The sequence below is a fragment of the Lactuca sativa genome, chromosome 7, assembly GCF_002870075.4.
Source record: "Lactuca sativa cultivar Salinas chromosome 7, Lsat_Salinas_v11, whole genome shotgun sequence".
In the NCBI taxonomy this organism is placed as follows: domain Eukaryota; kingdom Viridiplantae; phylum Streptophyta; class Magnoliopsida; order Asterales; family Asteraceae; genus Lactuca; species Lactuca sativa.
Window position 1 is genome coordinate 158,638,634 of NC_056629.2, and position 72,089 is coordinate 158,710,722.

Here is a 72,089-nt window from a genome sequence, read left to right on the forward strand (position 1 = left end):
TAACAAACAACATGCATAATGAGCCATCAACCTGACTGGACCGCATCGCAGGGCCATCAGTCTATCTGGACCGCTCTTCGAGCCATCGGCACATCTTGATCGCCTCTAAGGGCCTTCAGTCTTTCCAGACCGCTCGCCGGGCCTTCGGCCTGACTAGTACACCCTAACCAGGTCTGCAGTCTATCCGGTCCGTCGTGGGTATATTGGCACAAGCACAAAGCATGACCGCCTCAACCCAACCCCAATCAAACAATCATGTGTACATAAATAGCATACACTAGCTAGCATGTACAGATAGTCATACGGATCTAACAAATCACTAACATAGCATCATCCTAAAACCAGGATACCGATCTAACAGATCACTAACCATAGCTTCATCCTATATACTAGGAGACCGATCTCACCGGTGACTAACATAACATCATCCTGTATACTAGGATACCGACCTAACAGGTTACTAAGCATATCATCATGCAATAACCATGATAAAAATCCAAAAGAAGGGCTGGCATTGGTGCCTTCGACCCTGTTAGTATAGGAAGACAACTCACCTCACAAGTAGCTTAGGATGATTAGTCATAAATCGTCTAGTAACAACCATGTTGAAAATATACCAGGAAGATATCAGATATTCCATATCATAATCCGAGAACCAACTCCCAACAAAGCCCTAGGAGTTGTTACTTCCTTGCTATGCATATAGGTCCTGTGCTTTCTGTAGTACGAGCCCATACTACCTTCCACGCCTACCCATATTTGTCTCAAGTATCATCACAATGCCCTAACAATATACATAAGCATGGCGCGCGCTCAATCCTCACTCCTAGAGGAAGGCTAAATATCTCATAACTGGCCGACTAACCCCGCATAACCCACCCATGAAACTTCCACCAACCCTGCAACACTCGTGTATGCTAGCCACACACAACGCTGGATGCTACATACTTTCGAATACCTGATCCTACCTTAAGCCCTTCATCAAACAAGAACAGGAAATAAGGCCAAACTAAACATTCTCAGGTCATAAGATGTTAATTATGTACAGTCGTGATGCATACACTAAGAAACTATAGTAACGATGTCAATTTCATATAAGGAAAAACCCTAGGCTACCAGGCATCATATAATCTGGTAATTCTATCATGCCATTCCTGAAGATCTCTAGCCTAGTACTAGCATGCTGTCCTAACATATCACAAAATCAAATAATCCGTAAGGTATTTTGGGGTCTACTTATTGGCTCCGGCTGATCGTACATTCTCAGGTCATAAGATGTTAATTATGTACAGTCGTGATGCATACACTAAGAAACTATAGTAACGATGTCAATTTCATATAAGGAAAAACCCTAGGCTACCAGGCATCATATAATCTGGTAATTCTATCATGCCATTCCTGAAGATCTCTAGCCTAGTACTAGCATGCTGTCCTAACATATCACAAAATCAAATAATCCGTAAGGTATTTTGGGGTCTACTTATTGGCTCCGGCTGATCGTACACTTGCATCCTCCTTTAGTATTTTGAAAAGCATTTGAAAATCTAGTTTGAGACTGGATACACACGAGTGTTTCCTCCAATTCACTAAAAGAACTGGATGGCCAAATACAAGCACTGACTTCAAAAAAGAGATAGCCTGTCTCTCTCTCCTTTCTTGCAGCTTACGAACCCCCCGAAAACAAGATTGACCTTAGGATGCAATATGAGACCTATCTCTCACTCTATCGACGTAGGTGGTTGCTTTTCCACTTTTGAGTCGGACTGCTACAACCGTTGAGGTATACTACTTAGGGAGTCCAATAAAGCAAAGATTTAGAGTAGGACAAGGATTTGATACCAACTTGTATCACCCATAAAATCATGCCAATTTAAAACTTTTTAAATCATTCAAAAACCAATAATTATTACAAATTTGTTTTCAAAATGGTTTCATGTCAGAGTTTCCCACAATCAAATCATAAAAATATAAGGAGGTGCACGATCACGCCTTTGCCTTCCCGTGATCATCAGAAATACCTGAAACATAATCAACGACTGTAAGCCCGAAGCTTAGTGAGTTCCCCCAATATACCAACGCCATACAAATATAACCATATGATAACAAACAACATGCATAATGAGCCATCAACCTGACTGGACCGCATCGCAGGGCCATCAGTCTATCTGGACCGCTCTTCGAGCCATCGGCACATCTTGATCGCCTCTAAGGGCCTTCAGTCTTTCCAGACCGCTCGCCGGGCCTTCGGCCTGACTAGTACACCCTAACCAGGTCTGCAGTCTATCCGGTCCGTCGTGGGTATATTGGCACAAGCACAAAGCATGACCGCCTCAACCCAACCCCAATCAAACAATCATGTGTACATAAATAGCATACACTAGCTAGCATGTACAGATAGTCATACGGATCTAACAAATCACTAACATAGCATCATCCTAAAACCAGGATACCGATCTAACAGATCACTAACCATAGCTTCATCCTATATACTAGGAGACCGATCTCACCGGTGACTAACATAACATCATCCTGTATACTAGGATACCGACCTAACAGGTTACTAAGCATATCATCATGCAATAACCATGATAAAAATCCAAAAGAAGGGCTGGCATTGGTGCCTTCGACCCTGTTAGTATAGGAAGACAACTCACCTCACAAGTAGCTTAGGATGATTATATCAAACTCCCCAAACACAGCTCCAAACTCAAACACCTACATCCACCAATGATCCACTTCCATAAATTTCCAAATTACTAAAATATCGCTAGAAGCCAAACTGGTCAACCCCTTGGTCAAAGTCAAAGTCAACGATCAAGGTCAATAGTCCATGTTGACCCAACTCGTCGAGTGTAGCTTACTGACTCATCGAGTTCCTTCAGAACTCAAGAAATCACGAAAATCCTAGTCGACTCACCGAGTTTCCAGACAACTCATCGAGTCCATGTAGAGTCCAGAATGTTAGGAAAACCCTAACCAACTCGTCGAGTTGCCTCTCCAACTCGCCGAGTTCATGCAAAATCCAGAAGGCGGGAAACCCTCATTCAACTTGTCGAGTTGACTATGCAACTCGTCAAGTTCCTTTAGTCCATTTCTCATTCAGATGCTTTTAAGTGAAACCAAAGCTCCAAACTGTAGAACTAGGCTCCTAAGGTGTTGTTACCACGTAAAGTTGCTAACTTTACGTGCATGCAAAGCTCCAAGAGGCTAAAACACTCATAACTAGCCTTAGAAGAAGGCTTTGGACATGGAGGAGGGACAAAGCTTCATAAAGCTTGAGGCTTTATGTCCATAAGGGCCAAGAGGAGTCCAGATCTGAAACCATTCCCTTGTGACAAGCTGAAATCCGAAAGTGACTCCATTTTTCACCAAAATGCCCATATCCAAACATAAGAAGACATCTAAGAAATGGAAGGCCAAGGTAATGACTTTTCACCTTCTACTAGTTGCCAAAATGATGTAGATACTGGATCTATAAGCTTCTTCCCGTTCCAAGCTTCTTAATCTTCAAGCTTCTTCAACAAATGCACCAAAAACATACTTTTAGCCTCTCACACAGCCAAGAATAGGGTTTAGATCGATTAGGGTTGCTGCTGGACGCCAACAGGTGGTAAGGAGGCTGGAGGAAAGGACTTAAGGTCCTTTAAATAGGGTAACCCTAAAAAAATTAGGTTTTTCATGCACAGCCTCTACTCGTCGAGTTGGGGTCCTCCAACTCGTCGAGTAAGAGCCGTAAACCACGCGGGCTGACTAGGTTCGACATGGCGAGTTGGGGTCTCCAACTCGTCAAGTTCCCTAAATAAAATGAATACAAAGCTTTTAAAATTATACCTGGGAGTCGGGATGTTACAAAAGGGGTGATGGCTGACTTAAAATGACCAAAGGGGTGGTATAATGTTGCTTATATAGGGTAGGATCCCCGAAATTAGGGTTTTGCTCTAAAGGGAGTACTCCCCGCGTGCCCCATAGTACGCCCGACGTACTCAAAACCACCAGTGACCACTTATCTTTATGCACTGGGCGTACCCAACCAACACGCGCATGCATCCTTGCATGCATGGGACTAATCTGCCAAATATTTCCATTAGGGGCCAAATCTATCAGTATCTTCAAAATACCATAATTCCCTCATCCTAAGTCCGTTACCAACGAACCTTATTTCCATGAAAAGGTAGCGAGAAGACCTAGGGTCTTAAGAACACATCCAAACCTTAAAACCTCCCAAACAAAACCCAAAATCCATAAAAGATCGAGATATCCAATTACGATTATACACTTGGCCTCTGAAGACACAATCAAAAAACTTGGATCACTTATACTATAACACCCACATCCAGATTGGGCCAAATCCTTCTTTTCCTAAGGTCCTAAACCTTATGACAATTGATGATTGGGTCATAGCCCTGAGCAACGAAGCAAATCCAAAACCAAGTGTTATATATATATATATATATATATATATATATATATATATATATATATATATATATATATATATATATATATATATATATATAGACACACACACACACACGCCATTACTCGCGCCAAGTGACGGGTGCAAATACTTTTCTAGAGGCGGTTAGTTCTTTTGAGCAAATAATTTAGTATATCTAAACAATTATCAATAAAAGTTATGCTGGTAAATACAAAATCAGTAAAAATAAAAAATGAAGAGTTGGATTATTTACAAATGTGTACCAACACATGATTAATTGTATATTATTAATCGTGCAAAATGACGGACGACGAATAGTTTGTTTCGACAATTAGTTTTTTCGAGGAACAACAATTAGTTTCAATTAAGCGATTAGTTTGTTTTGGAAACATATTATATTGAAAATAAGACACAATATTTTGGTAAGTATCAGTAGCGATTAATTTTAATTCGGCAATTCGGTTTTTTTTTCGACAAACAATGTATTTTGTAATGAATTAGTCGTTTTTTGTGTATGTTGGATAGGGTTTGAGAACTACTTGTAGTGGAAGTAGTTTACCACAAGTTGAGCGGATGTGGTTGTGAGATGCTATAGCCAATAATAAATCTAAAAAATATAATTACATGTTTTATTATATATTTACAATTTGTTTTTAGTTATATGCTTATTTATAGTTTTATGGCCCAACTTTACTGTTGTATAAAAAACTATTTTGGATTTGATTTGCAATAAAACTAATTTAGATCGATCTCGTTTTCAAGTTCGTAATAAATAAATCTTCATTGCTTATTCTTATATGGCCATTGGCCCTATTTTAAATAAAACATATGAAAACAATTTTTGAATGATACAATACGGTAACCAACCAATTTTATTGATCAAATTTTCTATTTCATTACGAAACAAATCTTGATATAAGAAAACATAATTTTAACTGACCCTACCCATTTATATTTTTTGTTTTGTGTATTATGAGTAGAATAATAAATGAATAAATAACGTCTGTGTCAAAAAAACATTTTAAAAATGTTAGTTTCTTTTTTATGTTTAACGAACCATCTAAATAAAAACAAATAACTATATAAACACCACCATTATCACCGTATAAACACTGTGCAAATATCTATTACACTTTTCAAGATGAAGCCAAGTATGAAATGATGGAAGAATTTGAGTTTCCAAAACCAAGAATCCCATAAGTGCATGCTCGGACAAACCTTTTTTATTCTAATTTGCATACATCCACATCAAATGCAAAATATAAATAAGCAGCGAAAGAAACCTCGATTAAGAAAACAGAAAGAAAATCGGTTTTGTTCAAGCTCTTTCTTCCCGGTGGAATAAGGGATTGAGCCAACAACGCAATTGATTGCCATTGATTTCTATTCAAGTAAATTGAAAAAACGGCACATAGAAAACTATTCCTATGCTTTTGATATTCTTGATATTCAAGAATTTTGATGGGCACCCAATTTGAATATAGGGTTTCTATAGAGATAATGATTTGGGTTACACTTGGGAAATTATTTCAGTGATATTAATTAAGTTTTTATAGCAAATATTAAAAATTCAAATACATAAAAATATGATTTCATTTAGTCAAAGAGATGATCATATTTTAGGATAATTGTACCTTCATAGGTGGCTTTGTTTTAATTTCATCACATCCTTTTATCTTCACCAAGTCATATTCACCATCTTATTCACATCATCTTGATAACTAATTAAAAAATCCATATGAAACATCCCAAATTTCCAATAAATTTGCTTTTTTTTTTTTTTTTAATAACATAAATCATCCATTTAATATATTTTATACAAAACAAATGAAATACCAAAACCCCAAGATCAATTCTGTTTCCAAACATTATAAGTTATAATTCTAAAATTTATGAAAACACAATAAATTCAATATTAATTCCAAAAATCCGCCTCAAGCCGGTGTGTACAATCATGTCCGACCATCATGTGTACCTGAAATATATTTTTAAGGGAAAAAGGGTAAGCACAAAGCTTAGTGAATTCCACACATACACTGTATCATATCATATAATCCTTACCCCTATATACGGATACAAACGGTATCAAACACATAACCACGTATGCATGTCAAAGAACGAATCAGTAACAGACATACACTTATTCGGACACATTGGTTATACCCGATCCCCTTTGCTCAGTACATCGAGCCCTTGGGACACATTGGCTAAGCCCGATCCCCCGTACCCGAACCCATTAGGACACATTGGTCATGCCCGATCCCCCTTGCTCAGTTCGTCGAGCCTTTGGGACACATTGGCTACGCCCGATCCCCTGTACCCGAACCCATTGGGACACATTGGCCATGCCTGATCCCCCTTGCTCAGTTCGTTGAGCCTTTGGGACACATTGGCTACGCCCGATCCCCACTCGGATGCTCCGAGTCCTACCATGCATAATCCTCAATACGTGAGGGAAAACCACTAGACTCTACCCCGCCTAGTACTACCACATAAGCAACACATAGCACACACAAGCTAACATAAAGAAAATATAACACAACACGGTGTAGTGAAGAACTCACCTAAAAAACAAAGCAGCCTCCAAAGGAACCCAAAACCCACTCACATCTTCTTGCCCTTCACACTTCTTAATAATAATAAATTGAGTTGGTTTTAGTTATTAAATTGCCTTAATTATGAATATAACTAATTGGTAAATTTTCCAGACTTCTACATTAAAATTAGGGTCTGTTCGGGACCTGTTTTCACAACCTTAAAATTCATATTTTTCAAAAATTATCACATGATGATAGATTAGATTCTTAGCTTTATAAGTAGTATTCACACACCTCCATACGATGTTCCTACGATTTATGGCGAATTTTACAAAACTGCCTCGCATAACAGATCATTTCGGACCAGTCTGGGTAAATGGTCGTTTATACCCTAGCTAGGGGCAATTCTGGATTTTGTTCAAAACTAATGAAGTGTAGAGGACTCAATTATGAAACTTCACGCAATGATTTCGACCAAAAAGGGTTTTCCATGATCGAGATATGATCTTTCAAAGACAGGGACAAATTAGTCATTTTTCCAACAATTCCAGCTTTGATTAATTTGGGTTATTTAGTTCATTAACCCATTAAGACTTAACCCAAAATGGCTTATATTCTTGAAACAAGTCATTAGCAGTAGTGAAAACCCATTGAGTCAAAAAGCCAATAAAAATTTCAACCCACACTCCAAAGTACATTGCTTAAAAAAGATAATTCTAGGGTTTTGGACATTTTGACCCATGTTAAGTGTTTTGCCCATAACTCCTCAACCATAACTCCAAATCATTCGAATCAGGTATCCCTGGAAAGTAGAAACAATTTCCCACAACTTTTATCTCAAGTGAGTTTCTCTAATTCGGCCTCTATTTTACGTAAACAGGTCTGCAAGTTCGGGACAAATGGCTGTTCCGAAAATTGCACATAACACCAAAGAAAGAAAAAAAGAAATTGATTGAAATATGAGACTTACTCGAACCAATCGGCATCACCAAGCAATCCCTCTTCCTCCTATTACCATAGCCGACACCACCCCTCCTTCCTTCTTCTTTCCCGCTTCTTTCTTCTTCTCGGCCTAGGGTAAATACGGCACAACACACCCAACATACCTCACGTTACTTTCTTTCTTGGGCTACAAACACGTCCATCTCATGGTTAAATCCGAATCTTACGTATCCAACCCTCAACTTTGCATTAATGACAGTTTTTACCCTAAAAACAGTTTCTATTGCACTAATAAGTTTTAAAGCTGCCAATTTCAGTCCTTCTTTTTAGACAATAACTACTAAACATTTAAACTCATCTCCTTATTGTTGTTGTTATTATTATTATTATTTAGAAGAAAAACTAATATCGGAAAACGAGGTGTTACACCATATCCAAAAACAACACACACACACACACACACACACACACACATATATATATATATATATATATATATATATATATATATATAGAGGGTTAAGTTATTGTGTTTTAGGTAGGTAACTATTGTGTGCATGTAAGGAGAATTCTTGTCCAATAGATGAAAATAATGAATGCCTATGATTTTGAGAGTCTATGATATTACAATGGAATATCATGTACCATAATATCACTCAAATTTAATTAAAAGAGAATTTTAGACAATTAACTATATTTAAAAAAAAGGAAATTTTCGAATTTGAAGGGATAATTCTTATTTAAAAAAGATTAATTCAATTTCAGTTCTAATTTAATTTGTAATCATAACCGATTATAACTTATTTTATTCTGTCAGAATACGATTCTGTTAGAATAACAGTTTATGACTTCCTTTAAGAATATATAAATAAGAAGAAAACATGAATAAGTACATTATGGAACAGTATACAAAGTAGGTTTTTCAACTAATAATATATCAAATAATTATATTCTATGAGTGTGATATAAAAAGAATATTCTTGAATACTAACAACATTTTGAAAGAATAACAAGTGTAATTCTTAAAAAACAACAACATTCTTAAACTGTAAGTTTGATCAATCTTTGATTCATTCTTCACATCATTCCTATAAGGTCTTCAAGCCATTCCTATCACAAATGCAACAAAAACATCAAAATCCAACAAAAAAAACAATAACTCATTCTGAAAGAATAATATTGCTAAGATTCATTTTATATATTCTGGCGGAATACATTCTACTATAAGACACTCTTGTTCTCCATATTTTCTTTCTTTTCCACATGAATGACAAACTCTTCAAAACCTAAAAAGAAAAAAAAACCAATAAAATCTAACAAAAACACTAATCCATTCTAAAATAATAGTATTGATAAGATTTGTTTTATAAATTTTGGCAAAATACATAAAATACATTCTGTTAGAATACAAACATTCTGAAAGAATGGATTTATATAAATAAATTCTGACAGAATACATACAAATCCGTTCACACCTCATATTCAACTTTCACATCATAATAGACTAATTTCTTCTAAAAAACAACACCAATTGTATCCTACTGAGAATTACACCAATTTAGGGGGTTTTTTTTATACATTTCAAGAGAGAATAGGTAAAAAACAAACACTAATTGTATCCTACTGAGAATTACATGTATAATAATGCATAGATTCTTCAAAATCTTGATATATATATTCTGGTAGAATACATGGGTGAGTTAGCAATATTTGCATGGAAATTTCATCCTTACCAAGGACACAACTGGTCAAATATTTCACAGGCATGCTGATTGTAAAAATTACTAGAAAGTATGTTTTAAATATGGAATTAGTCAATTATCGAGAATTTGGCTTGAAACATCTCTTATACATTCTATCGAACACCTTCCGTGCATTATCCAATTTTCATAGCTTCACCTTAAAATATTATGTCAAACACCTTCAACAAGTTGTATTAAACACCAAACACATTCACAACACTAGAAATTGCACCGAAAGCATGAGAAAGATTCATGAAATCATGGGAAAGAGAGAAAAACAAAACACAATTTCTGTAAAAAAAGTAGGAAAAAACCTACCTGATACTACTACTATCGTGATTGATGGCGACGAAAGGGAAGGAGTAGGTGGCTGCAATCGGTGATTGAACAAGGAGTAAGATGTCGACGGAGTAAAGGAGGCGTTGAAGATAGGACAAGAGGAAGGCAGTAATCGGTGGGTGTGATGTGGTGTTTTGATGGCTGCTGTGGGGAAAGAACTGTTGGGTTTTGAGCATTCTAACACTCCTATGGTGTACATGCAACCCTGAATACCTTGGATCTATGTTTTATCTAATATACATGCAAATACTAATATTCCAGGGTATTACCCGATCTAGCATACAATCATAGATACTTGGGTAATAATATAGATAGAATACATACCTCTTCTAGTGTAGCTTGACTTCATGGGGCTTGAGTGCCTAGTGCCTCAAATGTGACACCTCAAATGGCTCACACAACATCAAATGCTCTTGGAATAACTTAGGGAGAAATCCACACTTCATGAAATCGGCTAGCCCTTCTTTTACACACACTAGTGGCCGATTTTGGTGAATAATATGATGCTTATATAGTGTGTTACAATTAGGGTTACACCATGTAAGCCCTAATTGTCATGACATTTCATTTCCATGACCCATGGGTTATGTAACCTCCATGGAGCATCCATGGAGCATCCTATGGGTTTAACCCAACTTGATTATCCATGGAGCTTTGGCCCACTATATAAGTTATGGATGATTTACACAATCAACCCATATATTTAATTAGTCTTCTTTTGATCACATAATTAATTCTAAATTAATTCTTGATCAATACTAATTAAATATTATTATTCTTATTATTAATATATTAGAGCTTATAATATATTAATAACCATAAGTGTCTTATTTCTCTCATTTAGTGTAACATCCTGATTTCCCAGGTATATTATTTTATTTAATTATTTTGGAGTTTGTGGAGGAACTCGGCGAGTTGGAGCCAAGACTCGCCGAGTAGGGTCGCGGATGTTCATCCGGGTTCACGTCCGGACTCGACGAGTCTATTAGTGGACTCGGCGAGTCCACGCTGTTTAATGAAACCCTAATCCCCCGGGTTTGGAGCCTATTTAAGGGCACTTATAGCCAAATCGTTATGAGGGAGAAGAAGTCACTTTTTGATCCTTGTACCTTTGGTTTAGCAAGAAGAAGGTGACAAGAGCAAAGAGGAGGTGCGATTCAAGCAGTTCCAGAGTTCAGAGACTTCATTTTGAGGTAATAGTTCGAACGTCCTTCAGTTTTGGTGTTGATCATTAGAGTTAGGGTTTTCTAGCCCCTTTGGAGAGTGATTATGTGGAGCAAATGGTCCCTCTTCGAGTTTGTGCCTTGGATCTGGACTCAAAGAGGTCCAGAGACCTTGACCCTTGGAGCTTTATGGACCAGTTTGGGGTTATTGGACTTACGTTGCCATTTTTGGGACTAAATCTCCTTTTGATGCCTTGTTGTGGTTATACAAGCATCAAGTTTGAACTTTACGTGACATTCATGCTTGGGAGGCCAGATCTATGGTTTGGGGAAACAGATCCGACCTCAGGAGGTCAGTAGAGTTTGTGCATGGCATGAACTCGCCGAGTTGTTCTTGAGACTCGGCGAGTAGGGTTAGGGTTTCACGTAAATTGCTTAGTGAGTAGACTTGCCGAGTTGGGGGATGACTCAGTGAGTTAGGAGGGGGCTAGGCAATATTTTCCATCGAGTCAGAGATTTACCGAGACGCCTGAGGTGAGTCTTCTCACTATACTTTACCTAGTGTGGTAACAGAGTTATGTGACAGAGTACTATAGAGTTATATGCCAGTGTATTTGCATGTTATTTATGTGTTGTGATTTATTGTGATATGTGATATGCATGATTCAGAGTTACAAAGTTGGGACTTTCGGGTCCCTAGAGTTAGGGCCAGAGGGCCCACAGAGATTTAGGGCTGGAGGGCCCCACTGAGACACATTGACCAGAGGGTCGACAGAGTTTCAGCCTCGAGTGGCTATTATGTGTTAGAGTGGTATTTTGGGGAACTCGCTAAGCTTATGCTTACAATGTTACGTGTTATGTGTTTCAGGTACCAGTGATGACCGCGGGAAGGCGTCGGCTTGATTCGTACACACACATGGGATTTTATGTATTTTGATCTTAGGAGATATTTTGTGAAACAAAGACATGATACTATGAGATTTTATGAATGAATGAGTTTGTAAAAATGTGGTTGAAAATGCGAAAAATTGTTTTAATTTTTACGGTGTTACATTTAGTCTATCCAAGTGCATGATGTCATGTAACCCAAATGGACCGTGCCGGGTCGAGTCAAGTACATACCAAATATAGTTATAGACTTAGACATTAATCCAACAAGAACATGTCATCAACAGTAGCAATGAGGAAGGAGAAGGATGTCGATAGTGGTTGCATCTTGTTCACGCTGTGAGGAAGAAAAAGAGTCGTTTGTTTGCAAGTGAATTGAACGTGAAACAAAAACGTCGATTACTTTTGTGTTATGGTGGTTTTTGTAGGGTTTAAAATCTGATTTCAGTTTTATAGGAATTTGATCTGATTTTAATTTTGGAATTTATTTAATATACATGTAATATTAATAATTTACCCTTATTGATTTATTTAAAAACTTAATTTGTGCTAAATTCTGATTGGTCCATATGTGCACACAATACTTGTTGAAAACATTTGAACCTAACTCTCTCTCTCTCTCTCTCTGTATATATATATATATATATATATATATATATATATATATATATATACTTATAAAGGCAATATTTTTCCTTTCACCACATTCATTTGAAACTTTCATGACTTTTCAATTTCTTTCTAATAATGATTATAAGTTGTTTAATAAGGTTAAATAAATATAAATCCTAAATTGTAATCATATATATAAGCTAAATTCAATATTAAAAGAATATATTTTCTTCTACTTATAAAGTTGTGTTTTTAACTTTTAACATATTATACTTAATTTATTAGGTCTAATATGTTGTTGTATGTAAACCATTGTCATTTTAATGCTATAACTTTTGAACAATTTATATAAAATACTTAAATTGTTAATTTAAATATAACCTTACAGGATCAACTTAAATATAAATTTTAGTTCAACCTAAACATTCTAAAGAATATATTGTAAATAGTTAAAAGTAGTAAATTGTAGTGTCTTTCTAATAATGATTATAAGTTGGTTAATAAGGTCAAATAAGTATCAAACCTAAAGTGTAATCATAAATAAACTAAATTTCAATATTAAAATAATATTTTTATTTCTACTTATAAAGTTATGTCTTTAACTTTTAACATATTATACTAAATTTATTAGATTTAATATGTTGTTATATATAAACCTTTATCAGTTTAAAGCTACAACTTTTGAATAGTCTGGACAAAATACTTAATCTATTAATTTAAATATAGCATTACATGGTCAACTTCAATATAAATTTCAATTTCAATTAAAAAACCCAAAGAATATTTTGTGAATAGTTAAAAATGATAAATTATAGTGCTAAATGTAAAAACTAAATTGTAATATCAATTTAACGAAAATATTTACAAGATCAACTTAAATATAAATTTTAGTTCAACCTAAACAACCTAAAAAATATCTTGTAAATAGTTAAAACTGGTAAATTGTAGTGTTTTTCTAATAATGATTATAAGTTGGTTAATAAGGTCAAATAAGTATCAAACCTAAAGTGTAATCATAAATAAACTAAATTTCAATATTAAAATAATATTTTTATTTCTACTTATAAAGTTATGTCTTTAACTTTTAACATATTATACTAAATTTATTAGATTTAATATGTTGTTATATATAAACCTTTATCAGTTTAAAGCTACAACTTTTGAATAGTTTGGACAAAATACTTAAATTGTTAATTTAAATATAACATTACATGGTCAACTTCAATATAAATTTCAGTTCCACTTAAAAAACCCAAAGAATATTTTGTGAATAGTTAAAAATGATAAATTATAGTGCTAAATGTAAAAATTAAATTGTAATATTAATTTAACGAAAATATTTACTAAAGATATTTTTATAATCGTTAAAAGTTTTTAAATAAGTAGCTTAAAATAACTTACAATAACAATAGTTAAAAATAACTTTATATAAATGATTATATTGTTACCTTTAAAATAAAAAAAAATTCTTTGATGTTTTTAATAATTACAATGATAAAAATTAAAACGTTAAGCAAATAAATTTAAAAAAAAACCAATTAACAATAACAACTATAAATAACACTAAAGCATATATTATATTTAATTTTATTCATGAGTGATCCGCAGGTAGAGGTCATTCTAAAGATTGAGATTATGCAGTTTTAATAGATGTATATATTATCATATAAATCAGAATAATCAATATATTATATCAACATAGTATACGAATTATTATATTAAATTTAAGAACAACATTATTGTTATATTAAAAAAAACATATATTTGTACAGATTTCAGCTATATAGATGCTTCTGCGCAACGTGCGTAAAGAAAGGCACCCGAAGAAACTTGTTATGTTTTCTGCGATATAACATCAAGAAAGGTACCGGAAGCACTTTTTGTTTCAATATTGGTTGTTGTTTGTATCAAACTTACCCGTTAGAAAGGAATTTAAGCAAATATATGAAACGACAACTAAAACGACAACTAAAACGACCCTCATCCTTAACCCTTCTCCATGCATCTTCTTCAAGGCATTTCATCAAACACCTGTTAGGCATGATGACATCATAACACATAATTAACAACATCTCTCATCATTTCATATTTATTCCATAAAAATGCAACTAATCTCAAGAAATCAGACGCTATTACCCATAACAGATGAAAAACAGTCATGAACCATAGGCTACAACGAAAACCGAACATTAAAAATTGAGTGAAGCTATAGGAAACAAAGGAAACTATAAAGTGGACATGCAGAATAATGAACCGAAAGCAAACACTATTACCTTGTCTTCATATCAAAAGTTCTAATATTAGAGAAAGAAAAGCAACAATATTACCTTGTCTTCATGATAATCAACCGAAGAACTTAAGCAAATATGAAACAAAAAATAGAAATAAATAAATAAATAAAGAGTTTACCAGTTTTTAAGCTTCCGAAAGTTGATACGTTTTAGGCTTACAAAAGGGATGTTCTTCATCTTTTCCTGTAAAATGGTTAACATAACTAAATTAACGAAAACAAAAACCCAAAATCGCTAAATCAACGAAAGTTTACAAAGAGATAGAGTCTACAAAAAGGGACGATACCAGAAAAAGTCTTTTCCTTGATGCATAATAGTTTGCTGCTGTAGAAAAAAGTCTTTTCCTCACATCGCAATAAGGGATGATACCAAAAAGTTTACAAAGAGATAGAGTCTACAAAAAGGGACGATACCAGAAAAAAGTCTTTTCCTTGATGCATAATAGTTTGTTGCTGTAGAAAAAAGTCTTTTCCTCACATCGCAGCAAGGGGTCATCTCAAAAATCATAAAGAACAAACCATGTTGAAACTATTCCCTTTAAAAGGAAAAAATAGATTCAATAACTCAATAATTATGAAGAGAATCATAGAGATTCAACTGTCCAATAAGCCAATTTATCTAAAATTTGCATGGTATTCCATCAACCAATTTTGGGTTTTTGGTTGGTTTGTGATATCTCTTCGATTTCGCGGAGAAGAAGGTGCAGTCATATGAAAGAATGGGAAAGAAGAAGGAGCAGTCATACCTTAAATTGGGGATGAAATTACCTCTTCCACTCAACCTTCAAATCCTTGGCCACCATCTATGATTCAGCAGAAAAAACCCAAACTGAGATTCACATTGAAATGCAAATTTCAACCGAAAAATAAACCCAAGTTTCTATTTCTTATGTATGATTGTGAGAAGAAATTAAAATAAAACACAACATCGAATTGTGTGTTTGTATGTGATTAAAAATCAGAAAGAAAAGGAGAGATACCTCTTGGATGTTTATATGTGATCGTAAATGGGAGAAGAAGAGAGGTCTGGAAGTAAACCATCCAACAGAGGCAGTGTGTAACACCCATAAAATTTGAGCCAAATTAAAACATTTTAATTCATTCAAAAACCATTAAGTTCATACATCTTGTTTTCAGAATAGTTTAAACATCAGAGTATCCCCTAGAACCATATCACATAAATCATAAAACATGAGGAGCGGTACGATCACGCGTTCGCCTTGTCACGATCTCCTAAAGTACCTGAAACAATACACTGAACTGTAAGTCTGAAAGCTTAGTGAGTTACCCCCAAAAAACCAACCACACATCAACATACTCATAACATATCACAGATAGAACAGCCATGCACATTGGGTCTACTGTGTGACTGGTCCGCCCGCACCGGGCCTTCAGTCCACCTGGTCCATCCTCCGAGTCTAGCCATGTACATCGAGTCTACAATGTGATTGGTCTGCCCGCACTGGGCCTTCAATCCACCTGGTCCACTCTCTGAGTCTACAATATGACTGGTCCGCCCACACCGGGCCTTCAGTCGGCCTGGTCCACTTTCCGAGCCTCAGCACGTCTGGTCCGCCCTCTTGGGGCCTTCAGCCTATCCGGACCGCTCGCTGGGCCTTCGGAATATCCGGTCCGCCCTAGGTATGTTGGCCTACAGCACAAAGCAGGACCCGCCTCAACTCGACCCTCGTCAAACAACCATGTGCACATAAAACAATTAATCACATAACAAATCCTTAACCAGACAAAAAGTCTAACAGATCACGTAGCATATCAACATCCTAACCAGGATTCTGACCTAACAGGTCACTAACATAACATTACCCTATTTACCGGGTACCGACCTTAACCAGGTCACTAACATAACATTATCCTAAATACCGGGTACCAACCTTAACCAGGTCACTAGCATAACACCATCCTAAATACCAGGATGCAAATCTAGCAAAGCAATAACATAACAAACAATACCCGAATTACCATCCGATAAAGGGCCGGCCTTGGTGCCGTAGACCCTGTCGATATAGTGAGGATAACTCACCTGTAATTGCCGACTGAAGAGATAAGACCAAGCTGCTCTGACCACCGACATGAACTTCACCACAGAACACTACCAAAGAACCAATTCCATAAATACCAAATTACCAAAATACCCTTGGAAGTCAAATTGGTCAACTCTTGGTCAAAGTCAAAGTCCTCAGTCAAAGTCAACCTTCCTGGTTGATTCTACTCGCTGAGTCAACCTGTCGACTTGTTGAGTTCCTATACTCAGAAACTCCCATAACACGACTCAACTCGTCGAGTCGCCCCAAGACTCGTCAAGTCCAATGATCTCCGAGTCCCATCCCGCTCAACTCATAGAGTCGTCCCTCAACTCATCGATTCGAGGTTTAACCAGAAGAGGTTAGGGTTCCATGACCAGACTCATCGAGTCCAAGGCAATCTTCAACAGACTCGCCGAGTTGTTCTTCCAACTCGCCGAGTCTATGCACATGTTTATACAACTCGTCGAGTCTCTCCAGTTCTTAATCCATACAGTGGCTTTTCGAGCCATGTAGGGGCTCCAATCCGTAGATCCACTCTTCTACAGTCTAACCCTCACATAAAGTTGCAAACTTTACGTGAAACCAAGGAGATATAGGCCCAAAACACACTAGAGCTAGGGTTAAGGACTAGGGGGCTTCATTAACAACTCATAGACAGGAGCTTTATAACATTCTAGGCCATCACAAGTCTAGATCTGAAGTAGCAACCTCAGATCTAAACTCCAAACCCGAAATAGATCTCAAACAAGCTAAGGAACTCCAAATCAACCACCAAGGATGAACCAAAAAGGAAATAGCTTAAGATAATGGCTCCTTACCTTTGAGATGTGCCCAAACTAATGTAGATCCCAGATCTACACAAGCCCCTTGAGGCTAGCCTCTAATTTCTCAAGCTCCTTCCACCAAATTCCTCTTCCAAGCTCCAATCTCCTCAATAATGGAGTCTCACACGAAAATTAGGGTTTTTGGATCTCAAAAGGGTAGCAAAGAGGTTGAGGGTGGGTTATAATGTGCTTTATATAGGGCACAACCCCCGAGATTAGGGTTTTCTCTCTTCAGCACCAACTCATCGAGTCCAAGCCGCCGACTCGGCGAGTTGGCCACTTAACCTGCGACAGAATCCCGCTCCTACTCGTCGAGTCCCTTTCCTTAATTTACACTTTAAGTCCTTCAATAGCACCTATGGAATTTGGGGTGTTACACAGTGCAACTTACAAATGGTTGACATGACGGTAGGATTGAACGGTGGTGCCAGTCGAATGTAAGGTTTATAGAGAATAGGGGAGCATAAGGGAGGCGAGGCATAATATATAGGAGAAGGAGGCAAGATTCAAGAGGCGAAGCTGCAATTCAAAATTGATTATCATAACAAAATGGGTGCAATATTGGGAAATTAATCATCAAACGTGATGAATGCTTCTTCGTCTTTGACCATTTCAATTTGAAGATGAAGGAGACTTATTCGCCCTGATAAGAATTATGATTTTGTAATGCTTAAAGTGATTGTATATAGTGCATTAAGAATTATACCTCTTAAAATTCAGCATTTGAGGCTATATATATATATATATATATATATATATATATATATATATATATATATATAAGGTCAAATGAGAACCACTAAAACTTAAGAACCATTTATGAACAAATTTCATTAAGGGTATTTTTGTCTATATCAAATTTAACATTAGAAAAACAAACCCACTACTTTTACTTATTCATTTCATTTTCTCATATTTTAGATTTAGATAATATCTTTCATCTTCTCTAAAAGCTCCAAGACCACCACCACCGCCGGAGACCCCCATCACCACCACCATTGTCGGAGACCACTACCTCCCTTGTTGCACCATATTTGATGTCTTCCTACTCTACAATTGCTGTTTGTTCTTATTTTGTCAAACATCTCCATCAGCCAGCAACAGATCAATGTCGCTGCTTTAGATTTGCTTCGGCAAGGATCTACTTAAAAGCACCAGATTTTCACTAAGATCTGCAAGATATGAATGTATCAGATCTGGATTTTATTTTCTTACTCAGATATGGTTCACCTCCACTCTCTACCTCCAAATCTATGCTTAAACTATCGTCTTTGTCTCAACCAACCATAGATCGTCGCTAGCCACTGACTGTCACCGTCGCTAAAGTCAGCCAATCATCAGATTTTGACTTAGATCTAGTAAGATCTAATTTGCGATGCTCATGGATCAGCAGATAATGTGGATGACATCTTCATCATGCATATTGACACTCTCAGATCTAAAGTTTTTGGTATGATTTCTTCAAATCTGATACCGCCACAATCTCCATCGACGACAAATCTTTCACCACCACCTTCCTCTTCGTTCCTTCCTTTTATTTCTAGATAAAAAAACACTAACCTCATTGTCTCCCATCACAATCTTCATATCTACAATCTCTGGTGAAAGATCTATGATTTCCAGTGACAGATCTATGATTTCCTCCTCTAGATCTACGGTGTACGCCTACAGATCTATGAGCTCCAGTTTCAGAGCTATAATTTATTTCCCTAGATCTATAATTTACACCTCCAGATCTATGAGATTCGACAAGATTGGTGGACCACAACTGAGATCACTGTCTACTGCTACAACTGATTCTGCCTCGTCGTTCCAATAAACCACTTCCAATTTGCCTCCAACACTTTCTCTCTGATCTCTGGTGAAACACCACCAAATCTGCATTAGGTATGTCGACTTTTGTTTTAATTGTTTTCCCTTCTGTTAAAGTGTGACTTTAATATGTTAATCTCACCATTTGTTATTATTTTTGCTAATCTTAGTTTTACATGTTATTAAGTTGTGAATCCTAGTTTGTTTTCTTATTTGCTAATGTATGACTTTAATGTTTTACACTATTTATGTTTTATAGTTGTTATGTTGTGAAATGAATTTTGAATGTGTGCTATTATGTTAATATTTTTTTCTCAAATAATGTGAATTTAAGTATTTTTAAGGTGTGAATTGTGATGTGTTAATTATTTTTTAGTTGTGTTAATGTTAGTTTTAATTATTCTTATATAGAACAAATAAGTTTTAAGTTGTGAATTCATTAGTTTTTATATGATTTAAGCTGTGAATTGGTGTTTGAACTAGTCTATTAAGCTAAGAATATGACCGTAAATGTATATTTTATATGTATTAAATTGTAAATTATTACATTGAGTTGTGAATTTTATGTATTAAACTGTGAATTGATTGTATTAAACTGTGCATTGACTGTATTAAGCTATAAATAAATTGTATTAAGTTGCGAATTTTATGTATTAAACTGTGAATTTATAATACTAAATGAAGAATTTTATATATTAAATTGTGAATTAATTGTATTAAGTTGTGATTCTTTTTTTTTTTTTAAGAATTTTGTGTTTTCTTCTGAAATATGAGAAAAAATAATCATTATACACATATATGATTTTCTCTATCATTAAATAAATTATATAAAATTTAAACTGTGAATACTATGTAAATAAAACTTTAAAAGAAACATTAGCCTTCATATCTAAATGTATAAATGTAAGTTTTTAAGTTAAGAATATGATACTTTTTGTATTAAAATTTGAATTTATTATATTAAACTGTGAATTTTGTGTAATAATTTGTGAACTGACTATATTAAACCGTGCATTGACTATATTTAGCTGTGAAATTATTATAAATTGTGTGTTAAAATATGAATTATTTATGTATGAATGTTTATATTAATTTTGTTGCAAGTATATTAATTTTTTATGTTTTACAAATATCTAAGAATGTGGTAGTTTTTATAATTGTTTTGCATTAAACTCTATATAAGTGAATTAATAGGTTTATTAAATTGTGAATATAGTATTTAAGCTCTCAATATATGATTTTCTATACATATATGGTTTGGAATGAATGAGGTTGCAACGATCACACATGTGGTTGTTAGTGGCGTGTTGTAGTTGGTGTTGGTGATGAGTTGGAGTTCAACTTCTTTAAAATTTTGAATTATTGTAAAATAGAGTATAAAAAGTTGTGAATTTAATGTATTAAACTGGAAATGGATTGTATAAAATTGTGTAATATATAAATAATTTGTATTAAAATATAAATGAATATAGTGAACTGTAAAGATTATGAATTTAAAATTTTCTTACCAAAAAGACAAAAAAATCATGAGTTTTACATATTTGATATGTATTCACATGTTTATTAACTATGAAATGGGGTTCCTGAAGTTCTTAATCTTTTTTGTTTTTAATTTGAACCTCTCTCTCTCTCTCTCTCTCTCTCTCTATATATATATATATATATATATATATATATATATATATTAAAACATTAGTTGAATTATCTTGTGGATACATCCCTGTATATCCTAATATGTTTTTGTCTAAATCTGTCACTGTATGGTGACACCATTAGGAGTGACATAGCGTTATATGAGCATTACTGACAAAGTATTAGCAATTTTCTATGTTTAGGCTAAGGAGAGTGGTAACATTCTTAACATCTTGCCACGTCAGATTTTGGAGTGTCATATCATTTTTGACCATTTAACACCTAATCTTAGCATTTGGTATGGAGTGATAACACTCTTACCATTCTATTTCTTCCTTCTTCTAATTTAATTAAATTACTTTATTTTAATTAAATTACTATCATCATCACACATTATCTACAACAATCTGGTGGTATACGTATAACATTTTCCATTACACTTGGAAAATTATAGCCAACAGGCAGTGCCTTCAATCCCCACAATTTAAAACTCGATAACAGAGCATAAGAAAATGAAGAAATTAATGTACCTAAAGCAGTAGCAATATCAATCAAACTCATCAATTGATCCCAAATACTCTCATTCACCACCAAATCCTTCTCTATCATCGACATCTCACTCACAATTTCTTCTTCGTCTTCTCCACTATCACCAAAAGACGAAACTGCAGCAAAATTCCAGCTATTCCTATGCCATGACTCATCTCCTTCATCTGAAACGCGTCGGTTTGCGTTAACATGAGTAAGAAACCAGTTTACGTACCAAGTTTTTCTTAACAACGGATAATGAGACGATCTAAGACCCAACTGAATACGTGAACTGTTGACATTGAGTAGGTGACAAATATGTCGGTAATGGGTTGAATTTACGGTTTATTGGGATTGTTTTAAGGTATTCGTGGTGGCGAATTCGGGTTTTATTAACCATGAATCGGGTATTGATCTGTTTTGCATCAGACGAAATGAAGAACTGAGAAGAAGATGAATTATTGTTTTAGGGTCCACAAACAGACCACTCACATTTGTTTCTCACCTTCTCTCTCTTCCCGTTAACACGGTGACGAGTCTCCGGTGGTGAGCCCCCTAGCAAGCGCTAGGCGGTGGTGTTCCAAGTTGCTTAGCGAGTTTGGTAATGGTATTTGGCGAGCCACTCCGCTTGGCCTTAATGAATAACCATTTGCTACCAAATGAGAATTTCATTTCATCTTGAATTTAGGTGAGTGGATTTACAACAATAGAAGCCATATATTTCATACATAATATAAGAGATATGCTCTATGACAACTCAATGACGATGACATGTTGCCGCTAAAGGCGATAGGTGCGAATTTTTATGGTGCATGGCCGCTATAGACATATATGGGGCGTGCGACCACACATATACTCGTTGTTTAGGGGACCTAGTTTTTTATATACATTAGAATTAGTAACCAATCAATGACGGGTTAGTGATAAATCAATGACAATTTTTTTTGATTAAATTTATAAATATTTACTTATCATAGTATTAACGATTTTTCTTATATAAAACAAAATACATTTAGGGTCCATTCTTACTTTTAGTATAGGGTCCTCAAAATCAACAGATCGGTCCTAATTAGGAGGAACATTTTCTGCCCCTATTCTATTTGCGTGAGGCCTAACGGTATTAGAGTAGAACATTAGTTGAACGAGTTAACCATTTTAAAAGAAATCTTTGTAATTGCCAATAAACCATTAAATTTAATACCTACCCATATTATTGGGTTTATATATGCCAAATAGAGTACCCACCGAGAAATAATAAAATATATTAATATTATTGCAGTTATGGCAAGTAGAGACGAGTACGCCAAGATAATATAAATCTCCGCAAGAAATAATATAAATCTATGGTTCCATATTATTGTATTTATAGCAATTAGTATACCCCAATAAATAATATAAATCGCTGCAAATGAGCAAATCTGCTATCTTCATATTTCGATAATTGCCCATGTGTTTTACCTTTTAATTAATTAGCGGTTTTGCTAGATCGCCCTATCTGCTTTGGTTACTGGGGTGCCTCCGGAATCGGTATGTTTCTAATTAGTGTACATGTTTTATGTAAAAAGATGGACACAATATGTATAGGCCAAATAAATATTTTCAAAATGGATGATTAGAGTTTAGGATAATATATCATGGACGGAGTCAGTATTTTGTCCAAGTAGAGTACCCCAGCAAATAATAAAAGTCTTCGGAATCTTCAATTATTTATTTTAATAACGCTCAACGTGTTTTATTTTATTTTTTAATTAGATGTGTCGACGTCCAAATTATGACTGGTGGGTAGGTAGATCGCCAAGGAGTAACACAGAGTTGTGTATAGAAACTACTTATTACAAAGAAACATTATAATTTCAAGACGAAAATAATAATGGAGCTAAAGTCAGGCCTATCTGCTTTCGTTACTGGGGGCGCCTCCGGAATCGGTATATTTCTTTGTGTACAAATTTTTTTTTTTCTTCATAAAAATGGAGACAATTAATGTGGTTGATTCAAGTAGTTATTTTCAAATGGATGATGTTCGTGATTCTCTACTGTGATATATATACATACATGCAGGTAGGGCTCTTTGCGTAGCTCTTGCCAAAAAGGGTATATTCGTCACTGTGGTTGATACTTCTGTTGAGAAAGGGGAAGAGGTTGCATCACTTTCACAAAAAGAAAATCTCAAGTTTCATTCGGGATCATTAAAGTTCCCTTCTGCTATCTTTGTAAGATGCGATGTGACTAACCAAGGTGAGTTAATTCATTTTTTCCTACTTATTATCGAAATTGTGAAGTTCATTGACATATTTATTCGATATAAACAGGAGAAGTGGGTGCTGCATTTGAAAAGCACGTGGAAGTATACGGGGGTTTGGATATTTGTATTAATTGTGCTGATATCGAAACTTCTGTGCCATTTTATGAAGACCAAACAGATGGATCAAAATCATGGAGACATACATTCGATGTGAATCTTTTAGCAGTTATTGATTGCACCCAAAAAGCGGTATATATGCGTGATGTTTAACCATGTTGAACTTTAAATCAATAGATGAACATGTATATTATATTTTCTTAATTGCCGTCTGAATAGATAATTTTATTATTAATAGTCAATTTAAAGTTCCATTGCTTACAATTTATTTAAAAGATAATTGGTTTATATAGTACATTAATAAATCATCTATTTCCAAAAAAAATGCAGATCAAAATAATGGAAGCTGCAAAAAAACCTGGTGTGGTGATAAATTTGGGTTCGGCATATCCAATGATCTCTGACCCTATCTATTCTTCCAGCAAAGGTATAATTACATTACTATATATATATATATTATGTTTTATGATGTTTACTTTTTGTTTTGTTGTGTTGCTTTTTTCTAAAGGGGGTGTGGTTATGTTTACACGATCACTTTCTTCTTACAAGGAAAAAGGAATCCGTGTCAACGTGCTTTGCCCAGAGGTCAAACCAAACTCCTTATTTAAGATTCTGGTTTCACGGTAATTAAAGATGATAAAATGATTAAAATCTCTTACAAAACCATATATTTTATACTTAATAAGTTATTTCCTGCGACTTGCCTAGGGTTTGCAATCATATGGTTCTTTTTATTGTAATATTGTTGGATTAAATTAAAAAAAGTACATGCAAATTAATTCATGAAGGCTATAATTAGGAGATAAACAAATAAATTTTACTGTGTGGTATTTCTCCCGAATAAAGAAAGGTAGAGAGAAAGAATACAAAGTAAAAGTTTGTTTTAAATAAGAAAACTTGAATATTTCCCTTAAGTTTAGCAAATAATAAGCGTTTGACTAAATCCATTAATTAAGTAATACTATATTAATATATATGCAGATTAATCGAGCTGAGAAGGCTAAACATGTGGGTTTTCAGTTTCTTAACCTCAATCGAAGCTCTACTTCCATGGATACAATCATACAAGGTACTATGTTGTATTACTTCATCAGAGGAGAGAAATAGAGGGAAACTGATTCTTTAAATTAGGAAATTAATTAGTTGCTTGAGTTGTCATCATATGAAACAGGTGCCTTTCAGCTTATTACCGATGAAAGTAAAGCTGGCTCTTGTTTACTTATCACAAACAATGGAGGCTTGGAATACATGCCAACTTCATCTCAAGAAGCAAAAAACTTGGCAGTGATCCCATCAAGATTGAAGAACACCGTTTCATCAGTTGTTAATTCTACTGTCGAGATCCCTCATAGCTTTGAGCAACTGTAAGTGTGTGTATGTGTGTAAATATATATTCGTCATCATTATATTTCCAATATTTTGATTTCAAGTACTTGTGGCATTTGACACTTGTGATGCAGAATTATTCACACACTTAGTAGAAATTTTCGGAATGCTACACGTACAGTGCGTGCACCATTGAAATTGCCGATTAAAGCAGATCATGTTCTCTTAAAAATCATATATGCTGGAGTCAATGCAGGCGATGTAAGCTTTTTGGGTTCCAATATATTAATAACAATAAATCACATACTAATGCTTTTCTTTATTAACTAACTAAATCACACACCCATCTAATCATCTTTTGTTTGACAGGTGGAATATAGTAATAATGGTTACTTAAGTGGAACCAAAGAAGAAATCAGCTCTAAACTTCCATTTTATCCTGGACTTGAGGTATAATTAAACAATCATACATACAGACACTTTTTAGAATTGGAGTTAAATTTCTGGATTCGAGGATTTGTTTTAAATATTTTGGATATATACTTGGTTCATGTTTTTGACCATTTAAAAAATAAAGGCTGTAGGAATAATTGCTCTAGTGGGTGATGAAGTTAAAAATCTAAAAGTCGGCACTCCAGCAGCAATACTTAATATTGGAGCTTATTCTGAATTTACCATGGTATATGATTGTATATTGAATTAATTTCTTTTTTATCTGTTTACATTCGAGTATTTTAGATAAACTATTTACTCAAATGCAAAATTACAAGGTGTAGGAACAATTTCTTTTCTGATTTTAATTACCATCTTATATTATTAGGTACCCTCAGAACTCATTATTCCTGTCGAATCACCCTACCCAGAAGTTGTTGCCATGCTTGTTTCTGGACTTACTGCATCCGTTGCTCTAGAGGTTTGTTTATATTAAAATTTTTAATTAAAATGTAATATGCATATTTTTTTGATTGAGACTTCATTTGCACGTTACCTTTTTCCTATAGGCAGCACACATGGAGTCTGGAGAGACAGTTCTTGTCACTGCTGCTGCAGGAGGAACCGGACAATTTGCAGTTCAAGTAATTATCTAAAGCTTTTCTAATTAATAATCTCATCTAACTGTATATGTGATGAATTACTCATGATTGATTTTCTGGGATGATATAGCTTGCAAAATTAGCTGGAAACAAAGTAGTTGCAACATGTGGAAGTAAGGATAAGGCTATATTTCTAAGGGATTTGGGAGTTGATCGAGTCATCAACTACAAAGATGAATCCGTAAAAGATGTATGTACCTTAATTTCCATCATCTAAAGTCGATTTAAGTATTATATACGTATACACATTGTTCATTAGGTTATATAATTATATATACAAATTAAATTGTCAGGTTCTTAAGAAGGAATTCCCAAAAGGGGTTGATATTGTTTACGAATCCGTTGGTGGTGACATGTTTGATTCATGCTTCGATGCATTAGCAACTTTCGGAAGAATGCTTGTCATTGGAACGACCTCTCAGGTAATTGAGTTAATAAATTGTACTAGTATTTATGTTCTTTTTATTTGATTTTATATAATTCTAAATAGTTCTCCCTTAATTATCACACTTATCTTTCCTATTTTTGTTTCAGTATAAAGAAGGGATCGGACATGAACCAAGAAACTATCCAGGAATATGTGATATACTTCACCAACAGAGCAAGACTGTGGTATGTAATGGTTTCAAGTTTTACATCCATCCCATGAAAATGAAATGTCTAAATGAACCATATTTTAGCATTTTAAGAAACGTGTTTAATTAATTGTCAAATATCCAAAGTACCCTTAAAGGAAAAAAAAACCGAATAAGTTTATGGATACATAACATCTTGGTAACCTAGAGCAATATTATTTGTCAAATTGGTATTTTACTCGGAAGTAGCAAATTATTGCAATTTTAATCGGAAAATTATAACTTCAGAACCTTGAGTGCATATGTTTTTTTCTTTTTTCTTTTTTTTTTTTTTGCTTTTTCATGGTAAAAATTTGATAAACTTGCAGATTGGATTCAACCTAGGCCATTATCAGCACGTATGGAAAAGACATCTAGATAATATGGTTCATCTTTTCTCTATGGGAAAGCTAAAGGTATCATCATATATATCATAACTTTATTTAGCATCTTTGGGATAATTCTTTCTAATAGATTTCACATGCTACTCTTTCTTTGCAATCATATTAGGTTGGAATAGACCCTAAGAGCTTTGTGGGTGTGCAATCTGTTGTTGATGCAGTTGAATATATCCATTCTGGAAAAAGCATTGGAAAAGTATGCACATACAATACAATCAAACTTGATAGAAATCTTGCATGTATATCATTAACAAGATTGACTTTTCTTTGTAGGTTGTTGTTTGCATGGACCCGAGCTTCAACCAAAAAGTGGCCAATTAAGCTTTAAGCTTACGAATAATCCATAAACACGAATAGGCTGCAAAAACATATTGTGTTCTAGTTCCTTCGTGAATAAAGTTGAGATTGTTAGAAATTTGGGATTTAAAAGCACTTAGAATTCTAAGAATTGTGTATCCACTTTCAAGTTAAAGCATTTTGGTGGTATTTTCGAAATCCTCAATTGGATAAGACGCAGAAATGAGAGAAAACAAAAGAAGAGAATGAGTGGTTATGAATTCGTGTCTTGTATCGGAAGATTATGACAAAAATTGGTTATAAACCATCCAGGTCCGAAAACTGCCACGATGCAGTCTTCTATGTTTTAAAATTTCCAAAAACTGTCCTAACATAGTTTTAGTAACCAACAAAACTATCATAAATTTGTGTTTTCCAAGAAGGGTCAAAATTAGGTTATTTTCAGAAAAACAAACTTCAACCCCAGTCGGGGCTCTGCCCCTTGGACCCTGTCAGGGGCTGCCGTCCCCTGAACCTTGCTCCCAGGGGCGCTGCCCTCAGACCCTGTTCGTTTATTGGCTTCACCCCTAAATGAAATTCTACTTTGAATCTTGAATAAACTTAAACAAGTGTGCACTGCACACCTTCCTTACTCATTTAATATTCATCAAGATTGATTTTGATCAACTAGTTAATCCATTATACTAAAATACATTTAGTGAAACAATTCACCAACAAACCTCCATCATTTAAGTGTGATATTGATTAACTTAAAACAAAACATAACAACAATAAAATGGTGCATAAATGAAATGTCGTGATGATTAAACTTCACATTGGTATATTATTCATTCCAAATATATGAATATCAGGGTGTCACTAAGGATATAACCATTTCTATTCATAGTGAATACATGAAGATAATACACACAATAGTTTACATTCTCCTAAGTTCTAAGTTGACAACATATTTTACTAGCTTGTGTTAAATCCTTCAATAAGCCTATCAAATCCAAGTCTCAACTTCTTTAAGCAGCTAAACTTCATGCTTGTATATGTAGTTCTTTTGTTTTTGGACCTGCAAATGCAATTTTTCAAAGAACTATTAAGAAATAAAATTTCAACAACTTTTACTTGTAGTACTGAACACATACCTTAGGATGATGATAACAATGTGTTCCAATATTCAAATATCAAGCTTTCCACGTTGAATTCAACATCTAATATTACATTAGATGGGGATTGGGTATCTCAATATGAAAATTTTTATGTAGACTTTAAACCCATCCCTATAGCCGCCTTGTGCACAAGATCTCTTCATAACCCTTTGGTTAGATGATTGGCCAAATTCTACTGAGTTCTCACAAACTCCACAGATATGACACTGGTCATGATGAGCTCACAAATCATGATATGTCTAGCACCTACATGTCTAGACTTCCCATTATACACTTGGCTAAAAGCCTTAGTCAAGGTTACAATACTATCACATTTGATAGAAATGGTAGATATCTGTTTGGGTCATAACGGAATTTAATAAATCAAATTCCTTAACCACTCAGCTTCTTTACCAACAACAAGCAGTGCAATAAACTCAGTTTCCATGGTTGAGTTAGTAATACAAGTCTGTTTCTTGGATGCTCAAGAAATGACACTTCCTCCAAGAAAAAACACCCAACCACTAGTAGCTAAGTGACCCTCTTAATTGTTAATCCAGCTGGCATCTGAATAACCTTCCAAAACATAAGGATATCCACTATAAGTTAAACCATAATACTCGAATCCTTTCAAATACTTGAATACTCTTCTTACCGACTGTGAAATTTGAATAATAGAATTATTCGGGATGTAAACATGCAAAGTGAAACACAATAATAAATAATTGAAGAAGACTATACACATACTAATAAAAAAATCTTTATTATTTAATCACCAAAACAAATAAAGATTTATCTATTGCATAAATGTTTCGAGGTAATCGACTTATATATCTTCTAAACTTGTCAAAATTTCTCATGCCAATGTGTCAATACTCTTAGCATGCATATCATGTTTTCCTTTGGACATCACTATTATGAGTGAATCATCGAAAAACATTCACTTTACAACTAGATATCCATCCTCAACCTTTTCTTGGATGTAGTGGAATTCCCTCCTTACCTTCTGTGATCTCAAGAATCCTTAGTTAGTTTGACTGCAGTTTCACAGAATATTTCTAATTCCAATTTATTACTCAAAATAAATCCAAGATCAACTATGAATTTTTCTAATCCTGGTATGCTCCCTGGATATTTCACTCGCACTAATGTGGTCTTACCCAAATTTTCGAATCTACCACCATCTCCTACATTAAACCTTTCACGATACAACTTAAAATGAATATCCATTTAGGCTATGACAAAAATTCATCATTTTCTCTACTGTCTACAAGCAAGCATTCATCGGTATCTTTCAATACATTAGAATGTTCTTGACAGTTATCTAGAGATTTGGTCATACAAATTTCTAATACAATCTCACGATGCTCAGATCATATTATACATCAACATAATTCATATCATTCATGATAAATCCTATATCCAAAGTATATGAGACTCATCTTAATCTATCATTTTCATGATCAAAACAAAAAGACTTTTAAGATTCATTCAACTCCTTGCTATGAAGCATATTAACAATCCCTTAGGAAATTTCCAAAACCTTTCGACACATTGTGCTTTGACTGAATCCTATTTTTGAACTATACCCTCTTTTTTAGATCCTAATACCAAGTATTAATGTTGCTTTCCTATGTCCATCATAGCGAAACAATTCCCGAGATTTTGCACTTTGTAATTTAGAGACATTGTTTCCTATGAGTAGTAATGTTATCAACATGAAATACTAGGAAGACGACACTCCCTCTAGCTTTGACATGGACTCATCTGGACTTCAAGAAAGATAGCACTCTTTGACTCTCTCATGGAAGAATATATTCCTACTACATGATGCTTGTTAAAATCTATGAATAGATTTCTCAAGCCTACACACCTTATTTGGATACTTTTTATGTTTAAATCCTTTTAGGATGTGTCACCCACCCCTAGAAGGTTTCTTGTTAACAAAATTAGTTTAAACATCCTCTTTACCATATCTTTTATCAAAGAAGGAAACAATGGTAACAAATAACCACATAGACCCTTTCTTAGCTACTGGTGAGAATGTTTCTACATAATCAATTTCTTAAGTCTAAATGAAACTCTTTTCCACCATACTAGATTGGAATGTGTGTATACTAATATACATGTTAGTCTACACATTGAAGATCTAATTGCAACCCACTGTTATAAGACTAGGTTTAGGATCAATCGGTTTCAAACATGGTTATCCTTCATGGACTAAGTTTCACTGTCCTTAGACTCTTCTAATGGAAGCTATAGGGCCCACCATTGCTTCCTAGTAGCTATTAGGCTTATCCAAATTTGATCAATGTTTTATTATTGATCAACGTATCTCCTTCCATAGTTAGATGATACTCATAAAAATTAGGAGGTGCTCTAACTCTACTAGATTTGCAAAGAGATAAGGTAATGTTATTTGACTTAATTGGTTTTCTTACCTCAGGTTAAGAGCTAGAACCAACTATAGGTTAATTGTCGGTCATATCTCGAATTTATTCAAGTTCAATATCACTCCCACTGACTTCTTGATATCTATATGTTCTTTCTCTCAAGGAACATTCCTTTTGACCTACAAGCACCACTAATATCAAAAGTCTTTAGTGAATACTCAACAATGTAATATTTCTCATATCTCGATTCAATTTGGTCATTGGTTTCTCGTCTAACGAAAAACCTCACAATCACCAGATCCGAATGTGTGGAAACTTTCCTAGTCTACATTTCATGAGGTGTTTATCAAAACCTACTTAGTTGGTTGTAAGGTTCAAAATATGCTCAACTGTTTCAAGTGTATAATCCCAATAGTGTGTGAATGGTAGCGAAGCACGAGTAATCAAAGATCGAATGTTATAGCATTCGATTCTCCTTTAGCAACATAATCACATTATGGTGTCCTTGGAGAAGCTTATTATGGAAACCATTCCACAATCTCTAAGATGATCGTAGAACTTAATAGAAGGCATTCTCCTTTTCTTTTCAGATTGGATATCCTTTATCTTCATTCCTAATTGATTCCCTACTTTTTTATGGTACTCTTGAAACCTTTCAAAGTGTCAGAATTATGCTTAATCATATTAATATAACCACATCTATTGAAACTATCAATAAATATGACATAGTAATATATGTTGTCCCTTATGGTGGATCTGATGGGTCCACACACATTAGTGTGTACAAGATCCAAAAATACTTTGTCTTAATTACATGTCAATGTGAATGATGACTAAGTCGTCTTTCCAATATACAAGATTCACATACATCATCCAAGTAATGGTCGAATGATTCCAAGTCTGATCCAATAGGTGCTTGGTGATGTGATTCTTACATATGTGGTCAAGGAAATTATGCCATAAGTGTAATCATAACTAAACTATTATAGGAATCAATACTCAAGTCATTATTGCTATTACTAGAAACACAAACTACAATTTCATGAATGCCAATTGCAAGAAGATGTTTTAAACAGAAAACAACAATCTTTATAAACTAAAATTGTCACCTTTCCATTATGAAATGAAAATTGATATTCATGATTATGCAAGGCATAATATGAAAATTTGTTTTTCTAGACATCTTCGAAGAGTAATAGCAAATAACTAGATATACCGTAACTCCATTACTAAGCATGAACTCGAAAACCTTAAACATCAAGACATGCGACACTTGTCTATTCGAATGATTAGATTTAGCTTTTTATGCTTAACTACTTTCTTTCTTTCAAATCCTACAATGCCATCCAAATGTGGTTACCACATCATGCACTAAGGAACCACGAATATTGAAAGTATTATGGAGTTCGATTATTCAAGTACTTGATGTAGAGTCAAACATTTGACATTACCATCTCAAAATACTTAGGGCAACTTTGTTTCCTATGATCCTTGTATTTGCATTAATTGCATGTCTTTTCTGAATAATGGTTGTGTGGAATAGAGGACGCACCAATTCTATTACCTCATAATGTGAAGTTTTGGCCGACACTGTTCCTTTCCATTTAGGATTCGAACGTTTCCTCTTCTTTCCATCAACATTCAGAAAAGCAATGTTTTGACCATACTATTCATAGGATAAATCAGGTTGAAAATATCATAAGAATTAGTGAGAGATATAAGAACTAGATCTGTAACAAGACTCTTGTTTAGGGCAACATTGAGATTTTCACGTTTGTCTATGTAACTCTCATTGATTACATGCAAAACTCCTTTTTTTAATTCAAATTCAATTAGGATCCTCTTTGATTTTTCAACTCACTCTTGTATTGCCTTTTGGTGAAAAGTATTTCATTAATTGCAAATGCATTTCATATGTTTGAATGTTCACAAAAATCAGTTTAAAACATCGAGCACATGGACATAATGATGCAAGAGACCTTTTTAAAAAAGTATACATAATAATGAGAATAAAAACTTATTTACTATTGATGTATTGTTGATCTGAGGGATATGCTTATCATGAACATCCTTCCCAATATAAAAATTAAGGAAGATTCCATAGAAAATGAGCAATTCTTAATAGAGAACAAGGCGAAGCTAGAATTAGAAAGTGGGTGGAGAGGTAGGATACGATTGCTTCTAACCTAAAGGAGGAAGTTTAGATAAGTTGATTCATTCCTTAATTATTAACCTAATTTTAAATTAAGGCTAGGATCTATATTCCTAAACTTTGAAGAGGGATGTTGTAATCAAATTACGAATCTATTTTAGATAAGTAAGGCTTTTACCAATTTCAATCTTATGAAACTCCTAGATCTTTTTACATTCATTGAATCTTATCAATTTCAATATTATGCTCTCACTTTTTTAACTGGGATGCCAAGGATCACAAATGAGATGTGAATAACCATGCAAACCCACATTACACTCTCGATGTCATTAATGATGTCACATTGATGTGTCGGTTAACCACACACGCTCCATTAACAATCATAAAATTGATTTTGTACCATCGTTTCAACTTTGTAATCCCACATGTCGGTTAACCACACACGCTCAACTAATGACTCACAATGAAATGATATGTTTTTTTCATGGATTAGCATAAATTTCACATTTCTTCCTAAACTAACTAGAGTAGGATTTTGTAGAATGTTCTAGTACTTTATTTATTATACTTTTATTTTTATTTATGTCCTATCAAATCCATTCGGCTAACGAACCTCCACCACACAAAGAAGCGGTGGGTGGGTGAAACGGACACCCATTCAATGGTCCTTTTATTGGTTGTTTCCTTATACTTCTCTTATAACATGGCTTCGTAAATGAGACATACTGGAGATTCAATTAAATTTTAATGATACATATAGTAACAAGGTCTTTTATATATGTATGGGGCGTATTTTAAACATTTTAAAATTTCAAGGTTTAAATGTTAATTATCTAAGTTAACTATTAATTAATTAATCTTATAAACCCTTATATGATTTATCTTTATCTTTTATTAACCATTAATTAATTTAATATTAAAATCCATAAAAGGCAATTGTATTCAATTATCTTATAATGAAAATTAGGTTACCTTATTTAATGCCTTAAAACAAGAATTAGGGTTTTAATTTTACAAAGCATTATGCAAAACGTATTTTAACAGTTAAAATTCAAATAATGACTAATATAAACTCTATAATCTAATTAGGCAAGCAAACATAAATAAACGATTTTTTGAAAAAATGCGGCGCTCCCTTCGTAAATTCATTTTTTTCATCTATTATGCACTCTTAATTTCAATACATGGCTCTGATACCACTGATAGAATTTATAGGTTACAAATTCTATGTACATGCGAAAAATCACTTAAACTCTTAAGGGTACATGCAACTTAAAGGATCTACGTCTTTACACATTAATAACAACATACTTATGAAATTACATGAATACTGTGCTATAATGGAAAATTACAAGTTAGGGTTACATACCTTTGATATTGTTATAGTAAACAATATCCTTTATTCCCTTGTTGATCTTCAGAAAGCTAGCACAAAAAATATAGTTGTCTCTAAAGGCTCACACCCAAACCCTAGAAACCCTAGAATGAAGAGAGGAGAGATGAGAGAATTTTTGTTCTCTACCTTCTAGGTATGAGAAGTCATGAAAATATGATGTCCAAGGGTCCTATTTATTGTTTAGGTAATTTGCAGACGGATACTTCTATCATTGCCTCTTTTGTTCAACTATTGAACAATTACAATTCATCCGTTGCACTTTAAATTAATTTCAACTAATCCCAAATTAATTCCAGATTAATTCTCATTAATAATTAATCAATTTTAACTATCTCTAATTAATTCACAATTAATTATTAACTATTTAATAATCGCATAATAAATTAACAAATCATTTTATCTCTTTCTCCTAAAGTCATTTCTAGCTATTTCTAGCTTTTGAGGGCAATCGAAAAACGACTTTACTTTTAATCACAAGAATATACAAATTTAGTTATGACCTTAGACATCTTAATCCAACAGTTTTCACATCCATTTGGTAGACCACAAGATTATGTATAACTACAAGACCTAAGAATGTTCTAATAGTGTAAATTCTAGCAAGAGGAGCATAAGTATCAAAGAAATCAATGTCTTCCTTTTGCCTAAAGCCTTGGATAACCAATCTAGTTTTATACATGTCTATTGTGCCATCCACCTTTATTTTATTTTTGAGGATCCATTTACATCATAATGCCTTGCAACCAGGCGGTAAATTAGACAATACCCAAGTATTGTTATACATGATAGAATCAATCTGATCCCGGATAGGGAAAATGCTTCTCGTGTTATGAGCAGTCTAAGGAATGTTGGTTAGTGTCTATTGATCGATTTCTATGTATGTGGCTAACGGCTTATTCATTGATTTTTGTGTTGAGTTGTGCATTTTTGAGTTAAAATAATCCTACAAGTTTAAACACTACAAGTTTAAACAGAAACAAAAGAAAATCTTCACTTTTATATTTGTTTTATTACAGTCAGGGTTGAAACGAAAGGGCCCCAAGTTTTTGGTTCGTCTAGAGCCCCAAATCTGGTTGAGCCGCCCCTGATGTATGATCAAACCATGGAAATGCATAGGAAATTCTAGGGAGGTTGACATGAACGTTAAGGATAATTAAAGCAGAAGCCTTTTATTTTTTGGTGATGGTTGGTGTCTCAATGAAGGTGATATTTACATAGAACCAATATCATCAATGGTCACTTTTTGCAGAGGCATGATCAGGACTCATGTATACTGATATTGAACTTGTGCTTGTTCATGTTGAACTCCTGCATGGACACTTAAAGTTTCCAGGCATCTAAGGCTTAGAGAAAGCGGGAAGTGCCCCAAGAACCCAATGTGTGTCCTCTGCATCGGACCGAAGTCCGGAACTGACTAGGGCCTTGTCCTTTGTATCGGACCGAAGTTCGGAACTGACTGAACATAGCATAACATAATCATAGCATATAACAATAACATATATACTGCATACTATATCGGGCCGCAGCCCGGAACACATAACACATAGACATGCCTGTATCACAAAGACATCAAGCATACTGTACTACTTCTCGGGACCACCCCGACATCGGACCGCGCGGAACTACTACTATCTAAACAGGCCAACATTGTGGCCGTAGACCCGTTCCTACCGGAAGGAAACTCACCTCGTAAGGCTGACTACTGAAATGCTGATCGGGAACTGTCTAACTGCTGCTCCGGCAACTCCCCGGCTACAATTTCCATAAAGACACTTAGTCACACACTGATACTAATCTTAGGGTAAAGTGATTATTTTACCCCTAGCCAAAGTCAACATCTTGGTCAAAGTCAACTGCCAGTTAACCTGACTCGCCGAGTTGGGCCGCCAACTTGCCGAGTCCCTATCCTTTCTTCTATTCCCAAACCTGACTCTATTCGTCGAGTTTATCAAAGACTCGATGGGTTCTCCTTCTATAATAACATCGGGTCAACCTTCATCTGACTCGCCGAGTTGTATGAACAACTCGTCGAGTCCTCCTTCATCATATGAACACGTCCAGTCTACGACTCGCCAAGTTGTATGAAAAACTCGTCGAGTCTGTTCTTGTGGTTAAGAAGATTGCCTTAGACTCGTCGAGTGTGTTCTTATACTCGCCGAGTCCCATGGTTTCAAGATTATGGCTAACTCTTAAAATGAAGAAACACTCATTGGGACCTTCCTAAACCTCTGTTAACATTCAACTGGGCTCCTTTGAACCACAATAGATTGGGGACTCCAGCCTCGGACTCGCCGAGTTGCAAGAACAACTCGTCGAGTCGCCTATTGTCCAAGTCTATAACTTGATTTCTGATGTACAACTCTCGTCCAAAAGGTAGATCCGGGCTTCTAAGGTTGATCTAACACGTAAAGTTATGAACTTTACGTGCACGCATGGAAGTATAAGCTTTAAGGACCCAAAAAGAGGTCTAAAGAAGTGCATGGGCTAATATGGCCATAGAGCTTGCATCTTTATGCCATGAACTTGGTTCTAGAGTCTAGATCTGAAGGTGCATCGACTTGGGACGTCCAAGTCTTAAGGATCAGGCTTATTGACCCCAAAACTCCATAAAGAGGGCAAAGGAGGAAATCTATAAAACCACAAATCAAGTTTTGAGCTTGAATACCTGAAAGTGAAGAGAAACTGATGTTTCTCCTGGATCTAGTCCTTCTCCCTTGATCCTTATTCCTTCCAACTCTTCTACTAGATACACAATGCACCAAAAACCCTCTAAGTCACTAAGAAAGCTTAATATTGCTAAAAGGGAATTAGGGTTTCGAAAGTAATGCTCTGGAGGTGATGGAGGCTGGACCCGAAGCTCATGATATGGTTTAAATAGGGTGCAAACCCTTTAATTAGGGTTTCATCCATACTGGCCTACTCGTCGAGTCCAAGCGCAGACTCGGCGAGTAGATTACTTAAACCCGCATCCCAACCTCACATCTACTTGACGAGTTAGGGCTGCCACTCGTCGAGTCACTAATACAAATGATATAAAAGTAGATCAAATACGTACCAGTAACGGGACGTTACATAAATAATACTTTTTGGCATCATCTTTTGCCTAATATCCCCAGTTTTGTACCATTTTTCCTTAAAAAGTCTAAAAATTCTCAAATGTTTAGGAAAAAATTGATGATTTTTAAAAAAATATATATATATTTTAGGTATGACAGACTTCGTAGATTTTCATTTTTTGGTTTGATTGGTACGTATATATGTTTAGTTTTTGTGTAACAAAAAATTATATTAGCCAAACTTATTGTTAACCTTGTGTCCCCTGCAATGAAAATTCATGGATTTGCTGCCATTCTGTGTGCCAATGTTGATTTTTGCAAGGGCCATTTAATGAATAGGCGTTCTCTTCACAGAAGCTATAAAGATGATGCAAACTAATGATATCTTTTGTTTTAGCATTTTATCAAAGTAATATTCAAACCCTATTATAACAATATTTTCTAAAAAAATATATACTTCTTATTCGTATGAATCATAGTTAATGACTTTTTAATTACATTTAATTATTGCATATTTTCATTAAGATTTTTTTCTATTATGTATGTTTTGTAAATTAAAGTTTTAGGGTTCATCCTTTTGTAGTGAATAATTTTTATACTAGTTTAACATAATAACTTATAAATGGCGATAAGTTAACGTACAACATAACTCATCATTAAATTTTTCTTGTTCATAAAAACACTAAACTAAAATATTATTCAATGATATGTTTTGATAATAAAGGATGCAAAAATAATAACTAAAGGATTTATGTGGTTCACATTATCCAAGTAATCATGCTAATTTACGGGCAAACTAAAGACAAATTTTATTAGATTTGTAGAATACACAACGGTCACACACACTTTCTAAACATATTTTATGCTTATGGTTACAAATGTAATGACATGTCTGTTTATGATAATAAAAGTTGACTCAATACTAGTTGTAGGCCAATGACATCTTCTCTGCCAAAGCCGATAAACCCATAACATATCTAAATTAAAAAGTAACATATATAAATTTAACCCCACCCCCACCCACCCCACCCCCCCCCCCCCCCCCCCCTACAAATTACCCCTCATCATCTGCAATTTTCCATTCATGAAACTCTTAGAGAAATTTATTTTCTCATAGAAACACATTGTACTTTTTCATTCATCTCAAACACCTCAACCCCCATTTCACGTGCTTTCTTTGAAAGCTCTACTTTTGTAGCTCGTATTTATTTTTTATTTTTTTGACTTTTTTGCATCTTTTATTCATGTTAGTCTTTCAAGCTTCAATATAACTCAGACTTTCCCTTGGAACATAGATATTGAAAGAGTGACTTTCAATTTTTCTTTAATTGATTGATATGGCATCCTTGACCTCATTAGAAACCCTCCGTGTTATAATTTATTCATCGCTAGGACATTTGAAATTTTGGGTGATCTGAGAGAAATTTTTTATTGGAGACGAAGAGAAAGACATGTTTTGGTACGAAATAGTTATTATACAAATAGTCTATGGTTGTAGGTAATAGGTGGTGTGGTAGGTGGAAATTGATTAATATGTGATAGTACACAATATAGTTTACACACATCATTACCGAATAATAGTACCAAATAAAACTTAGTATCATAGTAACAAAAAAAACTACATATTATTTAATAAAATATCATATTCTAATACACTGCATCGTATTAATGATCTTTTTCATTATAAGAAAAAAAAAATCATTATCGGCGACGTTATTAGCGACGACACTAGCATTTAGCGGCGACTCTAGCTAGAGTTGCCGCTAAAAGCTAGTCTCACCGCTAACAATGTCGCCGGTAATGCCTTAAGGCCGAATCCACACTAACACCTTCCGGTAAATATCAATCGTTCGATCGATGATCTAATCCAACGACTGGGGTTCATCGTCGCACTAAGTCAACACCGCCGATAATTTGCCGCTGCTAAAGGTAACAATTGTTGGCGCTAAAGGTGGAATAAAAAAGACATGGTAACCTTCCCTCCAGAGTTATCGTTGTTGTTGATGATTATCACCGCTAAAAACTTAAGTGTCGTCGGTAAAAGTGTTGCCGGTAAAGGTCTCCACAAATTAAAAAAAAACGACGTAGAAGCTTCACTTTCTACTTCTTTGGTTTGTTCAGCTCTGTTTTTTTTCTTCCCTCATTTTCTTTCCACCAAGATCGATTCTGACCATGGGGAACTCCCCATTGTGAGATTACCATCGAAGGGGTTAAGGGATTCAGTTTCTCCGGCGAAAAGGGCTTCAACTCCGGCGAAAATCGTGCAACTCCTGTAAAAGGTAGCTTCAACTTTTGATTTCTCTTTCTCTTTCTCTTATAACATCGATTTCCAGCTCAATCTTGTGATTAATTGCAAAATACTTGTCAATTTCAATTTTTTTGGTTTCTTTGTCTTGGTTACCGTAGGGTAGAGTGTGACTACAGAGGACCACCACCAACGACTACACCATCTCTTAAATTCTAGCCACCATAGGTTCTTTTTTACTTTGAATTTCGAGATTTTATTGCAAAATATGTGTTTGTATATATTATGTGGAATTTGGCATATGTGTATATAAATAGTGTATTTTTTCATCATCAAGTATTTTTTTGGTGTATTTGGTGTATGTATATGAAAATGTGTGTATTTGGTGTATCTATGTGTGTATAATATGTATATAAAAAAACATGTGTATTTTGTGTAAGTAGAATGCTATTATGTATATATGTGAAATTATGTATATGTGGTATATGTATGTGAAAGTATGTGTATTTGAGTATAGTAAACATGTCTTTATGATGCACATAAAAAAATGTGTTCTAATTTCAACTTAGTGATTGTATTTAATTTGTATACGCATGTTTATATGTCTAATTGGATTTTTGCATGTTTATTAGTTTATTTTTTATGTTTATGTGTTCATTGTATATGCTTAGTATTTGGTATGCAATCTATAATGTATGTGTTATACTGTATGCATATGTGTATTTGTATATATTGTGTATTTGTGTATATATGTATATGTATGATGGATATATATATATATATATATATATATATATATATATGTTTATTTATATGCAAACAAAAATGTATGTGTCTATAATGTTATGATTTAATTAGGCAAGCCTCAAAATTACAATGCTATAATTAAAAAAAAAAAAGTAAGATTTTATAACTAATAATTTCATTTAAAAAAAAGTAGGATGATATAATTTACAATGTCACTTAAAACAAAACCAAATACCATAAATAACAAAAATATAAAAAAGTAAAACGTTATAAATAACAAAAAAAAAATCTTCAAGATTCTATTCGTTTGTGTCTTCTTTATTTCAAATGACATTGGGAATTATAGCTCATATAGCAGTACTTGGTATAAGAAGGTAACGTACTATACATGTAATTATTTATTTAAAATATAATCTAATTTTTAATGTTAAATAGAACCTTAAGAGAGTGGAAACGTTTCGCAAGGTTCATAGCGATAGGAGTGGTGTATTTGTTAGTATCGAGACAGAACAACAATACGTAAGTATTTAATTATAATTTTATCATATAATTAAGTGTTTAATTAATACTTAATTGTTAATCACTTTTGAAAAACACGGAATTGGTTAATGGAAGAGTTCTTATAACAAACGCAAGGGCTGGAGGGTAAAAGAGAGTTAACACCCGCTTAAGAAAGAGTTACTTTCTAGAAAGTATTATGAGAACGACATGACCATATATAGGCATCAGCCGGAACTGCCATCCCGCAGATTTCACAGCCATTGTAACCAACACCACAGTCATCACAACCATCACAAGTAAAACAAGGTTATTTAATTTCAATAAATGCATGTTGATTTGTTAATTTTTTGTTTGCGGTGATTATTTTCTAAAAAGTTTTGGTAATTGATTTTTTGTCCCAAGTGTACCAAATAGCAATGTAGTTTGGTTTTTTTTTGTCTTAGTTTAAAAATAGTGATGTACTTTGGCATTAATAAATGCATGTTGATTTGGTAATTATGCTTTTGTCCCAAGTACAAGAAATAACAATGTACTTTTGGTATTTCTTGTATTTTAAGTGCAAGAAATAGCAATGTACTTTGGTATTTCGTGTATTTAAGATTCTTTAGCACAAATAGAAATGTACTTTGGGTTTTTGTCCCTAATTTATATTAGCAATGTACTTTGGCATCATTAAATACATGTTGATTTGGTAATTTTAGTTTGTGGTGATTATTTGCTAAAAGCTTTGGTAATCGGGTTTTTGTCCCAAGTGCAAGAAATAGCAATGTACTTTGGTTTTTTTTCTTAGTTTAAAAATAGAAATGTACTTTGGCATCGATAAATGCATGGTGATTTGGTAATTGTGTTTTTGTCACAAGTGCAAGAAATAACAATGTACTTTTGGTATTTCTTGTATTTAAGTGCAAGAAATAGCAATGTACTTTGGTAGTTTTTGTTTATGTTTGATAATTTAATTTATAAGTTTACATACATTGTTATTGATTATGTAGTTGGAAAATCTTCGGGCAATGCTCAACGACTCGACATGTAGGGGGGCTTTATGCGTTTTTTTTAATCGGGGAAAGATTAAGGAGGAAATGATGGGAATGGAGATGATGGTTCGGTGGATAATTAATCTGTGTTTTGTATGTTACACTTGTCGTGACACTCTGCTGCTTGTTAGAATTGTAAAACTTTGGTTGTTTAATTGTGGTATGAAATTAATTATACCACTATTTGGTATCTAACTAGATGTTATTAGAGAAAATTGCAAAAATGGTCCCTATGGTATGTATTTTTTTAGGGTTTTAGTCCAAACCCCGACTTTTTTGGATTAGTGGTCCTTTTGAGCTAGTTTTGTTGTGGATTTGGTCCCTCGGTAAACTGAAATGACTTTAATGCCCCTCGTGTATTTATTTTTTATTTTTCTTTCATTTTTTAATTTGATATATATATATATATTTATCTATTTTTGATAATTTATAAATAAAGAGAGGACCCTCACTCTCTCTCACTCTCTCTCTCATTGAACCACCACCGGAGGTGGAAACCAGCTACCGAAAAAGTGCAACAGCCCTCCATAACCCTCCTCCACCTCTTTCTCTTGTCAAGTAATAACCCCAACACCCTTTTCTACATAGATACTTTCTCATTCGCACCGAAAGCTACCAAAGACGAAGAACAAGCCACGAAGGGCTCGTCGGAGACGCCAACTGCCACCTCTACCCCGCCTCTTCCTTTCGTCGAGCAATCACTTCCGCCGCCCCACTAGAATCGTCTGTCATTACAACCTTTCCTCCTCCCCCCTATTTGTTGACGACAATGAGGACTCGACTCCTCCCCCTTCTTGTCGATCTGAACAGCCCAAGCACCACCTGAGAATCACCACTTCTTCTGCCATTTTCGTTCGTGATTTTTGTCGGATCTGAAAAACAACCAAGGGAAGCCTCCGTAGCAGCTTCCCTCACCACCACAAGACGATTGACGTCGTCTACGCCTCTTTTCCTTCGCGAATCGTTGCTGGAGATCGACGTTCGCCCCTCCTCACGATTTCATCAGCCACGTCGATCCTATCGTTGCTGCCGATTCGTTTCCTCTTCCCCTGATCAGATGAAGATGCACCCCCTTTTGATTGTTCATGTATGTGTCAGTATACGTTAAAGTGAAAACATGTGAATTGATTTCCAAAAACAAAAAATAGATCCTACCAAAATATGAACCCATGTGAATCATTTTCCAAATTTTATGTGTGTATTTGTTGAAGAACTTGTGTATTCTCAAGTATAATAAAAACGATTGTGTGTGATCAAGAGAGAGAGAGAGAGAGAGAGAGCGGGAGAGAGAGGGAGAGAGAGAGGTGCGGCCCCCATTTTATTATCAATATAACATTAAATTAAATAGACAAAAATATAATATATATATATATATATATATATATATATATATATATATATATATATATATATATATTAAGAGGGCAATTTAGTTATTTCAATTTTCGGAGGGACCATTTTCAAATACAAACTAGTCCAAAAGGACCACGAAGCCAAAAAAGTCGCGGTTTGGACTAAAACCCCCAAAAAAATGCATACCACAGGGACCATTTTTGCAATTTTGTCATGTTATTATGTAATTTGTTTATGTATTTAGTGTCGTTATGTATCGGTTTTTTGCACCCAAAATCGTTGATTTAAAAAAAATAAAAAAATAAAAAATGTTATTATCGGCGACACTATTACTGACGACAGTAGGTATTACCGGCGACAAGAGCATTGGCGGCGATAAATATTTTTACTGGCGACATTTTGAGCAATAGCGACAGAATAGTAGCGGCGACTTTTTATTGGCGACGCGTCGCCGCTATTAACTTTACCGACAAGTCTTCTAGGCTTTAGCAGCGACTTTTGTGGCCACTAATTCCCTTTTTTTGTTGTATAGTTGTTTGCAAGAAGTTTTTTTTTTTGTCTATTTTAACTCATGCTTGTTTTTTATTCATCCCATTCACATCAAACATCACATCTCACTCTTCTAGTATTAGAGATTTTTTAGACTGCTTAATCATTAGCTTTATTATTTCTTTTTATTTCTACTTTCGTTTGTTTTATTCATTTCATTTTTTCCGATTTCTATTTATTTTCTGTCAATCGCATCCCTTCATGGACCAATACTGTGATTATGTTTCTCTAGGTCTTCTTCTTTGGCCTCTACATCCTTCTTCATTTATCCAGACATCTTCCAAGGTAGGAAGTATTATTATAGCCAAAAGGGTTCTTAACTAAATTAGCAATTTTAGACTAGTCTTTCAAAAGGAAAAGATGAAAAAAAATTCAAGTAAAAACCCACTTTTATGAATGCTAGGTTATAAGAAAGTTTGGTATCGAATTAATATGATTTTATGCTCTTTATATAAAATTATTTGCATGCGTATATAGCATGTTAATTGTAATATCAATTTGACTACGAAATTTAAGCATTTAATCAGAATTGTCGTTTTATGAATGACTTTTCTTTTCATCAGAGAGTTGTCATGTTAATTTTACTACGAAAATGTATATTTTGACTATGAAATTCATACGTTTAATAAGAACTATCATTTCACCAGTGACATGTCATTTTCACTAGAGAGATGTCATGTCAATTTGACTATGAAAGTGTACACTTTGACTACGAATTTTAGATATTTAATAAGAATTTTCATTCGACCAGTGACTTGTTATTAGATAAGTATGTCATTTATTATTTAATGTATATTTGTATATTATAGATCCTACATTATAGGATCTCATTATTGTAATCTTCCAATATATATACAATACAACACACACAATTAGATGTGTGGTCAATCTATCAATATTTTACATGGTATCAGCCTAACACTTACGCTACCCTCCTCTCTTTTTTTTCTTCTTCTTCTCTAACCCTATTCTTCTCCTGAAACATGGTCATGTCTACCTCGACCGATAATACTTTTCCAATGAATACCATACTTTATATGATCCCCATCAAATTAAGTTCTTCTAATTACCTATTGTGGAGAAATCAAATGCTTCCTTTACTCTCTTATCAGAAGCTTATGCCCCATGTTGACGGCACCCCTCTTCCACCTCCAACGAACGTTGAAGTTGATAGTAAATCTGTCCTAAATCCAGCGTATGTTTCTTGGGCTGATCTTGATCAGAAGACATTTATTCTCCTCAACTCCTCTCTAACTGAAGAAGCAGCCGCTGAAGTTCTTGGTCTTCCTGATTCTCGATCTATCTGGACTGCTTTGCAGGCTGCCTACAGCAGCTCCTCTGTTGAAAGAATCCACTCCCTTCGTGACAGCCTTCGACAAATGCAAAAAGGTACCAACACAATATTTGAGTATGGACGAAAGTTTAAAACTATATGTGATCAGTTGGCTGCAATCGACCAACCTGTTGATGATATGGACAAGATCCACTGGTTTCTTTGTGGCCTTGGCTCTTCATTTGAGACCTTCTCTATAGCCATTCGAACTTCCAGGCCATCTCCAGCTTTTCGAGATTTATTGTCTCAGGCAAAAAATCATGAGATTTTCCTACAATCTATGCATGGTTTCGCTGCCCCTACTGTTGCGGTTATCTCTTAGTCTTGTTCTAATAATAATAAAGGAAGGTCATCAAACTATTCTCGTGGTGGGTCTCGTGGTGGAGGAAGAGGATGTGGGGGCAGACGTCCTCCTCATTGTCAAATGTGCCGTCTAAATGGGCATTATGCCTCCTCTTGTCCAAGTCTTCACACTTATGCAACCAACTCTGCCATCCCATCAGATGCAAACCTAGTCCATGCTTTTCATTCCAAGTGTCATGTGAACCAACGTCATCCGGATTGGCATGTTGATCCACTCAACCAAAAGGTTTTAAATTTGTTGCAAAAGATCCTCTTTGGATGGCTGCTATGCGTGAAGAAATGGAGGCGTTACGCACAAACAACACTTGGGTTCTAATTCCTCGTCCAACTAACTCCAATGTTGTTGGCTCTAAATGGGTTTATCGCACCAAATACAACTCGAATGGCTCTATTGAACGTTTCAAGGCTCACCTTGTTGCTCAAGGTTTCAGTCAAATACATGGCCTTGATTACTCGCATACGTTCAGCCATGTTGTTAAAGCGTCAACCGTCCGCATAGTTCTTTCTCTTGTTGTCTTGCATCGATGGCGGCTTCATCAATTAGATGTAAAAGATTCTTCTCTCCATGGAAATCTTACAGAAACGGTCTACATGGAACAACCACCCGGCTTCGCAGATTCTAACTTTCCTATCCACGTTTGCAAGCTCTCTAAGGCCCTTTACAGTTTGAAACAAGCACCGCGTGCTTGGTTTCAACACCTCGGCTCATTCTTACTTGCAAATGGTTTTACTTGCAGTCGTCCAGACACCTCCTTATTTGTGTTTGCCCAAGATTCATGCATCATGTATCTCCTGGTGTATGTGGACGATCTTATTCTTACTAGTAATTAAGGAGTCAGTCATTACTTCCTTTACTACCCGGTTACACAATGAATTTGCTATCAAAGATCTTAGTGATCTTAGTTACTTCCTCAGCTTAGAAGTGAGCTATATTGACGATGGACTTTTTCTCAGTCAATATAATTATGCCAAAGACGTCTTGACTCGTGCCGACTTACTTGATTGTAAACCAGTCTCAACTCATTTGGCTACCCATTAAACCTTTACACCTGATGGGCCATCGTTCTCTGATCCAACACTTTATCGCTCTCTTGTAGGTGCTCTTCAGTACTTAACCATTACTAGACCTGATCTCTCGTATATTGTCGATCAAGTAAGTCAATACCTCCATGCCCCTACCGATGCTCATTTTCAATCTGTTAAGTGGATACTCCGATATGTTAAAGGTACGATCTCGTATGGGCTTATTTTTTGTAAACCTCAAATAAACAACATTCTTGGTTACTCTGATGCTGATTGGGCACGTTGTCTTAAAACCCGCCAGTCTACATATGGTTATTCAATCTTCCTGGGTGGTAACTTAGTTTCCTGGAGTGCCAAGAAACAACCAACTGTTTCTCGATCAAGTTGTGAGTCGGAGTATCGGGCAATGGCAAACACGGCAACTGAAATTGTTTGGATCACCCATCTACTTCGTGAGCTTCATGCGTTACCTTCTGATCGTCCCACTCTTTTTTGTGACAACAAAAGTGTGTTGTTTATGACACATAACTCGGTTGCTCACAAGCCTGCCAAACACATTGATCTTGACTACCACTTTATTAGAGAACTTGTTACTTCTAGCAAGCTCTATACCAAGTTCGTTTCAACCAAGCTTCAGGTGGCAGATATCTTCACCAAAAGTCTTTAGCGTGCTCAATTTGAACATTTTCAAGCAATGCTTCGTCTTGGTCCACCACCCATTCGCTTGATGGGGGATATTAGATAATTATGTCATTTATTATTTAATGTATATTTGTATATTATAGATCCTACATTATAGGATCTCATTATTGTAATCTTCCAATATTATACAATATCAATACACACGATTAGATGTGTGGTCAATCTATCAATATTTTACACTTGTCATTTCACGAGGGAGTCGTCATGTAAATTTGACTATGAGAATTAACACTCTAAGTACAAAATTCAGACATTTAATAAGAATTGTCATTTCACCATGGAGTTGTCATGTCAATTTAACTATGAAAATGTACACTTCAACTATGAATTTCATACATTTAATAAGAAATGTCATTCCACAATATATACTATATATTCCATCTTCTTTTCTTTTAATCGCTATCAATTATTCGTAATTTTATATGTTTTAGCATTTTTTTCAAAATGAGTTTTTCAAATAGTGATCACGAATAAAGTTTTGCCAACTTGCTTGCTTACTTGCATAACTTTGGAAGAACCAAACCCCAAAGTTACATTAACATCAAAACATATGTTATAGATCGATTCCACTCTGTTTTGTCACTATTACACGAGATAATGAATGTTAATATTACATAGTTTATTCATAGTTATTCGAGCAAAGCATGGCAAATAACTGCTTGCCAATAACTAACACATATCATCAAGCTTTGCATCGGATCGGATTCATAAAGTTACAAATTCTATTGCGTAATAAACAAGAATTTTCACATGAAGTATTAAACAAAAAGAAGATATGCAGCTCCCCTTTGCTCTCCATCAACTCTACTTTGCCTTTCCACCCACTCCTCTCCATCACCTTCTTATAATTCAGACCCCTTTCCCTCAGTGCATCCTTCTCAGCAACACACACAAGTATCTTGGAGCTTCCAAAAGCAGAAATATTCGGGTCCATGCCCGGATTAAACAGCGGGTCATCTAACCCATTCCCAGATGGGTTTGCCAACAACCACATCATATCTATGAACTCTTTGTGCAGTTTAAATCTCTTGGCCTCAGCTCCAACTGGATCTTTACCCCCAAAATACGGGTGGAGCATAATAACACCACTTACGTTAAAAACTTTCTCATGGCTCAACCCGACCCGGATAGCCATATTGTGGGCGATGTTAGCCCCAGCACTATCTCCAGCTAAGAACACATTCTGAAGATCAGCATGGTCGTTTAACCATGTTTCTGGACCATTTCCTCCAACATGACTAGCCACCCACTTAATTGCCTCCCATGAATCCTCGTATGCAATTGGTAAAGGATATTCTGGAGCCAACCTGTAGTTTACAGACACGACAATCACGTTGGATTCTGTCGTTATCAAGTTAAGTGTCCGGTGGTAAGTGGGTGAAGCAGCAGATTCAGTCATGAAAGCACCACCGTGATAGTAAATCAGAGTTGGAAGTTTCCGAGTAGGGATTGGTGTTTTGGGAATGTAAAGCCTTACAAAAACGTTGGATTCGTGTGAGATAACCACGTCTTTTGATTGGACTCCAGTTAAAGTATTAGTTCCAGCTGGGATTGTATCATTTGGGAATGATCTTACCCATCGTCCATCACTATGTATGATCAAACCATGGAAATGAATAGGAAACTCTAGGGAGTTTGACATGAACGTTGAGAGTAATTAAAGGAGAAGCTTTTTATTTTCTGGTGATGATTGATGTGTCAATGAGAGTGATGTACATATAGAAGCAATATCATCAATGGTGACTTTTTGCAGAGGCTTGATCAGGACTCATGTATGCTGATGTTGAACTTGTGTGTGCTCATGTTGAACTCCTGCAAGGACAATTAATGTGTGCCCACTGGCTGACCTAAGGCTTAGAGAAGGCGGGAGGTGCCTCAATGATATGAAATTATATACATTAATTATATGATAAATATGATTAAAAGAAAAAAAGATTGTAGGCCCTTTATAAAAAATTGTATTTAGGGCACACACATTGGGTTCTTGGTTTTTGCCTAATATCCCCAATTTTGTACAATTTTTTGCTTAAAAGGTCTAAAACTTCTTAAATTTTCAGAAAAAAATTGATGTTTTTTTTTTTTTTTTTTTTTAATATTTTACATATGACAAACTTCGTTGATTTTCATTTTTAATCTATCAGTGATTGGTACCTATGAATGTTTACTTTTTGAATAACAAAAAGTTATATTAACCAACTTATTGTTAACCTTGTGTCCCCTACAATGAAAATTCATGGATCTGATGCTATTCTATGAGCCAATGTTGATTTTTTGCAAGGACCATTTAATGAATAGGCGTTATCTTCATGGAAGTTATAAAGATGATGCAAACCATTGATATCTTTTGTTTTAGCCTTTTATCAAAGTAATATTCATACCCTACTATAACAATAATTTCTAAAATAATATATACTTCTTATTCGTATGAATCATTGTTAATGAGTTTTTAATTACATTTAGTTATTGCGTATTTTCATTAAGATTTTTTTTTATTATGTAAGTTTTGTAAATTACAGTTTAAGGGTGCATCCTTTTTGTAGTGAATAATTTTTATACTAGTTTACCATAATAACTTATAAAATGGCGACAAGCTAAACGTACAACATAACTCATCATTAAATTTATCTTGTTCATAAAAACATTAAACTAAAATATTATTCAATGATATGCTCTGACGATAAAGGATACGAAAATAATAACTAAATGATTTATGTGGTTCACATTGTCCAAGTAAAGAGAGATTTTATTAGATTTGTATAATACACAACCGTCACTAATATGGCCTCCTTGGCCTCATTAGAAACCCTTCATATTATATTTTACTCATCACCAGGATGTTTGAAATTTTAGATGATTTGAGAGAACTTTTTAATCGGAGACGAAGAGAAAGACATCTTTTGATACGAAATAGTTATCACATAAATAGTCTATAGATATAGCTATTTTATATGGTTGTATGTAATAGGTTGTGTGTTAGATGGAAATTGATTAGATATATGATAATACACAGTATAGTCTACACACATCATTACTAAATAATAGTACCAAATAAAACTTAGTGTCATACTAACAAAAAAAAACTACATATTATTTAATAAAATATCATATTCTAATACACTACATCGTATTGATTTACATCGTATTGATGATCTTTTGTTTTCATTTCGGAGTGATGCAACTTGAATTTCTTTTTGTCTATTTTAATATGCTTGTTTTTTATTCATCTCATTCACATCAAACATCACCTCTCGCTCTTCCAGTATTAGAGATTTTTTAGACTACTTAATCATTTGCTTTTTTTTTTTATTTCTAATTTCGTTTGTTTTATTCATTTCATTTTTTTTGATTTCTTTTTCTTTTCTGTCAATCGCATCCCTTTGTGGACCAATACTGTGATTATGTTTCTTTGGTTCTTCTTCTTTGGCCTCTACATCCTTCTTCATTTCTTTTGACATCTTCCAAGGTCTGGAAGTATTATTAGAGCTAAAAGGGTTCTTAACTGAATTAGCAATTTTAGACTAGTATTTTAAAAGGAAAAGATGAAGAAATTTTTTCAAGCAAAACCCCACTTTTATGAATGCTAAGTTATAAGAAAGTTTAGTATTGAATTACAATGATTTTATGCTCCTTATGTAAAACTATTTGCATGTGTATGTGGGATGTTAATTGCAATATCAATTTGACTACAAAATGTAGGCATTTAATTAGAATTGTTATTTTATGAATGACTTTTCATTTCACCAGGGAGTTGTCATGTCATTTTTACAACGAAAATGTACATTTTGACTATGAAATTCATACATTTAATAAGAATTATCATTTCACCAGTGACATGTCATTTCACTAGAGAGTTATCATGTCAATTTGACTATGAAAGTGTACACTTTGACTATGAATTTTAGATATTTAATAAGAATAATCATTCGACCGGTAACTTGTTATTTCACGAGGGAGTTGTCATGTAAATTTGACTATGAAAATATACACTCTAACTACAAAATTCAGACATTTAATAAAGATTGTCATTTCACCAAGGAGTTACCATGTCAATTTAACGATGAAAATATACACTTCAACTATGAATTTCATACATTTAATAAGAACCGTCATTCCACAATATATACTATGTATTCAATCTTCTTTTCTTTTAATCACTATCAATTATTCATAATTTTGTACGTTTTAGTTTTTTTTTTTTTTCAAAATGAATTTGTCAAATAGTGATCACGAAGAAAGTTTTGCCAACTTGCTTGCTTACTTGCATAACCTTGGAAGAACGAACCCCCAAAGTTACACTAACATCAAAACATATGTTATGGATCGATTCCACTCTGTTTTATCACTATTGTACGTGTGGTAAGATAATTTTGTTCTATTTTTTAACTTTTTATTTAAATTTATTAATTTATTACAATTAATTGTTTTATTTTTAAAAAATGTAGCTTCATACATTCCTCACATGTAGTCTATCTGTCATCTTTATAGGTAGTGTCCTTCTGAAAGAAAACTACCTACCCCCAATGTTCATAGCACTTGTTATGTATAGAAACAACTAGACCCTCCCTAGGTCATGTAGTCTCTGATTCATATCATCGATATTGTTGTAAGAGTGTGACTAATGTTGTGCACTCTAGAGTTGGTCGAAGTAGATCATTTAATCTTTTTTTCTGGAGGACATGTAAACTATAGACAACATCTAATTCTGAAGAAAAATTTAGTCGAGTGCAACATACGGCAAGAACTACATATGGTTGGTCTGCCAATATTTTTCATGTTAAATGGACAAGACCCTTTTTGTCTTAGCATTCACTGGAATCTAATCAACCTTGATATTCTATTATCCATCCAAACTTTATTGGTTTATGAATGTAATTTACTAATAATAACGCTCATTAAGGTTGTCCGGGAGTACACTCGCTAGATTTTTATTCAACGTATCACTCGCTAAAAAGTTCATGATGTCTGCAAACCAAGGTACTTCTCCCGCTATCACCATCAAATACTCATTGGGAAAATTATCGTCAATCTCTTCCTCTTTTAATTTTTCAAGTTCCGGGTTTTCCAATCTTGAGAGATGATCGGCCGCCACATATTCCAATCATTTCTTGTCCTTGATCTCGATGTCAAATTCTTGTAGCAAAAGCACTCATCGAATTAATCTTGGTGTAATATCTTGATTCGGGTAATTTACATCTTTAACACCTGGTATGAAATTTTGTTTGCAAAATTGGTCCCTTGTAGCGTTTTGCAGAAATGCTTATTTCACTTGGTATGTTAGGCATACTCCTTATATGCGAGGCGTATGAGGCATGGACCAAAACCTTAATATTTAGGGCTTATGCACTATTTAAACACCTTTATAGCTTCAACATTCTTTCTTACATCACCCTCCATCTCCCAACTCAACCTTAGCTAACCCTAATCTCTTGTGTGGGCATTTTTCACCTTGAGTGTGTATTTGGGTGATCTTGAAGGAGGAGGAAGGAAGAGGAATCATCTTGGGAGCTCAAAGACAACCTAGATCCAAAAGCACATCATCATTTTACACCACTTGGAGGTAAAAAGCTATGATCTTGATGAAGCTTTTGACTAGATCTTGTTAACCATGCATTTGTGTTCATTTTCGTCCTATAAGCTTGGTGTTTATGAGTATGGTTTACTATAAATCGTGTGAGTTGTCCTTTCTGTGACAACCCAAAAATTCTTGCCTTGTAAAGCCCAGCCAGTCCACTCAACTGAGTGCCAGACTCATTAGTAATGAGTTCTAGCCTTGTTAAAGGTCATTCTAACTAGTTTTAGCCTGGTACACTTAAGGAATAAGTGTTGGGAAGTACCTGCTAAAGTCATTGAGCGTCATCAAAGCCTAAGCATCACAAAAAAGGAGTTCACGGACAAGGCACAAGAGTTTACGGCCATAAACTCAAGGTTGGCCGTAAACTCCTCCATAAAGACTCATATCCTTCAACTTTCATTCATTAGTTCACTTTCACCTCAAGAACACTTGATTTCTCTCTCAAGTATCATCAAAATTTTCATTCTCGATCTTCCAAAATGTAAGTGATTCTTCCCCCTAGTTGTTGTTATCCTTCTTACTCTTGAATCACTCTTTGATTTCATCCATGGAAATCAACTTTTGGCTAGATCTTCAACTTTCACCAAGAACACACACTGGTGTTCTTGGCCGAAATCAACCATTTCAAGCCTCTATATCGTAAGTACTCTTTCCTTAACTCGTTATCTAGCTGAAACACCTGATTAGAGCCTTGAAACCATCAAGAATTCAAGAACAAAAGGAGTCTATGGCCAAGCAATCTCCCATGGCCGTAAACCCCTATATGTCACACCCTAAAACCAGGAACGATGGAAATGTTCTGGGGTGGAGGACGTCATGTAAAGTATCACAACAGTGTAAAGTAGTAAAAGACATGAAAATAAGTAATCAAAATAAAAGACGAGTTTTGACTACTCCGTCTTCTCAAAACTTGGTCATCATACCTGTCTACTGGTGACCTGAGAATACAAGTTATTTTAAAGCATAGATCAGCATAAAGCTAGTGAATTCATAAGTATTTTAGTGTCTGTAACGCCCGTAGATCAGGGCTAGTCAATTTAGAGACGATAAGCGTCAAAAATGACTTTTTGATAAAAGATTATTTAGAATGAATAATCTTAACTAAGTTTTAGTATATGTTACAAGGATTCCGTACATATATAGAACGCCCAAATCTGACTTCGTATGAGGAAGTTATGATTTATTGAAGTTTCGACTTAGCAGTATGCAGCCCGAAATACTCGATTTGAGATCGAGCGGTTTTTAGTCAAATCAATCTAAACGAGAATCGAAGATCTTGTTGTTGGTATCGAAGCGATGAAAAGTTAGGCGAGAACGGACGTCAAACGAAGAAGTTATGATTTTATAACGAAGTTTTCCTGTCCGGGCCTACTAAAAATAAATAATAAAAATAAAGTCAAAATTAGCCGACGAAGTCTAAACGAAAGTTGTAGAGCGTAGTCTCACCTACATGTGGATATAAAGAACGTCGAAAACGGAGTTTGTATGAAGAAGATATGAATTTCTGAAGTTTATTAAATAATTAATATTTAAATTTAATTATAAAACCCGGTATTATCCGAAGGGGGAGTCACCGGGCATATCCGAAGTACGCCCAGCGTACTGCTGTACGCCCCGCGTACATCGAAGCATGACGACCTTCACACTCGAGTTCTTCGGATGACGAACGCAATGACAATTTCGGACCAGTACGCCCCGCGTACAGGCGTACGCCCCGCGTACTCTGAGGTTCCAGCCTCTATAAATAGGATCTGAAGGCAGCCGACTCCTTTGCTATCTTTCTCTCTTCTCTCTCCCGTTTTGCATCCTTTCGCGTGTCAGAAGTACCCCGAAGCCCCAGTAATATCCTCGAGCCCCGAAGCAAGTCCCGAGATCCCGAAGATCCCGAGAAGTGCGATTCTCGAGCCGAAGCTCTGCCCGCGAGAAGCTCGATTTTTGTAGAGATCTTCCAGATCTGCTGAGGATTACTACTTCTGCAAGTCGTAGTGCTGTCCGATCATCTTCTGATCAAGTGAGTGTATACTACCTTTCATAAACACGATAATAATACAAGTATGGTTTGAGTGTATTAAGTATATTGTTGTTTATATGTGTGAGAGTGTAGTTACTTTCTTCTAACACATAAATATGAAGTATTTGCTATGAAATACGTGCTATGTGTTTATATATTATTTGTCTATTTGAGATGGGCGTGGAGTTGATGTTTTATACAAGTGTTAAATGATTTAAACTGTGTAAGTATTTATATCTACGAAAATGTTGGGTAGAACTTGGGTAGATGAGATAGTTGGTGACTATGGAGTTAGCGCCTATTGTATAAACCTTGGTGACGATGTGACTTCGTGCCTATTTGATGAACCTTGGCGACTATGGAGTTAGCGCTTGTTGAGTAAACCTTGGCGACTATGGAGTTAGCGCTTGTTGAGTAAACCTTGGCGACTATGGAGTTAGCGCTTGTTGAGTAAACCTTGGCGACTATGGACTTAGCGCTTGTTAAGGGAACCTTGGTGACTATGGAGTTAGCGCCTGATAACTATGGATTTAGTACTTGATAAATAAACTTTGGCAACAATGGAATTCGTGCCAATTCCTTACGAATAAATGAATGAAGGATAGTTGGTTCTTAGGGTAAAACCTTAAGAAGATAATGGGGATGGGTAATTGGGTTGATTGTTTGCTGATTAAATATAATAATTATATTATTGTGGGTTGAAAACCCTATATGCTCACCAAGCTCCCAAGCCTGACCCACTAAGTTTTCTTTTCATTACAGGTAATGGCACAAGGGTATAAGTTGGCGGACTTGACGAGAGATTTTGGATTATAGATCAGTAGTTATAAATAACTGTTGTAAGGTCTATTTTATATTGTTTATGCTTTTGGTCTATATCGAGCATGACATCCCAAGGTTTTATTATTTAATGAAAATACATTCTCTTTGAGAAATGTTTGGATAAATGGTTATCATATTTTTGTTTTTGGGAACAAATTCTGCAACAGTTTTCTTTAAACGATTACTCTGATTTTAAAAACAAAGCATAAACAAATCGGTCTTTTCTGGCCGTGAAATTGGGGATGTCACTGTAACACCCCAAAGTTTGGAAAGTCAAGAAAAGAAAGAAGACCTCAATTTTAAGGAGGGACTCGGCGAGTCCATGGAGGGACTCAGCGAGTCCGAGCGGGATCCGGGTCGAGGTGTAAGCGACCGACTCGGCGAGTCGGCCAAGGAGACTCGACGAGTTGGGTCTGAACGAGGAAAACCCTAAATCCGGGACTTGGAGCCTATTTAAGCGTCTCAATCTCTTTCCTAGGGTTCCTTTACTGCCTCTCCACCCCAGAACACCAAACCCTAGCCGCCATATCCGTTTTTGAGCTAGATCTTGCCTTGAAGAGTGCACTAAAGCTTGGAGAAGGAAGAAAAGCCTTGGAGGTGCAAGAAGGGACTGTGGATCCGAGATTGAGAAGACATTTCAGACCAATTGGAGTTAATAAGCTGTTGCTTGGACTCCCTTTTTGCACCTAGATCTATTCTTATGTGTGAGTTTTGGTTATTGTTGGCATGGTATGTAATCAATTCGAGTTGGAAGTTCAGATCTGAGGTTGCTACCTCAGATCCATGTTTGTTTTGGTCATTGAACCCCCTTAAGTATCAGCCCTTGGTATGTTGAAGAAGTATGGTTGCCATAAACCCTAGTTTAGTGTGTTTTGAGCCTAGATCTCTTAATCTACACGTAAAGTTTGCCACTTTACGTGCGGAATAGGCCCTAGAAGTATGGATCTATGAGTTGGAAGCTCTGTTTGGCTCGAAAAGCCACTGCATGGATTGAGGACTGGATAGACTCGGCGAGTAACTTGAAGATGAGGAGGAACTCGACGAGTAGGATGAACAGCTCGTCGAGTCGGTTGAAGTTAGGCATGGACTCGGCGAGTTGGACGAGCAACTCGACGAGTTGGTTGAAGATTGCCTTGGACTCGGCGAGTCTATTAGTGGACTCGGCGAGTCAGGTCGTGAAACCTCAAACCCTTCGAGTTGAGACTCGAATCGGTGAGTCGGGTGGTGACTCAACGAGTTAGACAGGACAGGACTTGGAACTAGTTGGACTCGGCGAGTCATAGAATGACTCGGCGAGTCGAGTCGCGAATAGAAAGACCCTGAGCTTAAGAACTCGGCGAGTCATTAGGAGGACTCGGCGAGTAGGGTTGACCTGGAAGGTTGACTTTGACCAGAGTTGACTTAGTTGTCTGTCAGACTAAGTGTTATATGTATATTGATAGCTCGGAGAGCTAGAGGAGCAGCGGTTCAGGGGATTGTCGAGTAGCAGCCAGAGGTTTATCAGCAGAGCTCAGCAGTTCAGGTGAGTTTCCTTTCAGTAGGAACGGGTCTACGGCCACAATGTCGGCCCGTTTAATTAGCAGTAGTTCCGGACTTTGGTCTGATGCAGTAGCTAGAGTGCTTGATGTCTTTGTGATTCAAGCATATTTGTGTTATGTGTTTCGGACTCTGTTCCGATGCAGTATGCAGTATATGTGATTATAATAGTTGTTATGTTTTATGCTATGCCATGATCAGTTAGTTCCGGACTTCGGTCCGATGCAGTCAGTTCCGGACTTCGGTCCGATGCAGTCAGTTCCGGACTTCGGTCCGATGCAGTCAGTTCCGGACTTCGGTCCGATGCAGTTAGTTCCGGACTCTAGTCCGATGCAGGGGACAAGGTCCCAGTCAGTTCCGGACTTCGGTCCGATGCAGCTAGTTCCAGACTTCGGTCTGATGCAGTGGGCAAGGCCTAGTATGTGCTTTATATATGTATTGTATGGTATGTGGTAGATTGGGGGAGCTCACTAAGCTTCGTGCTTACGGTTTTCAGTTTTGGTTTCAGGTACTCGGTTTTCAAAAGAGGAGCTCGGGAAGATTGCAGAGCACACACCATAGTCAGTTAGCCTGGGAATGTTTGACTCTGATAATGATATTATGTTTTGAATTTAATACTCAAAAGTTATGTTTGACTTATGATACGTTGTTATAAATCTATTTTTAGTAATGTTTTAAAAGAAATTTTTAGTCGTGATTTTTGGGTCGTTACAAGTTGGTATCAGAGCCTTGGTTTGAGGGATTCGGACGCACTTCCGAGTGTGCCTGAACTCAAACTAAGGAATTGGTATAGAGTTTTCAAAAGAAAAATCGTAGTTACAAAAGAATTTTGAGAAAAGAAAACGATTTTAGAAAAAGTGTAAAGAAAAGAGTTTTAGAAAAAGGTAAAAAGAGTTTTGAAAAGAGAAAAGGGTGTGGTGCATGCAATCAGCCGAGCTCAAGTAAGTACTCCCAATTTACCCATACAAGTTATGTTATTATTATCAGTATCAGTTTCAGTATCAGCTTCAGTATCAGTTTCAGTTTCAGTTTTCGTTCCAGCTTCAGTAGAACAGCATGCTAGAATATGACTAAGGATCTAGGATGATGCCTTATGTGCCTGCTTTATGTGTTCCAGCTTGATGAGAATTGGATGCTAGTATTGAGTAGACAGTAGTAGGATAGCCTGTGTAGGTTATGCCTGATAGTATGAGCTTAGCATTATATGCTAGTGCAGTTTCTCGTTATGAGAATTGTTTTGCCTGAGTATGTTTCCCTTATCCGAATGCTGCTTGCTTTGTGCTTTGTGGGACTCTGAGTGATGAGAGTTAGCCATTAGGTGAATACGTCTCATCACATGTGATCAGGGTTGAATAATCTCAGAGTGCTGGATTTGGCCCTACTGCGCAGCTCTCGTTTGAGTCTAACCGTTGTAGGGACGAGACTTTTACTCGAAGGATTATCCGAGCCTCATTGCATGTGATGGTATTCAGGTGGTGGCTAATTGGCATTACAAGGAGGCCTTCAGCAGCTGAGGACTGGTTGGGTAAAGTCAGAGATTCCCTAGGGCAAGCCTAGGATGGGAGTAGCAGAGATCAGTAGAAGTGATTTGGTGGAGTTGAGGTAACTCTTGAGGAAAGTGCGGATAGATGTGGAAGGTAGTAGGGGCCCATACTACTGAAAGCAGAGGATCCGCACTCGATTCAAGAGGGGCCAAGACGAAACCAGGGAATGGTGTAGTGAGTGAGAAATCCCTCAGTAGGAGTGTGTAAATTGATCAGGATTTTGTTATATTTTCAGCATGGTGACATTGCGCGAGCTACCAGTTAGCAGTTCAGGCGTCGAGGAGGGATCTGGCTCGGGTTTTGGAGCCGGGCAGCTTGATGATCAGATGAGGGATTTCATTTCCGCAGAGATCATATGCAACATCATCGATCTGACTCCAGTGATTTTCGGTTCGGTTAGAGAGGCCATCATGGAGCTTATGGACAGCCGACTTAAGGCCTTAGGGGCCGGGGCAGTTTCAGGACAGTTTAGGGTTCATCTAGAGCCCGATTCTCATGGATCCCAGGGATCCATCAGGAAGGGGAGTCCCATTTTTTAGCACTTGTCATCCGGGGTCGGGAGTGAGTGGTCCACCTTACCCCCAAGAGGGTTCCCTGCAGGATTGGATTGCTGCAGAGGTTTCACGGGCTCTCCAGGAAGAGTTACCAAACACCATTGGGCGTATCACCGATAGAGTGGTCGACGGGATTGAAAGGCGGACCTCAGTTGTCCAGGCAATGGGTGAAATGGTCACTATGACCCATGAACGGGAGATTGGCTCGGATAGTCAGCTTAGGAAGAGGAAGTGGTTTTCCGGTTTAGTTCGGCAAGATGGGCAGTCGGACACTGTCGTAGTGGGTGTCAGGGGCCCGCAAGGTCGAGATGGTTGCACGAGGGAGAAGGGAGCACAGGCTGGCGTGCGCAGCAAGTCTAAGTGCGGCAGATGCGGATGGAAGGGTCACAAACGTCAAGAATGCACAGTAGAAGTAGAGTTATGCCATCGTTGTCATCAGCCTGGCCATGTTAGGGTGAACTGCCCCGTTCAGCGGTTGGGACAACCTCATTGTCATAGTAGAGTTCGAAAGTCAGAGGGATTTGAGGATCCTTCAGAGCAGGTTGCAGGTATGATTCTTTTCCTTCTATTTTATTATTCACAATATTATTGCTATGTTGCTGCATTGATGTCAATAAGCTTATGTGTTGGGTATTATGTTATCTGCTTGTGTTGGAGATTTATGCCATCTGCATACCATGGGATTAGAATGGTGAAATGGAGGTCGTTCCCTGTAGATCGGGTTACTCCGGATACAGTAACTGTAGCATGTATGTGTAAGATGCAGTAGTGCCTTACTACTTGCGGAAGGCGTTAGTCGGGTAATGATCAGTTATATTCTCAGTAGTGATAGTCCAGAGTTCCTAGTGGAGCAGCTAGCGGTCAGTAAGGGAATGGTTTGGGGATGTGCACCCCAAACGCAGGTTCTCGGGAGGTAGTCCCTAAAGCAAATGCAGTTAAGGATCGAAGGGTGTTCAGTCAGAAAGCAAGAAGGGTGCGGATCTGGTAAGAGTTAGTTGGAGCGCTGGCAAGGGTAAACGTCGGCGGGCAGCATGTCGCCCTTTTTATGGAAGGAAGGTTGGAAATCCTTTCGACTAGTGAGCAGTGAGGATCTAGCCGAATCCAAGTGGGGGAGAACCCTCCGAGTATGCAAGGATAAGAGCCACTTGGACTCAGAATGAGTGCGCGGCCTCTGGGAGGAAATGATAATAGCACAGTGATCGATGGATCGGGAAGTTCAGAATTGGGAGTTCGAGGACCTTCCCAGCAGTTAGTTCATGTAATCGAGATGGGTAGAAGCTGGTTGAGAATCCAGGATTGGAGGACCACCTGTAGAGGCTCAAGTGAGTCGGAATGAGGATCCGGAGAACGGTTGGCAAGAGATGTCTACATATTAGTAGCCAGTGTCAGCGTCAGCATGCAGGATTGTGTAGATTCAGGAGTTGAGAATTTGGAAACTTCCCAACAATAGCTTCTTGTATCCGGATTAGTAGACGGTTGGTTTGGGAACCAAGCCGAAGAATTCCTCGACGAAGCGCTAAGAATATCAAGGATATAAGATGTTGAGGTTGATGCAGTATTCGAAGACTAAGGGCTGTTTTTGAGAAATCGGGATGAGGAATCACTAGCGGGACTAGGGATAGTCAGGATGTCCTTGGGGTAGTAGTAGTAGTAGTGTTGTAAGTCTGCGGGGGTAGCCGTAGCATTCACTAGCAGTCAGGTAGTAGTAGTGTTGTAAGTCTGCGGGGGTAGCCGTAGCATTCACTAGCAGTCAGGTAGTAGTAGTGTTGTAAGTCTGCGGGGGTAGCCGTAGCATTCACTAGCAGTCAGATAGTAGTAGTAGTGTTGTAAGTCTGCGGGGGTAGCCGTAGCATTCACTAGTAGCCAGATAGTATTAGAGAGTTGTAAGTCCGCGAGCGTAGTCGCAGCCTTTATCAGATTGGTAGGTAGCATGAGCGTGTGTTGGACGCAGGAAAGCAGTAGTACCCACCAGTTCGAGTGCAGCAGGGAGGATATGGGAATCCACGGGTTAGATTTTGGATTTCCCAAATGGTTCAGTTATGGTTAAGTCGGCGATTTGTCAGTAGATCGTCGCATCAGTTATGAGATCAGAGTAGCAGCGGATCGTTGGGTTCAGGTATGTTAAGGACTACCGTCAGTCTGGGAGCCATCATGATATTAGTCGTGGAATAGATGATGTCAGGATGTGACGTATGGACCCGGCCGGTTGGATCGGAAGATTGTTAGAGCCGCAGTGACAGGATAACTAGTGGAAACTAGTCCTAGAGGAAGATTTCGTTCAGAAGTTGTGGAAGCGACTAAGTGAGGAGTCCCTTGACTCCACAGTTGGGTTGGAGTTCAGTGTTTCAGCCAGTTCAGTATTTCAGGCAGCTCAGTGTTTCAGCCAGTTCAGTGTTTCAGGCAGCTCAGTGTTTCATTCAGTTCAGTGTTTCAGGCCGTTCAGCGTTTCAGTCGGTTCAGCGTTTCAGGCAGCTTAGAGTTTCAGGCATGTTCAGTACTGCAGGCAGTTCAGTGTTTGGAAGGTTTCAGAGTTTTGGGACAGTATTAGTATTTGTGTTGGAATGCAAGTGCTGACGGTATAGTTGGTTGATTTGGAAATGGCAAGTCTCTCTCAGTAGGATCAGTTGAGCCTTCTGCCAAGTGTAAGTGATCTGTAAGGATAGCTAGGCAGGTAGCTTTTCTTTCAGGATGGAAGGCTCGAGTTAGTAGGAGTTGAGTAATCAGATGGGATATAAGCAAGCTGATTCCAGCAACATCGTTTCAGTATGAGCGGAAGAATGGATAGAACAGTTATAAATAGTCGAAGTATCTTCAGGAGTCGCTGGAAGCGACTAGGAGATTGTGATGGAGTGTAGTGACCGGTGGGAGTCCGGTAACTCAGATATCGGTAGATTAGTTGGACCAGAGTGATCTCAGTGCATCCAGTAGGCGGATGAGGGGTACAGAATTCTCAATCGGAGGAAGTAACATTGAGGAAATTAGGGAAAGGATAAGAATTCAGTATGTACCAACAGTAGTGACCAGCGCTGTGAGTGGCTGGAGTGATGGACAAAAGGGTGTTAGTTTTCCAGATAGAGAGTTGGAGGCAGTTCGCAGGACAGTTGGTCATAGCAAACTTCGAGGACGAAGTTTAGTTTAAGTGGGGGAGAGTTGTAACACCCTAAAGTTTGGAAAGTCAAGAAAAGAAAGAAGACCTCAATTTTAAGGAGGGACTCGGCGAGTCCATGGAGGGACTCAGCGAGTCCGAGCGGGATCCGGGTCGAGGTGTAAGCGACCGACTCGGCGAGTCGGCCAAGGAGACTCGACGAGTTGGGTCTGAACGAGGAAAACCCTAAATCCGGGACTTGGAGCCTATTTAAGCGTCTCAATCTCTTTCCTAGGGTTCCTTTACTGCCTCTCCACCCCAGAACACCAAACCCTAGCCGCCATATCCGTTTTTGAGCTAGATCTTGCCTTGAAGAGTGCACTAAAGCTTGGAGAAGGAAGAAAAGCCTTGGAGGTGCAAGAAGGGACTGTGGATCCGAGATTGAGAAGACATTTCAGACCAATTGGAGGTAATAAGCTGTTGCTTGGACTCCCTTTTTGCACCTAGATCTATTCTTATGTGTGAGTTTTGGTTATTGTTGGCATGGTATGTAATCAATTCGAGTTGGAAGTTCAGATCTGAGGTTGCTACCTCAGATCCATGTTTGTTTTGGTCATTGAACCCCCTTAAGTATCAGCCCTTGGTATGTTGAAGAAGTATGGTTGCCATAAACCCTAGTTTAGTGTGTTTTGAGCCTAGATCTCTTAATCTACACGTAAAGTTTGCCACTTTACGTGCGGAATAGGCCCTAGAAGTATGGACCTATGAGTTGGAAGCTCTGTTTGGCTCAAAAAGCCACTGCATGGATTGAGGACTGGATAGACTCGGCGAGTCCTTCGAGTGGACTCGGCGAGTAGCTTGAAGATGAGGAGGAACTCGACGAGTAGGATGAACAGCTCGTCGAGTTGGTTGAAGTTAGGCATGGACTCGGCGAGTTGGACGAGCAACTCGACGAGTTGGTTGAAGATTGACTTGGACTCGGCGAGTCTATTAGTGGACTCGGCGAGTCAGGTCGTGAAACCTCAAACCCTTCGAGTTGAGACTCGAATCGGTGAGTCGGGTGGTGACTCAACGAGTTAGACAGGACAGGCCTTGGAACTAGTTGGACTCGGCGAGTCATAGAATGACTCGGCGAGTCGAGTCGCGAATAGAAAGACCCTGAGCTTAAGAACTCGGCGAGTCATTAGGAGGACTCGGCGAGTAAGGTTGACCTGGAAGGTTGACTTTGACCAGAGTTGACTTAGTTGTCTGTCAGACTAAGTGTTATATGTATATTGATAGCTCGGAGAGCTAGAGGAGCAGCGGTTCAGGGGATTGTCGAGTAGCAGCCAGAGGTTTATCAGCAGAGCTCAGCAGTTCAGGTGAGTTTCCTTTCAGTAGGAACGGGTCTACGGCCACAATGCCGGCCCGTTTAATTAGCAGTAGTTCCGGACTTTGGTCTGATGCAGTAGCTAGAGTGCTTGATGTCTTTGTGATTCAAGAATATTTGTGTTATGTGTTCCGGACTCTGTTCCGATGCAGTATGCAGTATATGTGATTATAATAGTTGTTATGTTTTATGCTATGCCATGATCAGTTAGTTCCGGACTTCGGTCCGATGCAGTCAGTTCCGGACTTCGGTCCGATGCAGTCAGTTCCGGACTTCGGTCCGATGCAGTCAGTTCCGGACTTTGGTCCGATGCAGTTAGTTCCGGACTCTGGTCCGATGCAGGGGACAAGGTCCCAGTCAGTTCCGGACTTCGGTCTGATGCAGCTAGTTCCAGACTTCGATCTGATGCAGGGGGCAAGGCCCAGTATGTGCTTTATATATGTATTGTATGGTATGTGGTAGATTGGGGGAGCTCACTAAGCTTCGTGCTTACGGTTTTCAGTTTTGGTTTCAGGTACTCGGTTTTCAAAAGAGGAGCTCGGGAAGATTGCAGAGCACACACCATAGTCAGTTAGCCTGGGAATGTTTGACTTTGATAATGATATTATGTTTTGAATTTAATACTCAAAAGTTATGTTTGACTTATGTAACGTTGTTATAAATATATTTTTAGTAATGTTTTAAAAGAAATTTTTAGTCGTGATTTTTGGGTCGTTACAGTCACTGTGTCATTGATTTGTAAAAACTATAATGAAAGACTTGCAATTGTTTTAGAAAAAATTTGTATAAGTATAAAAATCCTAGAAAATCCCATATTTCCTACTAGTATAAAAAGTAGTCTTCTACCAACACCCGACTGTTTTGAAGGTTTGAACCTCTGCAAAAATGAAGGTTTTTCCCTTGTACAACTATTATTATTAAAATCTTGTCTACCTCATCGATTATGTGAATGTGTCACAAAATAAAGGTAATAAGGAAAATAATATAATTATTGAAATCATATCCTTTTGTATTAGGATAAACACAGCGTGGTAACTTGCCGAACTGTACAACCGAAGACATCCGTCGATGTGCAGCTTCCCACTGTAGCTAACAGCTATGTGTAGAATGGTCAGTCCCGTATAGTAAGTATAAGTATCTATTCATATAGTATGTAATAGTATCTCTTCCTATAGTATGTATTAGTATCTCTTCATAGTATGTATTAGTATCTCTTCATAGTATGTATTAGTATCTCTTCATATAGTATCTATTAGTATCTCTTCATATAGTATGTATTAGTATCTCTTCATATTATATGTATTGGATTTGTATAGACTCATGAATGAACTGACTCTTTTGTAATTTCTTGCACTAGGAATAGTAAATAGTATCTCCTAACTATACCTATTATAGTTACTAGTAATCTACGAATATAACTGAAAGTATGCCTTTGTTACCCAAAGGTACTGAATTGACTTATAAAACTTTTATGTCTATATATGTATACATAATATATAACTAATATTTAGATGACATTCAAACAAATAACCGATACCCTAAGGCCACATCCAAACAAGGAAAAGGAATTAAAGCGAACTAGCAGTCCTAAGTCCTTTAAACATTACTTATATAACTATACATATATAGGCATGCATTTGACAATATAAAAGTTTAAAAGAAGTTTTGTAAAATATTTGAAGAGTTTAATAGTAAAAATCGATGACTTGATGCCACTTTATAAAACGATGTAAAAGCAGTTCGTTGATATAAACAGTTTAAAATATAAGAAATACCTTGTTTGAAACACAATTATAACAAAGTTTGAAAGGAAAGATATAGTATATAAGACAGTTTGATAAAAAGTTCAACATGTAAAAACATTTGAGAAATCATTTTGAAGTAGTTTACTTAGTAAAACAGCTACAAGTGTAGTAAATCCATAGTCTGATAGTTATTAATCACATGTGATTGATATAATAACTATCTGATTCAACTTGTATTCCCCCCCCCCCATAAAAGCAATGTAAAACATTTAAAAGGTTAATTAAGGGGTATGAACTCACCTGTAGTGAGTTGATTGGACGGAAGTGTAGGACAAGGTGGTAGGTGTCAAGTGAAGACTTAAACACACACAATGATCCTAAATAACATATAATAACACATATATGTATCCAATTAGTCATTTAACAACTAATTAACTAAGTTAAGACACCCTAGGACATGCAAACACTTTGATTCAAGTGCTATAGGTACCAAAGGGTTGCATCTAAAGGTTGTATGGCATTGCATTTGAGTTTATGGCCCAAGGACCACTCCTTAAGGAGTTTACGGCCTAAGGTCATTTCCCCCATGAGTTTACGGCCGTAAACTCATGGTAATTGGTACCATTTTGTGTTTTGAGGTCTTATAAGTCATAAAGAAGCATCCTTACTTCAAGTCTAAGCCTTAGGAAGTCATGGTGGAACAATTTCACCCCTTTATAGAGTTTACGGCCCATGGACCATTCCTCATGGGTTTACGGCCGTAAACTCTATATGTTCATGGTATTTTTAATGTTTAAGGTCCCTAGTTCAACTGTGATTGGTTATAGGCTAAGTTCTAGGCATAAGGAAGGAAATTAGGGCAACATTGCACCCTTATAGGGAGTTTACGGCCTTGGGAGATTCTTGGATGTAAACTCTCTTCCAACCCATGATTCTTGATGTTTCTAAGGCCTAAACAAGTTCAATCTAGTACATAACAAGCTAGGACAAGAGTACTTACGATATAGGAGCTTGAAAGGGTCGATTTTGGCCAAGAACACTAGTGTGTGTTCTTGGTGAAACTTGAAGATCTATGAAAACATGATTTTTGTGGATAAAATCATGAGAGAATGCTAGATTAAGAGGTGTATCAACAAGTCAAGGAAGAATACTTACTAGTTTTGAAGATCTAAGGTGAAGATCGGGATGATAATTGAGAGAGAATGAGGGAAAATCGGCCAAAGAAGGAAAGAAATGAAAGAAATGGCCAAATCTTGTATATATGGGGTGAGTTTACGGCCCACATGGAGTTAACGGCCGTAAACTCCAATGTGGTGGCCATGAACTCATGGTGATGGTGTTTGAGGCTTGATCATTGTACTATAGCTTCAGCAGATAAACCCCAACACTTATCCCTTAAGTGTACTAGGCTCAGAACGCTCAAACTGACTCTAAACGGGCTAAAAGTTAGCAGAAATGAGTTTGATTTGCAATGAAGTGTTTGACTATAAATGATAGAAAATTTCGGGTTGTCACGCTATTAGTGTGCCATTTTGGCCACAAAACCCTTCCTAAGTCCAAGCCATTGACCTTGAACCCTTAATGGATGTTGTAGGACCTTAAACCACACACTTTGGCATGTTTGACCATGAGTTTACGGCCGTAAACTCCCTTGTCCGTAAACACATGGACGTAAACTCCAATGGTGGTTGTGAACTCTCCTTTGATCAATCACATGTGATTGAACACTTCATTACAAGTGTTTCCTAGTCCCTAAAGGTGTTTCCTTGCATAGGATTGCTTCTAAACACTATATTTATGCCAATATATGTCATTATATGTTATTTAGGACTCGTTAAGTCTTGGAACTTCATTCATGGAACTTCTCATCCTTACGTGCATATTCGTTTGAATCACCCACATCAGGTGAGTTCATATCCCTATAATGAATCATTTAACTGTTTTAAATGCTTTTAAAGGGGGGGAATACAAGTTGAACACAATGTTAATTGTGTAACTGTTTGTTATAAACATCTTTCAAAAGATTTCTTATGTCTTTTATAAGTGATCAAAACATTTCAAAAACTCTTTTAAAGTTATGTTGCTTTATAGTTTAACAAAACTCCATTTTTAAAGTACAAGCATAACTTAGTAGATAAATGAGTCTTTTCAATAATAGTTCAAGTAAAACATTAGTAAACTATAAGGGGTATAGTTTAGAGGTTCAGTTCATAATAGATACTAGAACATACTATGATGACAAACAAAGAGAACATACTACATACTAGACAGAGAGAAACATACACTACACTAGTACATACAATACATATACAAGAATACTATAACATAAATGTGAGTCAATAACTTGGGGCATGACATCACTGCTATGGCTCGTTTTGTAACAAGAGTCTCCTGGAGGGAGAGCGTGAGTTTGTGTATAGATCTATACGGGACTAACCGTCCTACACCTTGCTGCTAGCTATAGTGGGACCTGCAGGTCTACGGGTGACGAATGTCATACCATTTCAACATCTTCGAGCGTAGTGTTTTACTATGTCGATCAAGTATGGTTACAACATATCACATTTTACCTTAATTAATAGTTGATTTAAGGTAGTTAGTACAATAGTAGTTACTATATACAATACTACAGTACTTACATTTTCCGATTACTTTCATATTGTGACAGTTCCACTTGAAAGTTAATGCAAACTTTTTTTTGAGTCAAGATAGTTATAAACTAGGGAAACTTACATCTTTTCAAATGACAAACAGAACAGTCGGGTCTAGTACATTCAATAGAAAGGGACCATAATGCTAACCTTATGATTCCTTAATGTATACATCAAGGGATATATATTAATAGGATCTGATAGGTAATAAGATGTGTGCTTTCCGCTTCATTTCATGTTCCTTGTTTGGTTGTGGGCTTAGAGCGGATTCACCCAGCCTATTATCAATTAGATCTTAGTTATATATATGTTCCGTATACATTAAGTCATCATAAGGGGTACCAGATATGGGTCAAGTCATAGGACACTAATTCAATGCACAGTTTTCTAGTACAAAACATACTTTTCAAATCAGAACTTTTGGTATATAAAACTAGAAACTTACCAGTAAATTGTTTAATCCATTTTATTAAACCAGTATAACTTCAAGGAACTTAGGTGGTTAACTCTATAATACCTTAGTTTATTCATCAGGGTTATATATAATTAATACCTGATAGGTAGTTGGATATGTGCTTTCCGCCTCATTTCCTGTTCCTTGTTTGGTTGTGGGCTTAGGGCAGATTCACACAATTAACTATCTATTCGATATTAGATTATATATAGCTAGTATAAACTAAGTGATTATAGAAGTAACCATTGTGGTTACCATTTTTATACAACAAGGATCTAACAACCAATGGGATGTGTGCCATCCGCCTCATTCCCTATTCCTTGTTTGGTTGTGGGCTTAGGGCAGATACACACAATCGATTGTTTTTTTACTCCGAGTTTTATATAACTTGTATCCATTTAGTACTCATAGAAAGGATTGTAGAGTCATTTTTACTTATCTTTCAACAAAGCAAGAAATATAGGATTTTCTGGAGGAACAGACGAACTTTTCTAAACAAAATTTACAACTTACTAAAACTTTCTACAACATACTTACATCACTAAAATCTTATGAACTCACCAGCTTAATTGCTTATCAACTCTTTAAAAATAACTTGTATTCTCAAGAAACTAGTAGACAGGTACTCGCGCTGGAAATTCAGAAGATGGAGCAGTATAGCTTCAAGTCTTGTTTTGTTATTTACTTATGTATTCTATGTTTTGTGAACACATACTTTGTAAACACTTTCTTTCTAATGAAATGGTTGTTCATTACTTTGATTACTATGATACATGTCTTGTGATACTAAGCATGACGTCCTCCACCCCCGAACATTTCCACCATTCCAATTTTGGGTTGTGACACTTCCAAACATTTTGGAGTGTTTAGAGTCATAAAAATGCAATCTCGGTCCTTAGTTTCCTTCCATGCATGGGCTATGGTGTCTTAATGAATTAAGAAGTTAGGGTTTTTGGTATTGGGCACTTAATACCCATGCAAGATTAAAAAGTTCGAAACTTTATGATTAAGAACGTCATTTGAGGACTAGATCTGGATGGACAAAAAGGCTTAAGGGATTAATCTCTTATTAGAAAGAGAAGCTGGCAGACGTGGTCAACAACTCTTAACCTAGTCAAGAGGCTTAGTACGCTGCACGTCCGTGGTCAACAACTCTTAATCTAGTCAAGAGGCTTAGTACGTTGGGCGTACTCATCTAAGTTGACTCGGTTGATTCCTTTGACTTTTGACTTTAACCAGGATTTGACCAAGTTTGACCTAGGAGTATTTTGGGTATTTTGAGTTGTAGTTGATATTGGTCGCTATTTGATGTATAGGTGACTTGTAGAGCTTATATTCAGAGCAGTGCCTTATTCAGCTATCTTTCCTGACTGAGAGATGAGTATTCCTCACTATGCATATGGGTCGAAGGCACTAAGGTCGACCTACTAGATTTGGTATCCAGGTATATTGGATTGATGTTATGCTGAGTATATGTTAGATAGGTAGATCTGTATAATTACCTATGTTTACTGATGTAACATCCGGATTTCTAGGTATGACAATTTGAGTATTTATTTTTGAGATATGAGGAGTGACCCGACGAGCTGGCGCCTCAACTCGTCGAGTAAGGTCGCGACTGATGGCTCGGATTAATGAATGGACTCGACGAGTCTGCGCTGTGGACAAAAACCCTAAATCTTTGGGAATGTGCCTTATATAAAGGACCTTATGGCCTTCATTGGCAACCACACACACACTTGAGAAACCCTAGCGAGCCAGAGAGTGAGAGAAAGAGCTATCTTGAGCTATTTGGTGTGATTTTGCAAGGAAGGAGAAGAGTTCCAACAAGAGGGAACAGAGGAGGTTATTGTTCTGAGTTATTCAAGCAATGAGCTTTATTCTGAGGTACCAAATTGAACCCCTTTTCTTCCCTATTGTGTGGATTCCATTTTTGGGATTAGGGCTTGAATCACTTCATTTTTGGGGTTTGGAATGCCTCAAAACCCACTTGCAAGTTTGTGTTATAGATCTAGACCCTTCTAAGTCCAGAGAGCCCGAAAGTATGAAGCCTTAGTAGAGTAAACCTTAGGGTTTGAAGCTAGGAAGCAATAATGGGGTTTCTATGGTATATAATGCAAGATACACCATGCATGAACACCAAGTTCAGACCTTTACATGATTTTTGGGTGTTAGAAGGCCAGATCTATAAGTTATAGAAACAAATCTGACCTCAGAAGGTCAAATGAGTAATGCCATGGAGGAAACTCGCCGAGTCCATGAGAGAACTTGACGAGTCCGACCGGGTTGCCCCGCGATTCGTGACCAGTGGTAACCCGTTGAGTTGAGAGGTTAACTCGACGAGTCGAGTGAGGCCTTAGGAGGAGTCAGAGGAAACGTATGGACTCGTCGAGTCACCCAAGTGCACTCAGCGAGTCTGGTCAAAGTTGGACCGTTGACTAAGTTGACTTCATTGACCTTAGGGTTGGTCAAACTGATTTAAGAGAGGTCAGGGAGGAGTAGAATAGTCTTCTACCCATTCTTAGAGAGGAAGGATGTAAGCAGTGTATTGATTAGAGATGTTATCATTTTGATAGGCAGAGGCTAGATCGGGGATTCGAGCACGAGAGTTTTCTATACATCTTACGAGGTGAGTCTTCTCACTATACATTAGTTAAATGGTATCTATGTGCAAACCAGAGGGTCTTATATGTATGTGTATGTTTGAGATTTATGTACATTGTGTTGCATGTATGCTATGTGTTATATGTTGGATTAATGTCTAAGCCCGTAACTATATTTGGTATGTACTTGACCCGGTTGTGCATGGTCCTTTTGGGTTGCCTTCACCAAAGCAACTTGGCAAGGTAATTTAAGGAGAGAGAGAAAATATTATGGTTT

The 72,089-nt window shown here is 36.3% G+C and overlaps 2 protein-coding genes across 2 annotated transcripts; one reads left to right on the top strand and one right to left on the bottom strand.

The window, feature by feature from the left end:
• The first annotated feature begins 23,179 nt into the window (after window positions 1–23,179).
• On the top strand, window positions 23,180–28,081 carry LOC111895717 (uncharacterized). Its single transcript, XM_023891791.2, has 19 exons — window positions 23,180–23,319; window positions 23,545–23,717; window positions 23,851–24,027; window positions 24,102–24,283; window positions 24,482–24,578; window positions 24,660–24,736; window positions 25,133–25,220; window positions 25,323–25,515; window positions 25,612–25,738; window positions 25,847–25,927; window positions 26,055–26,156; window positions 26,298–26,390; window positions 26,479–26,553; window positions 26,642–26,761; window positions 26,865–26,993; window positions 27,106–27,183; window positions 27,515–27,601; window positions 27,696–27,782; window positions 27,860–28,081. The coding sequence occupies exons 2-19, from the start codon at window positions 23,663–23,665 to the stop codon at window positions 27,905–27,907; spliced, it is 1,896 nt and encodes a 631-aa protein (XP_023747559.1). The 5' UTR covers window positions 23,180–23,319; window positions 23,545–23,662; the 3' UTR covers window positions 27,908–28,081.
• Window positions 28,082–48,383: 20,302 nt separating this feature from the next.
• LOC111895687 (probable carboxylesterase 2) lies at window positions 48,384–49,694 on the bottom strand. The gene has a single exon (XM_023891764.3). The coding sequence runs from the start codon at window positions 49,506–49,508 to the stop codon at window positions 48,549–48,551; it is 960 nt and encodes a 319-aa protein (XP_023747532.1). The 5' UTR covers window positions 49,509–49,694; the 3' UTR covers window positions 48,384–48,548.
• Between the last annotated feature and the right edge of the window lie 22,395 nt (window positions 49,695–72,089).

Coding starts and splice junctions, on each gene's coding strand:
- LOC111895717 (XM_023891791.2), top strand. CDS start 23,663: ATGGAGCTAAAGTCAGGCCTATCTGCTTTCGTTACTGGGGGCGCCTCC. Junction 26,157..26,297: donor CTTATTCTGAATTTACCATG/GTATATGATTGT, acceptor TTATATTATTAG/GTACCCTCAGAACTCATTAT. Junction 26,994..27,105: donor TCATTGGAACGACCTCTCAG/GTAATTGAGTTA, acceptor TTTTTGTTTCAG/TATAAAGAAGGGATCGGACA.
- LOC111895687 (XM_023891764.3), bottom strand. CDS start 49,508: ATGTCAAACTCCCTAGAGTTTCCTATTCATTTCCATGGTTTGATCATA.